Source organism: Vigna unguiculata, chromosome 11, assembly GCF_004118075.2.
Source record: "Vigna unguiculata cultivar IT97K-499-35 chromosome 11, ASM411807v1, whole genome shotgun sequence".
NCBI lineage: Eukaryota > Viridiplantae > Streptophyta > Magnoliopsida > Fabales > Fabaceae > Vigna > Vigna unguiculata.
Window position 1 is genome coordinate 15,666,467 of NC_040289.1, and position 72,089 is coordinate 15,738,555.

Below are 72,089 nucleotides of genomic sequence, written 5' to 3' on the forward strand. Positions count from 1 at the left end.
CTCCTCCATTTCTCTCTACAAATTTCGGCGACTCTCTGCAAGTTCCGGCCACTCCAACAACGCGAGCTCCGTGCTGCCACTGCCACCGCCTCTCGTGCTGCCGCTTCCACTGCCACTGCCACTATTGCGCTGCCGTCGTCTCTTATTCTCTTTGCGACTTCCGGCGAGCCCACCACTCGAGACCACCACGCGAGCCTCCTGCCACCGCCGTCTCATCTCGCGTCCAGCCACCGCCGTCTCGTCTCGTGTCCAACCACCACCACGCGAGCCACTGCCGCCGTCTCGTCTCGCGTCCGTCACCACCATGCGAGACCACCACGCGAGCCCCCTGTCGCCGTCTCGTCTCGCGTCCGGCCACGCTGCTCCGACCAATCGTCCCTCTCTCTGTCTCTCTGGAAGTGTTCCGGCGTCCCTCCACCACCACGTGAACATTTTCGTTCTTTTGCCATAATTATCGCGCCGCGGTTTTCTTTAAGGTAAATTTCCACGCGAACAATTTCGTTCTTTTACAAGCTAATCATCCTTATCGAAGGTTAAAGAAAGCATTCAATGGACATCAAGAGAATGACAAAGCACCAACTCCATTAACTGGCGTTCAAATTCATGAAAAAGTTAATAAAGTACATCATGTATTTGGTAAAATGTCCAAGAAGTCATCTGCATCGAGCCCTTGGAAGAAAAAATCAATATTCTTTGACCTTCCATATTGGTCGAAGTTAGAAGTTAGGCATTGCATAGATGTCATGCATGTAGAGAAGAATGTGTGTGATAGCTTGATTGGTACACTACTCAACATTCAGGGAAAGACAAAAGATGGAGTAAATGCTCGTTTGGATTTGGTTGAAATGAAGATCCGAGAAGATTGGCACCAAGGGAGGTTGGTAGGTGCACTTATTTGCCCCCTGCATGTTACACTATGTCTAGACAAGAGAGGATAAGTTTTTGCTTATGTTTAAAGAGTGTCAAGGTACCTCAAGGATACTCTTCAAATATTCAGAGTTTAGTGTCCATGCAAGACTTGAAGCTTGTTGGCCTAAAGTCTCACAATTGCCACATCTTAATGCAACAATTGTTACCTGTAACTATTCGTGGAATTTTACCAAAAAATGTTAGACAAACTATAACGCGTTTGTATGCATTCTTATCTTCAATTTGTAGCAAAGTCATTGATCCTTTAAAGTTAGATGAACTTCAAGCCGAAATTGTTATCATCTTGTGTCAGCTAGAGATGTTTTTCCCTCCATCATTTTTTGACATCATGGTACATTTACTTGTTCATGTGGTGAGAGAAATCAAGTTTTGTGGACCAGTATACTTAAGATGGATGTATCCCATTGAACGTTACATGAAGATTTTGAAAGGGTATGTGAAAAATCAATATCGTCCAGAAGATTCAATGATCGAAAGATATATTGCTGAAGAAAGTGTCGAGTTTTGTTCAGATTACATGGCAAAAGCAAAACCGATAGGAGTTCCTCACAGATCATGGTTGAACAAGTGTTCTATAAGTAACAGCATACGAGGTGTGAGTGTGGTTACCAAAAATCGCGAAGAGTTGATGCAAGTACACCTATACATATTGAACAGCACAAATGAGGTAATGCCTTACTTATCTACACACAAAGTCATTGTGAAAGAGAACAATCCAAGACAATCAGACAAATGGCATTTGATGGAGCATAATAGAACATTCATGCCTTGGTTTAAATCTGAGGTTTTGAAAGATTCGCAATGCTCTGAGACTTTGATGTGGTTAGCAAATGGGTTGAAATTTGATGTCATCTGTTGTACAGGTTATGAAATCAATAATTGCACATTCTATACAAAGTCTCTTGATGATAAAAGCACAGTACAAAATAGTGGAGTCAGTCTTGAAGCTGAGTCGCTACAATTTTCTACATCTAAAGATCAAAATCCCGTAGTAGGATTAATGACATACTATGGTGTAATACAAGAGATATGGGAGGTTGATTATACCATGTTTACTATTCCAATGTTCAAATGTAAGTGGATTAACAATAAGAGTGATGTCAAAATAGATGAATCAGGAATGACTCTAGTGGATTTTCGAAAGGTAGGTTATCGAGACGAGCCATTTATCATGGCACAACAAGCATCTCAGGTTTTCTATGTTAAAGATCCTGCGTCTGAACATTGGTTTGTCGCTCTTCATGGAAAAAAAACAAATTGATCCTAATGAAGAGAATATGAGTGATCTTAATATTGTTGTCACCCACCCATTTAGAAGAACGATAAATGTTAATGAAATCCATGTAGTTGATGATGTACATGCAATTCGAGAAGATCACGATGAAGGAATATACATATGACCAATCAATAACTTTATGTATGAATTTCATATTCTCGTTAACATTTAGGTGTTTTGTTAAATAATGCTTTATATATTAATTTGCCAGTTGCTTATTAATGTTTTTTATGTTTTCATTTCACAGATACATGGCTGAACATTATACTTCATCAGAGGATGAAGCACCTACTAAGAGACGCACCAGAGGAGCCACTAGGTTGAGAGAGCTCTTAATTAGAAGAGCTAAAGGTCAGAAAACACATGTTGGTATTAACGTCGACACTGGTGAGCCTAGTGGTCGTTATGGGGACGTCTTCAAAAGCTATTTAGGAATGTTGGCACGAGAGAGAATATCAATCCTTTCGCCATCTTTTGATCATGTCACTGAAGTTGATCGGGAAATGATATGGCAAGATTTATTGGTAACTAATATTAATGTTATTAAAGTTATACTTTTGATTTTGTTGATAATATGATAAATATTGTTGATGACATTTTCTATATTGCATCTAACATTTGATATTCCAAATGTTCCGGCGTTAAGACAAAAATGTTTGTCATCAGTGGCTGAGAAATTTCGTGGTTTTAAGACCAAGTTGACGTCAAGGTATGTCTTTGGACATAAAAAGAATGAAAATCCATTGTTGAAATACACTTGGATTAATGAAGACACATGACGTCAGTTTCTTGAGCTTCAGACATCTGAGGAATGGCAGGTATGTTTATTTGAAATCATCAATAGCACAATTGATAATTATGCAAAATTTTAACTAATTCATAAAGTGGGTTTTACATGTTACAGGTAAAGAGGAAAAAGGCTCAAAGCATAAGTGCTTAAAATAAAAACCCGCACATATTATCTCGTGGTGGGTATAGAAAACTTGAAGAGAAGATAATGACAGAAAAGAAAAAATCTAGGCCCCCACCTTCTGAGGGTGAAGATACTGAGCCTCCTTCACCACCATCACGTCATCAGAAGTGGAAGTTAGCCCGTTTACGCTCATTGGGCAACTACACTTCTGACTCTGCACGAGAAATCTCTAAGAAAATTGTAAGATACAATTCTTATCTAAATTGCTCGTTCATGTTTTATATTGTATTTTGATTTATAAATTTTTTTGTTACATTGTAGGATTCGTTGGTTGAGCAGACCTCCCAAGGAGGATTCATTCCAGAAGGTCGTCATGACATACTTGTTGCTGCAATTGGACGACCTAAGCACCCTGGACGTGTGCGTGGTGCTGGATCAGGAGTCGGCATACGCCAATTTTTTGGTTCCTCCTCTCGTCAGTCTTCATGCAGTCATGGTGCTGATTATGAACAAAGACTAAAGGAAATGATCACGGCGCAGGTGAGAGAAGAACTAATGTGCCAATTTGAGCATTATGGCATTCGTTCGCCAGTGGATCATCCGCCAGAACTAGACCCATTTGTGCCTTCCACGGGTAAATTTTTTTCTGAGTTATGAATTGAATAAATTATATTTAATAAAGTAATTGAATAACATTAATAAGTCCATGGATGGTACAAAGAAGACACTAGTGGCTCGTGGAAAAGTATTTGAGGCAGCCACAGTTCTTCATGGCATGGAGTTATCCGAGGATGAGGTTAAGGTCATGGTAGAGGAGGTTCTCATGCCGTATGCTTTAGTTCCTGTGCCAACAGATGAGGTGTATACTGTGGCACAGGCATTCCAGTGTTTCCTCGCCTGCCCTAGAGATTTGGTTGATACTGACCCCCCGGTACAGACTCTTAAACCCACAAATATACTACATTTTTAAGTTTACATGTTTATTATATTCAAACTTAAATTATATTCCATTTTAACTGAAATTGCATCAATATAGGAAAAACCTCAATTAAAGAAGATTCTTCTCTCTTTGGACGATCCTCTTGGTGCATTGCTCCAACTTGCAGAAATCAGAGCTGATAAGCCGATGCAGGTTCCTTGGGATGCTAACATTTTTGGGAGAGATCTTGACATCCCACTTTACTTGCATTCCCAAGATGTCTTGGAGCTTGCACGAGGACAAGAGGAACTCAATATTACCATTATTCAATTATGGATGATGTAAGTCTTTTAGTCATTATATATAGTTATTTGATATATTTATGTATTTACTTATATCAAATCAATTTTTGGTTTCGGTATTTGTCTGGTGTCATTGAAACTATGGGGATGAATGATCTATATGGGTTATAGACCCCCAACTCACCCATGAAGGCAACAAGTTTGATGACATCCAAGCATATGTGACCAAATGCTTTCAACGTGGAAAAGAAATTTATTTTGTCCCTTATGTTGCTGGGTAAGTCATTTTTGTTAACTTATGAATATAATCAGTCATTTTAATGCATAACAATGAATTTATTTTCTTATCAGGCGTCATTGGCAGTTACTTGTGGTTTCCCTAAGGGAGAACCTTGCTGTGTGGTTTTGCTCTTTGCATCGCCCTCCCCCCAACCATCTTAGACAAGTGATAGATTGGTAACAACCTCAATATCAATCTTATGAATATGATATGTTATATAAAAATATCCTAAATTATTCCCTATATCATAGTTCAATTGCTGCACATAACATGTTGTTAGGGAGATCAACGGCTAAGGCAAAAGGTCTTGTATGGTGTTCTCTCTAGGTTTGATATTTCTATCCATATCTTCATGATTGTTTGCTTGATTTTCTTCCTTAATTAATTGTAACGTTGTTAATATAATGTAGTGTAATAGACAAACCGGCTCATATGAGTGCGGTTACTATATAATGCAATAGATGACAACCACTGTGCGTGCTCGTATTACAACAAATTGGGAAACGGTAATATATATTTGAATTAAAATGAATACTTTGCAATATTTCCTTTTTATATATTAACTTAACTTAATCTATTATTTTGTAGACATTCAAGAGTCCTGCAGCAATTCCCGCAAAGTCCATCAAGTTTGGTAGGATAGCATGTGCCAAATATATAATTGAAATGTACAATACTATTGATTAGAACATGTATCTTGATTGTAAATGATTTGTAATTGTCTTTTAAATGAATTTGAATTGTTGATCTGTTTTAAAATATTTTGTTCTAGTCTATTCTGGTCTGTGCTGGGTGCTGAATAAAATTTGCAGGTTTAAATGTGGGAATAACACCAAATCAGAAATTGCATTAAAAAAAACAGCATATTAGGCCTCAGTTCATACCAGAACCGAAGCAAAAACCGTACTTTTGGCCTCGGGTGCAACCAAAACCGAGGCCAAAAGGGTATCGAATTTTTTTTTTTAAAAAAGACACCCATATGGCCTCGGGTGCAACCAAAACCGAGGCCAAAAGGGTATCGAATTTGTTTTTTAAAAAAAAAACAAAACCCATATGGCCTCGGGTGCAACCAAAATCGAGGCCAAAAGGGTATCGAATTTTTTTCAAAAAAAAAAAGGAAGCCCATATGGCCTCAGGTGCATTCAAAACGGAGGCGAAAAGGCCGCGCTCTATGGCCTCGGGTTCTAGTGAACCGAGGCAGAAGGGGCCTCTATGGCTTCGGTTCTTAACCGAGGCCAAAAGCTATGCTCTTTTGGCCTCGCCCCAATATGCTTCGGTTCCCGAACCGGTGCAGAATATTAAAAACAACCGCTGCCAAAGGCCCTTCCTGCACTGGTGACAACCTATGTATTTCATGACTAAGCTTGCATTTCCACAGATAAATTCTTATACAAATCATATTTGACTATGATGGAAGACGCATAAAATACTTCAGTCACAGCAATCCTTGGCCAACATATTGAATTGCAGTACATCAACATATGCAAAGTGAAACACAAAGCACTGATGCAATTGGACGGCAAAATGAGTGCAAAAACTGCAAATAATGACACTTAGAGAAACAAAAACTCAACAGGAAAGAAACAACAACAGTGAAACAAATTCAGGCATGAATGAAAACAGAAACAGCTAGAATTATGAATTGCAAGAAATTATTATTGATCTAGTAGCAATATGTGAACTCCACAACACATACCAGAATGAAACTAATGAGTGAAAAACAAAACATGGACTGAATCAGAGACAAAACAGTGAACAATACTCAAATTAGGCAACACTACTACGAAATTATCGACATATAAAACGAACAAAAAAAACCTAAGAAAAAAACACGAGATTATAAAATTCAAAGCTAGCTAATCAAAACTTGAAATTAAACCTACTTGACATGCATTGAGCGGCAGAATCAGATAGCTAAGACAGTTCATCATAGTATTGATTCAGAAAAATTAGAACAAGCATTTTGAATCAATTTCAACAAGAAAAGGCATCAATAGCACAAAATGAACAGAGAAGGAATCGAACAGAATAAGAAGAAATAACAGAGATAAGACGAAGAATACTTATCTCGTGGTGGTCCAAGAACGAGTGGCTTTGAATACCACTTGATGAGACCGGTTCGTCACAGAATTCGTCGGAAAACCTCTCTGATTGGTGTTCTATCGATTGAAACTTGTAGAACACCATCCATGCGCAGCGGAAGACTCGATAAAGGACGATTATCTCTGGTTTCTCACTGGAAACTCACACACACACGGTGTTTGGAACCCTAGGAGGAGAAATCCTCATCTAAGGTGAAGGGTGAGCCGACGAATGGGGGGAGTAATCTCAACCAATCTAACATTCATCAAAGCTTTGGTTTGCCTTTCAAAGATGAAGGAAACCGGTGAAAACAGAAAAGAAGGGGAACGTCGTTTGTAACATCCCGGTCGGATATTACTAATTTAAGTAATAAAATTGAGAAATATGATGAAAACCTCATACATTATACTTCGCTTCAAAAATGCGGGAAATTTTAAAACATTTATTAATCGGAAGTTATCCAAAAAAACCAATAAATTATGAAACTCCAATACAGTATCCAAATTCACAAATCAGTAAAACACTGTTTACAAAGCTTTTCCCAGCTAAAACTCCAGTAAAAGCTTTTTCCAGCTAACCCTCTCTTCGATGTTATGCCTCACCAGCATCACCTGCAACATCATTTGCTCTCGTGTAACGCATTACACGGTCATCGTCAAACACAAGCAGATAGGGTGAGCTTATAAATAGTTAACATTTAAGTTAATAAAAAAAATCAAGATACACCCATCTATTTTATTCTAGTTAATTCTTGCCCAACACCTTAATCCCCAAGGCTTTTCAACCTTCATAACACACAAACAATTATCCTCAGATTCAGGGTTTATGATGCTCACACAAACCTGCTCGCTCATGGTCCTGCCTCTACGAACCTCCCTACTCGTAGTCCTGCTCTATGAACCTCCCCGCTTGTAGTCCTGGTCTACGGACCTACCAGCCCGTAGCCCAACACACATGATCTACCAACTACGTACCTCCATGCACGCAACATCTCTTAAGTGTGAGCACGGAACATACGAACCTCCCCGCTTGTATCCCTACACGAGAGTATCAGGATATGAACCTCCCCGCTCATATCATCACGTATTCCTCACCAGTCATGAACGTACTCGCTCATGACAACATCAAGCATATCCCAGACCAGGATCAACATAACAAACCATGGAAAACATATCATAATGCACCCTGCCATTACACCATCGCCTAGCGCAGCCTAAACGTTGTTAGGAAAAATGGTAGTACAGACCGCCTGGCGGTTCCGCATCATCATTAGGCGCCACAACTCACAAGACATCCCTGTGTCCTACTATCGCCTGGTGGTCCACTCTACACCGCCAAACACTACATCATTAATGTGACACTACTGGTTTTAGGTACTCTAATTAATTTCTAGAATTCAACCATTTAATTCTCAAACATCCAAAAATCAACATACACATTCATATATTCCAAATTATAACATCACAACACATATGCATCTTTCAAGTATAAGCACACATTCCTCTCTTTTATAATTCATATATACTTACCTCTTAAATCAATTCCAACACACACTTTTTCCCCTTCTCATTTTGCCAACCCTTTGCATGCTTACAATTCACAAACCCCACAAAAGACACAATCAAAGCTATATACTTACTCTGCATGTCCTCGCAATTCCATTACATTTAAAGTATGATTATCATGTTCCCATACTTTCCCAAAACCCGTCATGATCATGCAACACTCGGTCATAGTGATATCATCAATAATGGCCTTTTTCACACACTTATAACATCAAACATTCGAGCTAACATATATAGGTTCATATATTCAACATGTCTCAACAAGCACAACCAAAAACATACTCATCAATCACACATCTATATATTTATATATATACATTCACAAATCAAAGCCATACCAGCACTTGAACACACTTAATCATCCATTAGTAATCATACTATTAGGGAATTCAAAAACCAATCATGAGTGACGTATATCTCCCTCTGCCGGCATCCAATTCAAATCTTCACCGTTCAAAGTGAAGAACAACATGTTTTGAATCACCTTCCAAAATTTCATCTAAATCGGACGGTTAATGAATTGGGAAATGCAGTTTTACGAAAACTGCGCAGACTAGAAAAATCGGTGGCGCCTAGCGGCATGATACTAGCTCCCGACGATACCTGCTTCGCGAAAACACGAAAAACAACGTTTTTTGTGAACAGAACACCACACTCATCGCCTGGCTGTAGCTCTTTACCGCCAGGCGGTGCTTAACAAAAACCAGTGTTTTAACATGAGTCGCCTGCCTGCAGTTCATGCGCTGCTAGGTGGTGCATACAGTTCTAGAAAAATCCCATATTTTTCCCGCACCCATGAAGAACCCTAAATTCCCAAATCTCATTCTGTTCAATTACACACATAAATTTACATTCATTTGGTTTCTTCTTATGCATATTCATCCAGTACAATCATATAATTGTAATTTCATAATGGTTAAAACCCCCAAATTCATATTCATAGTTTTGGCCCCAAATTCTAATATGAACCCTTCATGATTTGCAACCCATTCAGTCTTTCAAGTATCATAAAACATAGTAATGATCAACGATTATACAAGATCGTGCATTCAACATGCATAGGATACTTTCGCAACAACTCAAAAAATATCATAAAGTCCATGAAAAAATCATAGAAATCACACTACTATCCGTGTCGCCTGGTGGAAGCACCCATGTTGCCGACGGTTCATCTGAAACAACCCAGAAATGGGTGTCACGGTTATGCACCACCTGGCGGCTCTAACGGTCCACCAGGCGGTTTCTGGGAATTTTCAGAAACTCAAAACCAGAGGAATTTTAATGCAGAAAAGTCACCCAATCATACAACATACCACATAAAATCATACACTTTAATATGACAAATAGAGCAGCTCCCCTAACCTTGTATTATTTGCTCAAATTGGAAATCCTAAAGTCCTTCTTGCACCACCATTGATCGAGCTCCAAGTCTTTCTTTAACCTTTGCAGAAAAGTCTCTCTACACTCTTCCTTCTTACGTTCTAGTGTCCTCCAGAACTCTCTCCAACATCCACACGAAATTCCACTCTTCCCCCTTCCTAACACTCCTTCCTCTCCCAATTATTAGACTAATAATTGTCCTTTACTCATCAAAAACAAAAATATTAATTTACACCATTAACAAGTGAATTCATTGCACTCTAACTGATTATTCCATACCTCTTTGATTTCTCTAACGGCTACTAGTGTTTCTAGGTTTTCCCTAACCTTTTAGAACCCAAAAAAATAAAATAAAACACAAACAAGTCAAGGCTTAATTATGCTAGCCAAGGTTCGAACCCACAACAACTTAATTATCAAGACAATGTTCAACCATTCAACCCATTCATGTTTCATGATAATTCTTATAAATCTAGGATTTTATTATCACTTATCATGATCAAGCAGTTTATTATTCAAATAATAAACAATTAAAAATAACACACAAATGGCATACATAAGACTCAAACCCAACTCCTCTCACACAATCAAGTACTCTCAACCATTTAAGCTAGTACTTTTCACATCATAAAATTTAATATTAATTGTCATAAGGCTCCCACTACCCGCATTTATTTATTAATTATTTATTTAATTAATTAAATTTCTCGGGTCTTACACCGTTCTAACAAGATGTCCTAACAGCTAAGGGCTGAGGAAGAAACGTGAAACCTTAACGATGCTATCGTGAACATGCCATAAACATGTTTGGCCAAGCGTGAGGTAACCCTAGGAAAGGAAGAGGTGGAACACGTGTAGGGCCAAGAGAGCCGTAATGGGGTCACATCACCGCCAACATCACGATCACCAAGAGTCTCCACATTTGCTTAATCCAAGGATTTGGTGATCATCGCAAAAGAAAACCAAACAGAACACAGACATAGAGAAAAAGGGTAAGCTAATCGCAAAATGAAAAAGAAGTAAACATATATATACATACATATATATATATATATATATATATATATATATATATGTATATATAACACTCAAAAGAAATAAAGAAAAATGCACCAATTACACCATGCTAAGCAATATCAACTAACTCATCACATAAGATGACACTGTAGATGTGATGCCCCGACTACTATATTAAATAATTATTATTTGATATATATGGAATTAATTTTTTTTCATAAGATTATCCTTGAGAGAACATTAATAATAACATAACTTCATATTCATATATATAGTTTACATCTCTGTAATTGTTCATGAAAATTTTACAAAAACATATATTTGTAAAATATTAAGAGTCCTACATCAAAATAGAAGATTGTCTATATTTTTAATATCTCCTAAAGATATTAATAGAAATTATCCAAGAGTCAATCTTCAGAAGATCCACCAATAATATCCCGAACAACTCTCACTGAGCAGGTTCCTCTTCTGCTCATGCAACAAGTACATATGAAAGAAAAATATGAAAAGAGTGAGGTCTTTATAAGCCTTAAATATCAATCTCAATAAACAATACAGACAGTGGGGGCCTAGATTTTGACCTATAACCACAAAACTTGATCTTGTTTTACCAGACATATGGATCCATATTCCACTTATGATGATCTATGAACATCAAAAGTTACTTTGGGAAGTGATTAGGTAGTTGAGTATTTCTCATAAAACATTGGTACAATCATAATTATTTCTTTCTCGAGAATATTAGCCATTTATCTGCATAAAATAGATATATACTCACTACCTAACCTTGGCGATACCGAGCAGGTATCAGATAGTTCGAATTTTTGCCTATGATTATCCTAGTCCAGTGTGCTATTCTGAACTATCCAGATATTCACCTACTTGGTAAAACTTCCTTAGACCCCACCATGGTCCCTGTCTTTCATCCTGGTACATGCAATTTTCTTCTATCCAAGCTCACTAAATAAAATAATATTTAATTTCACTTCACATTTATTTTTTTCAATTGTAAAATAATGATAAAATAAGAATCAAAGCAAGAACTTTAAATAAATAATTAGATGAGGATTAAAACGTTATAAATATAAATTAAACAAGACCAATGCGTAACTGGAGATATATTAATTGAAATAAATAAACAGGATCAGTGCATAACTGGAGATAAATAAAATAAAATAAAATAAATAATAAGACCAATGCGTAACTGAAGATAAATAAAATAAAATAAATAAATAAATAGGACTAGTGCGTAAATGGAGATAAATAAAATAAAATAAGCAATTAAGATCAGTGCATAACTGAAGATTAAATAAAATAAATAAGCAGGACCAGTGCATAACTGGAGATAAATTAAATAAAATAAATAAATACGACCAATGCATAACTGGAGATAAATTAAATAAAATAAAATAAATAAATAAGACTAGTGCGTAACTGGAGATAAATAAAATAAATAAACAAGACCAGTGCATAACTAGAGATAAAATAAATAGGACCAATGCATAACTGAAGATTAAATCAGATAAATAAATAGCGGAGCACCTGGCCAGATGTGAGAGGCAGTATGGTTGGACATGCGGAGGCAAGGAGAAGCTGCAAAAGTGAAACCCAGGAAGGGTTTGGCATTTTTTTTTCTATTCTGGAAAAACAAGAAAACGAAGATGGGCTATTGTGTTCTTTACTTCATGCACCCCTTTGATTAATTTCAACACTTTAATATAAAAGAAAAAAAAGGGAAAATTGGTTTTATATTTGGGAGAGAAGAAGTTTTTTTTTAGTGTGTTTTGAATAAATTGTCTCTCACATTGAAGAACCAGAAATTGAGTGGGAGCAGATTCTACTTGAATTTTGTTCATGTACTCCCTACCCACAAATGAGAGGAGCACGACCAGGTATGTGTTTATTTACCAATCTTAAATATTTAAGAATGTGGGGTTACAGGTAATTTTACTCAATTACTCGGAGCAAAATTTTTTAATTTTTTTTAGTGAAGTTTCTATAATTAAGTTATTTCTAGAATCTAACTTTCAAATATAAATTGGTTATAGGTGAAGCCAATGTGAATTTAGAAGTTATAATCATAAGGAAAGGTGGTAGTATTATTGTCCCAAAAGTATTTTTGAGAAACTTCTTAGGAAGTTTAGAAATTATAATTGAGTGAATATTCCTTATGATACTAATTAAAGAAAAATAGAGGAGAATTATTTTCTAAACCTCAGTATGCCCAGATAATTGGGAGCTTACTACTTGTAATGGTCTTTTCTAGACCAGGTGTTGTTTATGCAGTAAGTAGACTAAGAAGATATACTTAATATTCTAATTAGGAATATTGAGACTTATGAGATGCTTACAAGATTCAATGGAATATGTCATTGAATATAGTGAATTTTCCCATTGTACTAGAAGGGTACAATGATGCAAACTGAATCTCTCATTCAGACGAGACAAAATTCATTAGTGGTAATAGGTTCACACTTGGGGGTAGTGTGATTTCATGGAGATCAGCCAGACAAACAATTATTGTTAGATCAACAAGAAATATGAGTATGTTGTTCTTGAAAGGGCTGATAATGAAGTTGAGTAGTTGACGAACTTCTTAGCTAACATTCCACTAGGAATGAAAATACATTGTGATTGTCAATCAGCAGTAGCTACTGAAGAGTGAAACAATTTCCATTGAGTATGTGAAGTCAGAATGGAATCTAGCAGATCCTCTAACAAAATCCTAGGATGAAATATGATTATATAAACATCGAGGGGAATGAGACTTGAGCCACTTAAAACAAACAAGTGATGGTAACCCAACCTTTGTGATTGGAGATCCCATGAATAAGGTTCATATGGGTAAGAACAAGTCACTTGTTAGTTTTGATAGCACTAGATTAATTGATTGTTTTTAAATTAATTATGTCCATTCCTATGTTCTGTGTGAAAGTGCTAAAGACTGCATTATTTAGAGGTTAAACTTTGTAATTAAAATTCCTTGAGGTGTAAGAATTTTAAACAAAGTTTTAATGTTTTTCATATCCCATATGGGTGGTGTATGATTTGCAGCATACACTTGATGAAATCACCTATATGAGTGTCGAGTGGGGTCGCTTGTATGAGATATTGGCATGATCTCTAAAGCACTCATGAATATCGGGCACGCATATGGCCTAATAGCGCAACATAGCGATAACAACAAGAATTGTGGGGGTGTATTGTGATTGATAAACCGCTAACACACATCAAGTGTCCTTGGTTCATATAGCTTGCTATACTAACTACACTATGTGTTAAGTTTCTCAATCTGAGGCTGGTTCATATAGCTTGCTATACCAGCTCTAATGCATTACATCTTAGTTGAGACTCGGGATTTTCTTTCTTTCTTTTTATCTCTTATCTTTTGCAATATGTGGGGAATTGTTACATATTTATAATAATATTGCAAAAATAATAGCATTGCAGTTGTTGCAACGTGAGCAAGCCTCTCTCCTCTTTAAGATGGTGCATGTTGTTTCAACGAGATCTCCTCCACATGTTAATCCCACATCCACTTTTTATGGGATATTATTTTCCACACTAGGCTTCAGTTACAAAGCATGGATTTTTAAATCCATTCATCACACAACCATTTTCTTATCTCTCGTTTTCTTATTTTCTTCTTTTTCTCTCTTCTCTTATATCATGGGTTATTTACTCTTTAAAGAGTATTTATCTTTGTAGTTTTTGTTATCCTCGGAATATATCCGAGATGTTCTTGTTGTATCCTGGGGGATTTTTGCGCATATACTACGGATAAATCCTTAAGGGTAGTGTGATGAAGGCACATGCTTAAGAAGACTAAGCATGTTTAGAAAGGAAGTTCACTAATCCTTCATCCCTTTCATTTGTGTTTGTTATTTTTGATTCCCTAAGTTGACTTACTTGAATCAACTTTAGTTGACTTGTTGACCTTTGACTAGGTTTGACTTGTTGACTATAGTTGACTTGACTTAAGCCAAGATGCTAATCTATGTTTATTTGCTTTGTAGGTTAATTAGGAGTAAGAAAGCAATGCTAGGTGGCGCATGATGATTGGGGCATAAATGATGTGGATGAGAGAGTAAAGCAAAGGCATAAAGCATAAAGTAAAAGGCATAAAACAAGTGTACCTATGTACCTTTGGTCTCCTTTCTTTTTAGCACACTTTGGCCACTTTTTGGAGACATATGAGACACATTCTTTGTCTCCTTTTGTGCTAGAACGAAATTAGCCTTGCACACACCATAGTTGGCTCTTTTGTCTCTCATTTTGGTAGCCTTATTTGACCTAGTTTCTAGAAGCTAGGGTTAGGTTTTTGTAGAGACATCCTTAGGTATCTTTTATTTTCTTAGAGGCCCCTAAACTCTTCTATATAAGGGGTGCTCCTAGACATGTAAAAGGGTTGAACATTTTGAAGTAAAAACACTCTTGTATCTCAACCATTTGTGAGAGTTTCCTCCCTTGGGAGTGAATACTTTTAAGCCTTATCTTGCATAGCAAGTGGCGGCACACATCCACTCATCTTCAAGGTTGCCATGGCTTCTAGCCTAACCTTGTAGTGGCGTGCTTCTCACATTTTTTACCATTTCTTTCCTATCCATTTTATGTTTTCTTCTTCCTTTAATTGTTCTTGGTTTTTTTTATGGTTTATGTGCCTTCCATTTCCTTTTTGTTTTGAATCAATCCATCATCTTCTTCTCTTGAGCTTTGTGAAAGGAACCTTCACATCTAGATAGCATGCTATCTTAATGTCCAGTGGGGAATTCACTTAGTTTTCTTAATCAACTCACACCATATTCAATAATCTTAAAAAGGAACAAGATAATCCTTCATCTTTTGGTATCTAGAGCCTAGGTTATCTTGAATATGGTGTTTTTCATGTGCTAACCTTGTCTTGTTGTAGCTATCTTTGTATGGTTCAAATCCACTTCCATTACACAAAAAAATGGTGCTGGCAGAAAACGTGACGATTTTAAAACATTAAACTGTACCAGCTCAGCGTTTGGAGTCTAGTTTCCAACAAAAAAAGAATTAACGCATTTGGAGTTCTGTGGAGAAAGTTATGATCAAATTAGTGAGCAAAGGTCAGATCTGCCAAGAATACGTGAATCAGCGTTTTCAGGTTCTTGTGTGGCAGTTTGGCTACGGTTTTTGCACCTCTTTAAGCTCCTAAATGTGGTTGGATAACATGTCTTTGGATGCTTAGTCTTTGAGCCTCAAATCCTTGAGTTTAAATGCATGATAGCTACATGTTTGTGTCTTTGTGTATATCATGTTGAGTCTTTAAATGTGCCTAACTTTTGCTTGAGTCATATGTCATATGTTAACTTGAAGTTTTCTTATTCTTGTTTTTCCAAGTATTTCAATATTGCTTTCACTTTATGTCTTGCTTGATGTAAGCTCCATGAAATTGATTTTGGCCTAAAACTTGAGGAACTAAGTGTCCAAGCCACCTAAAACTCTTTCTCACAATTTTATGAAACTAGTTGTGAAAGAAGAAAATTTTGCACCAATTTTTGCCTAAAAATTGAGAGCAACCTTGCTCCTTGGTGAACTAAAAGTGTGTTTTTCACTAGGTGTTATGCTACTAGTTTTCATACTTGAGAATTGGGTGATATTGGCTAATTAGTTCCATGCTTTAACTTGGTCATGATCTTTCTTGGTGTATGCATGATTTAAGACTTCAAGATGCTTGTCAAGTACTTTCCATAGAGTCTTAAAAATTTGCTTTTCTTGTGTTAGTGTTGTTCAAAGTTTTGTCACCAATATTTTTCTTTCCTTAGAGTTTATCTTTCCTTGTTTTTGTGCTTTTCTTGCTTGTCACTAGGTGTTCTTTGTTTTGTCTTAGTAGTTTTCTTTTCTTGAAACTCTTGGGGTGTTGTGGCCGAATCACTTGTCTTGCATTTGAAGGTTTTGAACAAGTTTTTAAAAGTGTTTGCTTTAATCCTTTGGTGGATTTTGAGTGCTAGCCTTGCCTTGTTACTTTGGGAGTGTGATCTAAAACACTTGGGTTGCATTTTGGGTTGGATTTGGTCTCAATTTTCATGTTGTCTAACCCCTAATCCATTTATTTTGTCTTGAATTTGAGTTTTTTTGTTGTAGGAATCATGGCAAGTTCATCAAATGCACCTACACCAAACAAAAATAATACATTGATGAGATTGCTTCGGGATTTGGAGTTGTCTAGGAAGGAGGCCTTTGAACAATTGAGAAAGGACAAGGAACAAAGTGACCTAAGAATCCAAGAGCACATTCAAAGGCTTGAAGCTAAGGAGCAAGAAAGAGAGGCTAGGAAAAAAGGGCATTCTAGGTGCAAACCATCACAAGAGAAGCAAACTCCAAAGATTCCTAAGTTCAAAGGAGAGAATGATCCAAACCTCTACATAGAGTGGGCGCAAAAAGTGGACCAAATCTTCAATATTCATTTAGTTAGTAATCAAGAACAAGTAGATTTAGTAGTTTTAGAATTTGAGGATTATGCCATGACTTGATGGCATCAATTATGTATGGACAATATTAACCAAGAGTCACTCACGACTTCTTGGAGGGACCTTAAAAATTTGATGCGCGCTAGATTTGTTCCTTCCTACTATAGGAGGGAGACTCTTTTGAAGCTCCAAAGGCTTCAACAAGGGTCCATGTGTGTGGATGAATATTACAAGTTAATGGAGTCCATGCTTCTAAAAGTAAGACTCCAATTTGAAATTGAAAAGGAAAAGGTACCTAGATTTGTGAGTGGGTTAAGGAGGGACATACAAGATTTAGTAGAGTTATATGAGTACTCCTCTCTTGATAAAGTTTTACATTTGGCCATCAAAATTGAAACTCAATTGCAAAAGAAAAAAGAGGCCAAGAGGAGTGGTTCATATAATGACTACTATTCTAGTACTTGGAAAGATAAAGAAAGAAAACATGATAAATTACCACTCAAGAGTTCCCAAGACCCACCTCCTAGGACTAATTCATCTAGGCCTTCTAATGAAACTCCTAATTCTTCTCAAGGTATAAGGATAAGTTCTATAAAATGTTTTAAGTGTTTGGGATATGGGCACATAGCTTCAAATTGTCCTACCAAAAGAACCATGGCCTTAAACCTTAAAAGAGAAGTAAAGAGTGGACATTCTTCTCCCCCTTCCCCCAAAAGTACTTCTTCCCACGCTTCTTCTTCAATTGAAAGGATTAAACCCCTTGAAGGTGGATTGTTAATGATAAGGCACCAACTAAGACAAGTTTCCAAGGAACTTGACCCTTCTCAAAGACAAAACATTTTTCATTCAAGGTGTCATATCAATGACAAACTATGTCCCCTCCTCATAGATAATGGAAGTGGTATAAATGTGGCTAGCACAAGGGTTGTGGACAAGCTTGGCTTGAAAACTATCCCTCATGCCAAGCCCTACAAGCTATCATGGCATAAGGAAGAAGACATTAAAGTAACTCAACAAGTCCTCATTAATTTTTCAATTGGAAATTTTAAAGATGAGGTGTTATGTGATGTTGTGCCTATGGAAGAAACTCATATTTTGTTAGGTAGGCCATGGCAATTTGATAGAAAAGTCTTTTATGATGGCCATGCTAACACCTATGCTTTCTCCTTCCAAGGCAAGAAGTTCACACTCCTACCTCTCTCACCGAATCAAGCAAATGAGGACCAAAATAAAGTGAAAGATAAGAGAAAAGATGAAAAAGAAAAAGAGCAAGTTACTTCCAAAGTATTACTTGCCTCTAAAAAAAGATTTCCAAAGCAAGATGGACATCACCATTCTTTCTTCTCTTGCAAGGCTCAAAAGGAAGACCCAATGCGCAAACATGAGAAGAAGAGTGGTCTAGAAAAAAGGGATGGCCTAACCAAAGCTAGGGGTAGTATCCTTAGAAAAGATGGAACAAGAGCTCATAAAAGGAAAGCGCAAAACCTCCCCCAAATCAAGTCAAGCTCCATCTACAAAGGCTTAAAGAATTTGTGGTCAAATTCTCTCCAAGAAGGGGAGGATGATGAAGGCACATGCTTAAGAAGACTAAGCATGTTTAGAAAGGAAGTTCACTAATCCTTCATCCCTTTCATTTGTGTTTGTTATTTTTGATTCCCTAAGTTGACTTAGTTGAATCAACTTTAGTTGACTTATTGACCTTTGACTAGGTTTGACTTGTTGACTATAGTTGACTTGACTTAAGCCAACATGCTAATCTATGTTTATTTGCTTTGTAGGTTAATTAGGAATAAGAAAGCAATGCTAGGTGGCGCATGATGATTGAGGAGCATAAATGATGTGGATGAGAGAGTAAAGCAAAGGCATAAAGCATAAAGTAAAAGGCATAAAACAAGTGTACCTATGTACCTTTGGTCTCCTTTGTTTTTAGCACACTTTGGCCACTTTTTGGAGACATATGAGACACATTCTTTGTCTCCTTTTGTGCTAGAACGAAATTAGCCTTGCACACACCATAGTTGGCTCTTTTGTCTCTCATTTTGGTAGCCTTATTTGACCTAGTTTCTAGAAGCTAGGGTTAGGTTTTTGTAGAGACATCCTTAGGTATCTTTTATTTTCTTAGAGGCCCCTAAACTCTTCTATATAAGGGGTGCTCCTAGACATGTAAAAGGGTTGAACATTTTGAAGTAAAAACACTCTTGTGTCTCAACCATTTGTGAGAGTTTCCTCCCTTGGGAGTGAATACTTTTAAGCCTTATCTTGCATAGCAAGTGGCGGCACATATCCACTCATCTTCAAGGTTGCCATGGCTTCTAGCCTAACCTTGTAGTGGCGTGCTTCTCACATTTTTTACCATTTCTTTCCTATCCATTTTATGTTTTCTTCTTCCTTTAATTGTTCTTGGTTTTTTTTATGGTTTATGTGCCTTCCATTTCCTTTTTGTTTTGAATGAATCCATCATCTTCTTCTCTTGAGCTTTGTGAAAGGAACCTTCACATCTAGATAGCATGCTATCTTAATGTCCAGTGGGGATTTCACTTAGTTTTCTTAATCAACTCACACCATATTCAATAATCTTAAAAAGGAACAAGATAATCCTTCATCATAGTGTTTTTACACGTCTCAGGAATTCCTTTTATTTTTGTTTTTTATCTATTTTATGCATATTTACTAACATGTTTATGGTTAACTTACTCCTATTTGTTTGTTTGTGTGTTTGTTGTGTGTGCGATGATCGTATAACGTGTGTGTTATACGAGAGCAAATGATATTGTAGATAATTTTGGCATGAAGTAAATTGACGAGAGGCTGAGATGAACTCGGGAGTTTTTATAATTTATTTAGTTATTTTAAATCAGATACTAAAATATATGTAATTTTCTTTTGTTCGCAATTGTTATTTGAATTTTTTAAACAAAATGACGTTTTGAATTATGTAATTTAAATCAAATTAGAAGTTTTTTTATTAGTACATTTTAAATAATAATCTTTTTCTGCTAAACGCGATAATTTTTTAACTTTCCGTAACATCCCAAAATTGGGGTGTTACAAGTTGTAGTTTTGAAAATCATATTGTGAAAGGATGCAATTTAATTCTTTCGTAATATAATTTACAAAATTGAAATTACAATCAACTATTTGGATTTAATGATAATAAAAATATTACATAATTAGATTTATTTAACCAGATGTTTATTTAAATATGTTTGATGGTTAGTTTAAGTATAATTACATAAAATTTAATAATTAATTGAATCCAGACATGTAATAAATTGTAGTTTTAGTTTTGGAAACCATATTTTGAAAGATGAAATCTTAATATAAAGAGTAAAAATCAATCCTCCTTTAATATCATTACAAAATTGAAATTACAAATAATTAGTCACATTTTTGTATGCGATGAATAATAAAATTTAAAGGGCCTACTCCCATATGTTAAGCCTAAGGGCTGGCCAATAAGGTGTCCAAGATCCTAAACTGCCTTAACCATCTCATTCCACTTATTTTTTCAGAAAAGCAACTTCTTCCTCCTCTCTTAGAGTTGCAACCACCTTCTGCTAGGGTTTGGACTTTGGCTCTCTTCACGTTAGCTCAACCATTTGTCTGGCCACCTCTTGAATCTGCCCCTAGAGCTGCTGTACTTCGCTGTTTGGTGTCAAAGTCTTTTGTTAGGTCACTCCAAGTAAGGGAAGCTAAAGTTCCTTTTTCTTTGAAATGCAATGTACTTATTTTCGTTCTGGAATGAGTATGTTTGATTGATGTGGTGCTACTTTTTTTTTGCACTACACACTTTTTGTAAAATGAAGGTTCCTACTTCGTTAACCGTTGGATCGAGCTGAAATGTTAATAGCTAATCCTTAACACATAATTCTTGACTTTGACCAGTCGGATCTTGAATCAGAGCTCTACATTGACAAAAGTTTTTATCGCAAGGTCATTGTAGTTTTGTTGTTGACAACACTACAAACTTTTCATAAAATTAAGGTTTCTACTTCGTTAACCGTTGGATCGAGCTGATATTTTAAAAGTTTATCCTTAACACATATTTCTTGACTTTAAGTGGTCTGATCTTGAATCGGAGCTCTATAGTGAGAGTAGTGTTTATCGCAAGATCACTGTAGTTTGGTTGTTGACAACATTGACCTTTGTTGCTTGTTTGGTTCATAACTTTCTTTATGGTTATTCAATTAATTTGGTTCTTGTTTCATTTGGTTCTTGATTCAATCATATTTAATTTGAATATAAATACAAAATTTTTGGAGCTTTACCCAAGCTGTAGTTTTATTGCTAAAATCCCAAATTGTTTGTATAATTTGTTGTTAAGTTGGATTGGATAAAAAATTATAAGAATTAGTTATTTTCCAAGAGAAAAATATGTTGTATGATTTTAATATGTGTCTTCAAATGCTTATATTAGAATATAGGAGATTCCATGGGGGAGATCCTATTTCATTTAATTAGTAGTGTCTTCATTGGTCAGGACGTAATTCTATGAATTTGTAGGTGAGATCTAATGGTGGTGCTTCATTGGTCAGGATGTAATTCCATGATGGTTGCATGGTGGTGCCTCACTGATCAGGACATAATTCCATGACCCCTGTTAGTGGGAGCTCATGGTGGTGCCACATACCTAGGACGTAATTCCACGAAGTCTATGGTGGTGGCTCATTATATAATTTAGTAAGGATTCATGGTAAGGATTGCATCCTGACACTCTAAAGAGTTAGTTAGTCTCACGTAGAGCGTACTGACTCAAGTGGTGAGAGTAGCAGGAGGCCTGAGACACTTTAAGGCTAACCTTGTGAGTGGTAGGATGAGACACTTTGACAATTAGCTCGGTAGAGTAGTTGAGGCCACCACAAGTGCAAGCATCCGGTGAATCCGACTAATTATATGTATCTAGATAAGTCGTATCTTGAGTCTTAGTGTATTTTTTCCGAGTCATCACATGATTGGTTGATGTATGTATCTTTAACTATGAAAATGTATGAATTGTATGATAAAACGTTTTTCTACGCTAGCTTACACTTTCTTCTTATTTGTATGTTTTGTGTATGGTTTTCTCTTTTTGTGATGATCATCAATTTATCGACGTGAGAAGATGCAAGAACTCCTCATGATCAATAGGGTAATGGAGATTCCACTGTCTAGTTCATCTTGGATTAGATCTTGCTTGTTTGAGTTTTCTTTAGGGCTGTAGCCCATGTATTTGTCTACCTCTTGGGTAATTATTTTAAATATTATTGACCCTTGAACTCTATTTTGTATTGGCATCGTGATGTGCCTCCGTATCTCATATTTTGAGTACCTTGGATATTTGTAAGAAGTGACATTATACTCCTTGACTCAGCTTCATATATTATTTTGTGTAATGTTTTCATTTAATTATTTTATTACTTAAATGCGATGTACACATATAATTAAATTTAATTAACCATGATATTTATTTGATATATGTGAATATATATATATATATATATATATATATATATATATATATATATTAATGTTATAATTTAAATTTTTACACTATTTTTATTTGAACATTATTTATGATTAATGTTGTATCTAAAATCTGATGGAAGGATGCTAGGAAATGTGGTGAGTTTGCAGGTGATTTTTATGTAAAAGGGTTGAATTATTTTAAGTATTTACTTATTTAATATTTATTAGAAATTATGTGATTTATATGTTCACTAAGAAAACTCAAATATCTACAAAGCATTTTCTATCAATTGGTTTATGAGTTGTAACACTAGTGCAGAAAAAGCCTATTACATCAGTTATTTTGGGCTTATTACATCGGTCTTCTCACCGATGTGGTAGTTCCCGATGTAGTAAGTGTTTGATATACTACATCGGTCCCGGACCCGATGTAATATATGTAACATATTACCTCGGTGCAACTGTAACCGTTGTAAGCACTTTAAAAATAAGAAAACAGAGCCTGAACATATTACATCGGTTAATGTATAAACCGTTGTAATATATGGGTACTATTACATCGGTTATGGTCACAACCAATGTAATAGGGACATATTTTTTTTTCAAAAGTTTATCTATTTTGGGAACTATCCAATAACCTGCAAAAGTCACAAAAAACCCAGATTCTAGAAAATTCAAATTTTCGTTTCCTAAGATACCATTTACTAAAGCCTATCAAAACTACTAGGCTAAATGTTAAGGCCACAAAATACCTAAAATATCCAAAATAAAACATTTATAATGGCTATCAAAACTAATGTTTTAGCCTCAAAAAATATCTTGTCCATTCCTTGCGAATTTCTTCAACTTTATCTATACCCAATGGCTCGACTCCATCAAAAACCTGAAATATGGAATATATTAATTATGGTGTATCATAGGAAGCAAAGTTAAACATCAATAATTGAATTAACTCTTACATCGACCCATGAATCAACAATGGTAGCACGAACTATAGTCCACATCCAATGCATAACGTAGTATCCGCACTCAAAGCTTCCACGTTGCCTATTGCACTAATATATGAAATTTATGTAATTAATATATGAAGAACTAAGACATTTTAGTTCATAATATGTAGATTGAATGCAAAGTACATACCTTAGGATAAATCCAATCAAGATGAGATGAAGATGTAGTGGATTTACCATCCAAGACACCACTTACATTAATAACACTAAAATAAAAGTCATTAGTAATTTACAATATAATCATGATAAAACACATTACTTTTGTAATGAACACATACCTTTGTATTAAAGTTTTCATTTCTTTGCTTGGCTTCTTGTGCAATGAACAAAACCATACGACAATACGGTCTATGGGGAAAATAATAATCAATTGCCAATGACACCTGGTAAATAAGAATTTTAGTTAGTGATATGAAATTAGTTAGATAATAACTAAAGTAAGAGTCCAACTTACCCTTCAATATAAGGGGCGATGTAAATTCTTTTCTTGGATTCATGAATCCATCGTTGAATATATCTTTGAGTGTGCATTGATCTATTCCTAAACTTTTGTATAATTTGAGGCTCAAGGAAACCATAAATATCATTGTGCCCCGCATTGACAATTAATTCATTTAGATACCTACATTCATACAATTTCATAAGGCTAAGGTTGATTTCACAAAAAACATAAGATAAATGCAAAATCTAAATTTAGAGTGCACTCACATAATCCAAATGACTGCAATGTTCAACATCTGATTACCCTGTATTATTTCCCACAAATCTAACATGTTCACATACAAAGGTATATTGCCATTGTCAACGCCAAATATTATTGCATCCCAAGGAATGGGAAAAGGTTCTTGATACAAATCAGAAGAAGCTACAATCAACCCTTGAATTGGATTACCATTCTGGCTCGAGCTCGGGCTCATCCTCGGGCTCATAATCGGGCTCAGGTTTTTCATGAGATACAATTTGGGACTTTTGTCTAATCCTAGAGTCCTATAAAACATATTAACAAACTTAAATATGAGGTGTGTTAAAAGTTATGTACAAATGTAATTAAGAAAAACATACCTTTTTTGTTGAAATTGACTTGATTAATTCTTTTGGCCATGAGATAAATGTTCCAATTGCTTTTCCTACTACTTGCATCTCCCCTGTAGGCACTGGTACTGGAGCAGTGGCATCTCTAATGTCTTCAACCACCACTCTAACCAAATCATCTAGCATTGGCACAGTGTGCATGGTGGACCCACCTGGATAGACTCTCCCAATGGCAACAAAATGAGGAACACCTCCAACAAAGAACTTACAACGATAGGAGATATCAGTCTCTATGTCCTTATCTTCATTTGGATTCAGCACATTATGGTTGGTGGACATGGACTCCATCATTTCTCCCACTCACGCCTTAAATCTTCAGTAACTTGTCTCCTTATTTGCTGAGAAAATTGCTCCATCATCTCTTGAGTCATAGGTGCCGCAGAAGTGTTGGGTCAAGGACATGATCCAAAATATTGTTTCACACCCACACCAAAACCAACAATACGCACACGACCAGTGTGTTCTTTAGTACCAATAGTAGTGCTCAATATGTCACAACGACCCTAAGAGACAAAATTACCTCGTGAACTTTGTTTTACAAGTTCATCCTATAAAAAAGAATACATTGTCACTTATAATACAAATTACAATAAATAATTGCTACACCATCTCCATTGTAACTTATAATTCTTTTAGCAATCATCATTGATTTCTCAAATGTCATTAGTCCTCCTGCTTTTGTACGAGCCATCTTCCATTTCTCATGTCGGCTAGGAGGAGATGGAGGAGAAGGAACTTCTTCAGCAGCAGCTATGTCCGTTTGTTTCTTTAACTTCTCTTCCATCATTCTCTTTTCCAATAAGTCATATCCTCCTCGAGAAAGTCTGTAAGGAGTAGCATTTTTTTGTTGGATAGCTTGAGCTTTCTTTCTCTTTTCCTGTTAAAGAGACAATATTTTGCATAGTACTTTTATCATCTTCCGCCTTTGTATAAAAAGACAACATATTAATGTCATATCCGATCCATGTTATAACATCAAAGTTCGGTCCTCTAGCTAACCATTTTAAATCCTCAACATCACAATCTTCTTGACTAATTTTTTCTTTAAACCATTTCATAAAAGTCTTGTTACGTTCAATCAACAACCATTTTTCATTTGCCCGAGGATTCATTGACTTCAACAAGCTTTTATGTGAGTCAATGTAAGGGATAACATCATCAGTATTATTCAATATATAGAAATGTGCCTGGAGGACTTCATGTTGATCTTTTCGAACAACCTTTACACCCCGTGTGCCTTTACCTTCATTTCTTCCTTCATGTCCTAACTTTGGAATGCCAATGACTTCGACATCTAAATAATATTTTGTAAAAAACTCAATTGCTTCCTCAGCAATATATCTCTCAATAATAGATGCTTCTGGTCGATAAGGATTCTTCACATATCCCTTCAATATCTTCATATATCGCTCAACTGGGTACATCCATCTTAAAAACACAGGGCCACATATTTTAATCTCTCTTACTAGATGGACTATTAAGTGGACCATGATGTCAAAAAATGAAGGAGGAAAATACATTTCTAGTTGACATAAGATCATGACAGCTTCATTTTCCAAATCATTTAATGTGTTTGGCTCAATTACTTTCTGACAAATACTATTAAAAAATATGCAAAGACGAGTGATGGCTTGTCTTACATTCTTAGGTAAGACACCACGAATAGCCACTAGGAGAAGTTGTTGCATGAGAACATGGCAGTCATGAGATTTCAAGCTAACAAGTTTCAAATCTTCCATTGAAACGAGACTCTTAATATTTGAAGAGTATCCTTGTGGTAGTTTCATTTCGCGGAGGCATGCACAAAATGTTTTCTTCTCGACTTTTGTCAAAGTGTGACATGCTGGAGGCAAATAAGTCCTTTTAACATAAGCTTGTGGTTGCAACTCCAAGCGAAGACCCATCTCAATTAGATCTTTACAAGAATTTACATCATCCTTTGTTATCCCTTTAATGTTAAGCAATGGCCCAATTATACTATCACAAACATTCTTTTCCACATGCATTACATCAATTAAATGCTTGACATCTAATTTGGCCCAATATGGAAGTTGAAAGAATATTGAGTTTTTCTTCCATATGTTTTTCATGATAGGTTTCTTTAGTATTTTTCCAAATGTGACATTGACTTGACACACTCGCTCATAAACTTCTTCTCCAGTTAAAGGTGGAGGTGCAATTTTATCCTCTTGGCATCCATTGAAAGCCTTTTTCAACCTATGATATGGGTGATTACGTCTTTTAGAAATTTTCGATGACCAATGTAACATGTCCTCCTGGCATGTTTTAGTTGATGATAACTTGTTTTTTCTTCACATATCGAACAAGCATAATGTCCCTTCACACTATAACCGCTCAAGTTTCCATATGCCGAAAAGTCATTAATTGTGCAAAATAACAAAGCTCGCAGATTGAAATTGTCATTTCCATGTGCATCAAACACCTCCACTCCTTCTTCCCACAACAATCTCAAATCTTCTATCAATGGAGTTAGGTAAACATCAATATCATTTCCTGGTTGCTTTGGTCCTGATATCATCATTGATAACATCATGTATTTTCTCTTCATAGACAACCAATAAGGCAAGTTGTAAATGATTGACAAAACAGGCCACGAACTATGCTTGCTACTTAAATTACCGTAAGGATTCATCCCATCTGTTGCAAGACCAAGCCACAAATTTCTTGGATCACTCCCAAACTGTGGATAGAGAGTATCAATTTTCTTCCATTGAGGTAAGTCAGCTGCACGTCGTAACAATCCATCACTCTTTCTTCCATTTGCATGCCAAACAAGGTTTTTTTGCATCATTAACATTGGCAAATAAATGTTGAAATCATGGTATGATTGGAAGATACCATTACACTTTTGCAGGAGGACCCTTCTTCATGTTATCTTCATCCAAGTCATCATCCTTCACTTTGAATCGTGATACCCCGCATGTTGGACACTTAGTCAATGTTTCAAACTCTTTTCTATATAATATACAATCATTTGGACAAGCATGTATTTTCTGGTACTCCATACCCATCGGACATAGTATCTTCTTTCCCTCATAGTGCCAGGTCGACAACATATTCCCCTCTAGGAGCATTTCATGCAATAATTCAAGCAATTTAGTGAAACTTCTATTGGTCCACCCATTTTTTGCCTTGATGTTACATAATTTTAATATTGCTGACAAACGCGTGAATCCTGTATAACCGGGATATAAAGATTTTTCTGAATCATCTTTCAATGAATCATACACTTGTGCGCTTTAAAAATTGTCTTCTCCAATATCATCAATCATATCCTCCATGTGATCTTCATGATATACATTTGACTCTTGAGATTGAGGTATGCTTGAGAGCTTTACAACTTCACCATGCCAGGTCCAAGTTCTATAACTCTTTAAGAAACCTTCATGAAGGAGATGTTCTCGTATCAACTCAATTGATTGTCGTCTCACATTCAAACAATTAACAGAAGGGTGGTAATATTTTCCATTCATGAGTGTAGCATTTCACTAAGCAAATTGAAGAAACTCTTCAACGCCATTCTCATACACATCAGTGATTCGACTAGCATGCACCCAACTCCGATCCATTACTACACAACATAAAAAAGCTCGTTTATACTTGCATTCAATATTCTCCAACTGTCCAAATGAACAATTGAAGTTTATAAGAATGATTTTCTTGATGATTGAAAAACATGTTTAAATCATTGATTCTTTAAATCATTGATTGAAACCACTCAAACTAATTTCTAAAAACATTGCCGAGGGTCGGACACCTTCGGACTCAACCAACACGTTCAACAGCAGTGTGGCAGGTCGAACTGAGCGGAGAGCAGCTCCGTCAATGGTGCCGACGTTTGCAGCGCGAAAGAGGATTTTTGAACAGAGAACGGCTGCGCAGAGGAGCGGCTATGGTGGCCGTGCGAAAGAGTGGAGTGGACGATGGTGGTGGTGTGGAGTGCAGCGTGAAGATGAAACACAGAGAAGAGAGAAAGAAGAACGCAAAAGAAGCATGAAGACAAAATAGAGATATGAGGGGAAACCCTAGCTGGGAAAAAAGGGTTGTATTACATCGGTTTGATGGGGACACCGATGTAGTATATGTGTTCTATGCAGAATATCTAGGTTTTTTCTTTTTTTTTTGAAAAATGGATATTACATTGGTTATATTGAAAAACCAATGTAATGAAGTTCGCAGAAATTTCAAAAATGCCACCACGCACTGCGCTACATTCATTTTCTTGTAACTGGTGTAATATCTTGTTCTGCACTAGTGTAAACACTGTTTGGATGTATACATTTATTGGATACATTTTTCTATCATCTCTGTTGTTTTACCGAGTAGAATACATTTATTGGATACATACATGACTTTTGTTTGCAACATAATACGTATCGTTTATGTAATTTTATGAATAGCAAGAAAGTTGTAAATTAAATAATTAATGTAAATACTTGATGTTATATATTAATTGAATGTATTATAGGGAATCCAAATAGATTGTTACATTTTAACCTCTGAACACCATTTTCTGTGTTCTTCTAATCTGACAAAACAAAATTGGCTGCCAAAGTACAAATGCATGCCTGTCTGAGATCATTTTCTGCCTTTTTCAGGAAATAATTAAAAAAAAATGTCCTTTTCTGGTTTCAAAGAATTCTTGTTCTGCAAATGATTCCAGTTACAACTGTGATGCAGCAAAGAAAATCCTCAAGGAGAAAAAAATTAAAAAAGAAGAATATGATGATTCAACCATTTACATTTTATCACTTTATATTCTTTGTCTGTTATATAAAAATTTTACAATAACAACTAAAATAAATAAATTTTCCTTAGAAATAACATTTATTTTGTGATTATTATTCACAGGTTCTTCTTCGGCCCCACCTCTTCAATCACTTACTGAAACTGTTCTCAAGAAGTTGACTTTCAAAGATATTAATGGAGCATTGATAATCTCAACAAAATTTCTTCATCCCATAGTAATGAGACAAATATATAGTTGTTTCTTCATATCTTATACACAGGTTAATTTTACTGCGTATTATCTTTAATAGATGTCATATTTAGTTTTATTACATAAGCAATTTAATGCTTGAACAGATAAAGAAGAATGACAGACATGCAAGAAGGTTCAAACAAATGCAGAAATGACAGAAACTGATTCACGCTGATTGAATACACATGGAAATATAATATTTGAGTTTGATCTGAATGCGTGTACAAATGGCAGCCATGCAAAAGGGTCAGATTCAATTTCATCAGATCATCATTCCAAGGTTCTGCAATGCTGCTGAGATGCATCAGATAGACGAGGATCATTCACAGATATCAGTAGCCATTATCAAATATGTTAATGCAGAAATAGAGAAAGTTCAGGTGTTAAGCTTCTAATCTTGAGTTTAGTTAATTTTGAATGTTTAGGAGGGTTACAAAACAAAGTTTGTTCTAATTTGATGTGAAAAATGAGTACTACAACCATACAATCACATTATAACATTTTTGAGGTTACAGTTTTTATTTTTACTATTACCAATAACTTGTAATATCATTTTACAGCTGTAAAAATATCGAATTTCAAGGGTTTTGGTTTTTCATCCAAAACTTTTTTGTGTATTACTTTTTAACTGGTTTAATGGAATTATTTCTCGGTCGATGGAATCCCAAATGCCAAGAAGGCAGAAAATTTACTCTGACAGCCTCCAAAACGCAGACCTTGGAATGCAAAATTGCCATTGAATTTTCTGAGACAGGTTGGTTCCTCGTTCACTATAAATTCTTGTTTACGTAAGAGAATCAAAACACTTAGAATTTATTCATAGTTTCTCTCTAAAAAAACACATCTTGCAGATACATATCTTGTTCAAGTTCAATCCTAGAGGTTTGCTCTTCCTTCCTAGTTGTGTGAATTATACTTCTCACTCACTTTAGTTTATGCTTCTCTTGCTTTTGTAAATGTTTCTTCCTTTTGTTTTCAAAAATACTTGCTGTGGTTCTGTTAATGCAAACCCTTGTTGGGATTCCCTTCTCTACATCGATACTTTTGTGTATATCATATTAAACTTCAATTATTGAACTTACAAAATTTTATTACTTGGGTCGAACTAAATCATATCCATAACATTATATTACTATTAAATAAATGGTATATATGTTACAAACAAAAGGCATGCGTGCAACAAATACTTTCTGTTTCATGCAATTAATCTTTGTATCTGTTTCATTGTTATTGTTAGAGAATGTGTTTTCAATCCATAATAGCTCTGGTGCACTACAACGGTCGGATCATCAATGACGAGCTTTTGTCATCACGATTTGTGAGCCAAGTTTCACGATATCTTGAAGTCAATAACTCCATGTCAGTAACCGCTCTCAAACAAACGATTCTTGATTTGTTTATTGCTTCCAATGGAAAATCATACACCGTTGATTTGTGTTATCGTTGTCCACTTAAAACAAATGAATTAAAGATTTCTTATCGTACTGTGATGATTGAGAATGACGACGATGTCAAATTCGTGATTGGTTATGCCAAAAAATACGAACCTCACGTACAGTTTGAGGTCATGGCATTCATCCGAGAATACATCGAAACATCAAGTGATGTCATTTGGGAGCACATGGAAAAACAGCTAAATGATTCGTTAAACATCGAGTAGTCTATGATTTTTTATGTATTCTTTTGTTAAATTTCTAATGTATGTTTCTTGTTCAATTTCAAATAAAATTAATCATTTATTTTATTCTCAAAGTTAATTGGGACACCGTAACACCACTGAATTGTTGATTCTATGGTCGTGTTCCACTTCTCTCCGTATTACTTTTTAATCACTTCTTCAACCGCTCTATCATCTCCGAAATCTCAATGTTATGTATATCACGTTTATTTTATCAAAGTTAAGTATGCTAAATAATCACTAGTGCAAAATAAGTATATTAGATCGGTTCTGGAGCGCATATTAAATCGGTTCCGCAACCGATCTAATATACACTGATGTAATATGTCAAAGACATATTAGATCGGTTCTGAAACAACCGATCTAATATCTTTTACTGAAAAGAAAAAAAAACATTTTCGAAAGTGACCATACGAAGGGGCAAAGGAGAAACGAACCATCAAAGACCACAAACAAACCACCACAGACCAACACCAACGAACCACCAAGTGAACCACCAACGAACCACCATGGAGAACACCGCACCCCAACCACAAACTTGACTAAGAGACTTCACAAAACACCATGGGAACCAGCGGCGCGTCACAAATTTGCTTCATTTGCAAAGGAGATGGGAAAGCACCAAGCACCAAGAAAGACAACTACAAAGAGAGCTTTCTCTACAAACAACAACCCTAGGCATGAGAAAATGAAGGAAAAAAACACTAACTTGTTGCATTGGTTGTTGAAGAGTGGCATGGAAGAGAAGAAGAACCTTGTTGAAGCACGGTGCGACGGTGGTAGGGCACGGCGACGGTGGTCAATGGCGCTTGGAAGAGAAGAAGAAGCAGTGGAGGCGCAAGAGAGAAGACCAAAGGAGGCATGAGAGAGAAGACGAAGTTTGAAAAATGAAAAGGGTTTTCACAATTTGTAGTGCAGAAAACATATTAGATCGGTTGTTTTTTTAACCGATCTAATATGTACATATTAGATCGGTTCTTTATATAACCGATCTAATATGTATATATTAGATCGGTTCTCCCTATAACCGATTTAAAATACTTTCCAGTATTTACAAAATTGCCACCGTGTTTTAAATTAAATCGGTTCCGTTTCAACCGATCTTATATCTTGTTCTACACTAGTGCAGAATTCCCATTTTACCTCATCTTATATGCCTCGGTTGGCCAAAAATCGAAGCATATAATGACGTAGTGGCATTTTTGCAATTAGAGTCAAGTTTTAGGCCTCGGTTCTCCAAATACCCGAAGCCAAAGAGCGGTATAGGCCCCGGTTCGCTCAAAACTGGTGCCAAAGAGGGGTATAGGCCTCGGTCCAGTAGGCCCGAAGCCAAAAAGTGGCTGGAAGTCAGGGGTATAGGCCTCGGTCCAAGGAGACCCGGTGGCAAAAGGGGCTCAATGGCTTCAGTTCCTCTAACAACTAAAGCCATATGGTTTATTTAGGGTTCAAAATTCGCGAACCATTCTTCCTCCCCGTGCCAGCGCCTATGCAATTCCACTCTCTCTCTCTCTCTCTCTGCGAAGCCCTTCCTTCACTCTCCCTTTCTTCCTCCTTCACCGTCCGCAACCCGTGGCGAGCTTCCGACGAAACCTGCAACGGCGACGATAGCACCGACTCTGGTCGTTCACCATTACCGTGCGCCACTATGACCACTGTGCAATTTTGCACCGCCAAACTCTCTTTGCACCAAGCTCAAAGATGAGAGTCTCTACACGTTTCGCATCCTTTCTCTCGTTCACGGCGTACCAAAGATGGTTGACTGCACTTGAGCCCTAAAACGCCATTGGCCGCTGGTGCCTTCGAGGCTCAACCCCGTTTCTCCTCTCTCTGTTTTATCCATTCTTGGACCCATTGCTTGAATGTTGTTTGGGTTTTAATTAATATTATCATGGGTTCCTTTAACGGAGTTACCAATAGGGTTTTGAGGCTGGCGCCGCCATCGACGGTGGGCAGAGCGGGGCTTGCGGTGAGGTACGCGGAGGTGGTTTTGCTTGCGGAGCAATGCCTGCACGCGCTGGCGACGATGAGACAGGGCACGCAGGCGGCGTTTTACGGGATGTTGCCGGAGAGGGTGAGTATGCATATCAAGCTGTGGTGAAAATTGGTGGCCTGCAAAAATTTGAGATGATGTATCTGTGTGCGTGGCATTATCTGTTTATCTATGCATGCATATATTGCTCACAGTTGTTACTTAAGTGCGGGGAAAGAGAACATGTATGAACACCACCTTCATACTTTACACACTTCATTCTCTTTCTTCACCTGTGTAAGCGTAACACCCAAACCAGTTTCATCTACTACCCCATCATCCTCTCTGTCTCACCATCATTCATCACCACATAACCAAACAGATTCTCACCATTTTTACTCGTTCATCCTAACACAGTTTGGATCACTAATACACCAGAAAACTTATCACCACCTTCTTCCCGTCGCACTCAACACAAACACAAGATTCCTCCATCATCATTTTCACATTCCTGCATAAAAAACCAAAATAAAAAATAGATTCACTATCCTCCATTGTTAGCCACCACTCCAACGTTTTCACAACACGCCAAACTCTCGCGCCTTTCACACCCAAGGCAGAAAACAAAGAAACCACGTGAGGAATCGCCGACGGGTCGGAGCTGGAGCATAGAAACGCCTTGCCCACGGGTTCCAATGTTTTTTTTCTTTTTTTTTCTTGCAACAAAGGAAGAAGGGTCTTGCGCGAGAAGAAGAATGAGAGATTTGGAGTGTCGCGGAGGCCGGCGTCGCTTCTAGTCGCTAGTGACGCCGTCGCCAGCGACTTTGGCAGACTGGGAAGTATGCAAAGTCGTGACCTTGGGGCTTGAAGGGGTGGCTCGCGTTCGTGGGGAAGATGAGAACGAAGGAGCACTCACGAAAAGGAAAAAACGAGGTCGAAATAGTGACATTTTTATTGTGTCTGTCCAGCTGCTCATGTCGTGTGACACTTTCTTCCAAATAATTCAAAAATACTAACAAAATAATTTTCTTTCTCTTTTAGTGTCTGTCTGACCGCTCGCGTCGTGTGACACATATTTTCAAGTAATCAAAAATACAAATAAATGTTAATTTTCAAAATATAAAAACATCAACATTTTTAAACAAAAGTGTTTAGTTTAGAACTACGTGATCCTTGATTCTCCATCGTGAGATACGTAGGAGCAAGGCTAGTCCTTGTTAGGTTCACCTCTAAAAAACCAAAATCAAATCATTTTCCAAATATCTTATAAAGAACTACGTAACCCTGATTTCTCATTTTGAATGAGAATACGTAGGACCAAGGTCAATCCTTGTCGGGCCCAAAAAATAAAAAAAAAAAATTATTTCTTTTTAGTATTTTTGTCTTATTATTTTTGGGGAAAAATAACATTTTAAAAATCATATCGACTTTGCATTTTTAATTAAAGGTACTACCCTCGGGCGGGCGTTGTAGGGTGGTAACACCTTCCCTACGCGTAACCGACTCACGGATCCAAAAATTAGTTTTTCGCAGACTTGTCTTATCTTTATGGTTTTCCATAGTTTTCCAAAATAACTATGGTGGCGACTCCAAATCTCTTTTCAAACTTGTTTTCTTTTTGGTTCGTCATCCCATCGCGATTCTGGTTGCGACAGATGGAGTTCCATATTCATGGTTTGAGAATAACGGGTAGGTATGGATTTCACTGCGAATATGAAAGAGGTGGATTATGAGGAACTGGCATGTAATATATATATATATATATATATATATATATATATATATATATATATATATATATATATGTGTGTGTGTGTGTGTGTGTGTGTGTGTGTGTGTGTGTAAAAGTGCATCAGAAATTCAACCAGAAACATGACTAAAGTGCCACAATTTTGCACCAAACAATACCCCAAAATAGCACCAAAAATCACCTCAGGATAGCATCCATGGTGGTAGACCAAAGCAGCAGTAAAAGATGAAAAACACTGCATTAAATAACTGCTGTTTCAAGCTTCAAATTAGCATCAAAAATAGCCAGGACAAACTCTGCACTGCTCCAAACAATAGACGCAACTAAGCCACATGTACCAATTCAAGAAAAACATATTGCACCGCTTTAAGCTAGGAGTGTGGCTGTCACGTTTTGACTTCGGGTTAGCTTTGGTTGCTGCCACACAACTACTTCAAAAAGAAAACAAACTCCTCAAGGGTGCCACGTAAATGAGTTTGCATGTAAATGAGTTTTCTGCTCTACAACTTTTCAAATTTTGCTGCTGCAGTAGTAAAAGGCCCGCTTAAGCCTTGGCAACTCTGCACCGGGTGGAGCAAGGAGCCAACCACAATGACAACAAACTCCACCACCTTTTAAAGAAATCTGCTGCACCATTTAAACCATAATTATTTGACCAAAAACTGCACCAAAAATGAATTTATGCACCGAGAGGACCGTAATGAAACTACTGCACGAAATTAGATAAACCAATTTTCTTCCAAGATTGCCACCACCTGAACCCGCAGACAATTACTCCAATCAAATTCTATCCATTACACTAAGGAATCTAGAAAGTGTTGGCAGCGCTTGGAATAAAATTGGTTACTGTCATTTGCCAGAATTTCCAAAAACTTGTTGCTAAAAATTATTTCGCTTAAGCGAGGGGGTTGATGTCCAACACCAAAGAAAGTAGCATCCATTTCCAAGATTAATGAGGTATAATTGGACGCATGGCTGCCGAAAAGGAATTGTGTTTCTTGCTGCCACTAGACGTGCCAAATTCAAATGAAGACTTCCTTTTGCACCAATCTCACTTTGGATAAAGGTGAGGTCCTTCTTCTACCTCCAAGATTGGATCCATATTCATGTTCCTACACCAAAAACTCACCAAAAATCGAGACAAGGAAGAGGTTAGCTAACAAACAATTCCAGACCCGAGACCAAGTGTGGTCTTCTCAAGCACCCAAGTGTTTTTTATCACACTCCCAAAGCACACAAGCAAGGCTAGCACTCAAAAACCTTCCAAACAAGTGAAAACACCTTTAAAGAGATGAAAACCTTTTCAAAGCTCAAACAAGTGTGATAAAGGATTGATCACTACAAAGGATGATGGCCCATGGCACATGCTTAGAAGAAAGGGAGTTCCTTGATCCCTTCCTTTGCTTTTATTTTCTTTAGTTTAAAATTCCTTTAAGTTGGCTTGGTTGACTATTTTTGAGTTGACTTGTTGACCTTGACTTTGGGTTGACTTGTTGACTCAAAAGATTAGCTTAACCTTAAACCAACATGCTAATAAATTCCTTAAATTGCTTTTGTAGGAATAAGAAAGGAGGAGGACCACATAGGAGACACTTGGCGTCCTAAGGAAGAGAGAGAAGGAATAAGACTTTCTAGAAGCATCTAGAAAGAGGAGGCCCACATGCCTTGGACACCAAGTCTTCTAGAATGTTCTAGAACCTTCCTTTGGGAGCCTTGGCCATGAAGACTTGCCACCTAGATGGCTTGGACGAAAATTCACCCATGTGCACCCTAGGATGACCTACTTTCTAGAACATGCTAGGTTTCTTTTGTAATCCTTTAACTTAGTTGTTTTGCTAAGGGGCCCCTAGACTTGTCTATTTAAGGGGACCTCTAACACTTGTACAAGGGTTGAACATTTTGGAGAAATTATACACTTTGTGTTTCAACCTTTTGTGAGAGCATTCCTCCTTAGGGAGTGGAGTTCTTTCAAGCCTTATCTTGCCTTGGCAAGTGGCGGCATACACCACTCATCTTCAAGGTTGCCATGGCTTCTTCTAGCCTAGCCTTGTAGTGGCGTGAATCCTCCATTCCTCCCATTTCCCTTGCTTTTCATTTTATGTTTCTTTACTCTTCTTGGTTTATATTGTTTCTATTATATGTTTTTCCTTTTGATTTCTTACTCCCCATCAATCCATTCTCCTCCTCTCTAGAACCTTGGAAAGGAACCTTCACATCTAGATAGCTTGCTATCTTAATGTCCAGTGGAGATTTCCTTGGTTTTCTTAAACAACTTCACCATATTCATAACTCTAAAAGGGAACAAGATAATCCTTCATCATTTGGTATCTAGAGCTTTGGTTGTCATTGAATATGGTGTTTTCATGTTCTAACCTTGTCTTGTGTAGCTATCTTTGAATGGTCCACATAAAAAGAATGCTGGCAGAAACTGTTCATGATTTTAAAAGATTAAACTGCACCTGCTCAGTGGTCCAAAATTTACGTTCTTGATTTCCAAAGAAAGCTCTGTTAGTCTAGTTTTTAACAAAAAAAGAACCAATGAATTTGGAGTTCTGTGGAGAGAGTTATGATTGAAAGAGTGAGCAAAGGTCAGAGCTGCCGAGATCACCGCGAATCAACGTTTTTCAGGTTATGTTGGGCAGTTTTGGCTACTGTTTTTATTACTCTTCTTACTCCTAAATGTTGTTGGATAACATGTCTTTGTGTGCTTAATCATTGACCTTCATTTCCAAAAGTTTAAATGCATGATAGCTACATGTTTGAGTCTTTAAATGTGCCTAACTTTTGCTTGAGTCATATGTCATATGTTAGCTTGAAGTTTTCTTATTCTTGTTATTCTAAGTATTTGAATATTGCATTCACCTTATGTCTTGTTTGATGTATGCTCCTTGGACTTGATTTTGGCCTAAAATTTGGGAACTAAGTGTGCAAGCCACCCAAAACACCTTTCTCATCATGTTGTGAAACTAGTTTTTGAAAGAAGAAAAATTTTGGTACACTTTTACAATCTTACTAAGAGCAAGATGGCTCTTTGATAAACCAAAATTGTGTTTCCACTAAGTGTTATGGTACTAGTTTTCATATTTGGGTGTTGGGTGATATTGGCTAATTAGTTTCATGCTTAAAACTTGGTTATGATCTTTCTTGGTGTATGCACGATTTGAGACTTGGTGATGCATAGTTCAAGTATTTTTCCAATAGAGTCTTTTCATGTGCTTTTCTTGCTTGTTTTGATTTAAAGTTTTGTCACCTTGATATCCTTTCCTTAGAGTTTAGCTTTCTTGGCTTTAAGTACTTTTATTGCTTGTCTTTAGGTTCTTTGTTTTGTCTTAGTAGTTTTCTTCCTTTGCTTTCTTTTGAGTGTAGTGGCCAAGCCACTTGAACTTGTCTTGAAAAGGTTTCCAAAAACTTTGAAAGCATTTCACTCCTTGGAGGAGCTTTGAGTGTAGCCTTGCCTTGTTACTTTGGGAGAGTGATGTAAACACTTGGGTCACATTTTGGGTTGGAATTGGTCTCGGTTTTCATGTTGTCTAACCCCTAATTCATTTATTTTGTCTCGGATTTGAGTGTTTTTGTTGTAGGAATCATGGCAAGTTCATCAAATGCACCTACACCAAACAAAAACAATACATTGATGAGATTGCTTCGGGATTTGGAGTTGTCTAGGAAGGAGGCCTTTGAACAATTGAGAAAAGACAAGGAGCAAAGTGACCTAAGAATCCAAGAGCACATTCAAAGGCTTGAAGCTAAAGAGCAAGAAAGAGGGGCTAGGAAAAGAGGGCATTTTAGGCGCAACCCATCACAAGAGAAGCAAACTCCAAAGATTCCTAAGTTCTATGGAGGAAGTGATCCCAAAATCTTCCTTGATTGGGAAGCTAAAGTTGATCAAATTTTCAATGAAAATCATGTAAAGGATCAAACACAAGTTGATCTAGTAGTGTTAGGATTTTTTGAGTATGCCAAAACTTGGTGGCATAAAGTTTGTAAAAATTATGACCAAGGGCCACCCGCGGCTTCTTGGATGGACATTAAAACTCTTATGCGCGCTAGATTTGTTCCTCCCTCCTATAGGAAGGAACTTCTTTTGAAGCTCCAAAGGCTTCACCAAGGTCCTATGTGTGTGAGTGAGTACTTTAAAGAATTAGAGTCTCAAATGTTTAGGGTTGGAATAAGAGAAACTAACAAAGAAAAAATGAAAAGGTTTGTGAATGGTCTTAGGAGAGACATACAAGACCAAGTAGAGTTGTATGAGTACTCCACTCTTCAAAATGTTTTCACACTTGCTCTTAGGATTGAAACTCATTTGAAAAGAAAGAATAGGGCAAGGAAGAGTTACTCACCCAACCACTACTATAGTCACTCATGGAAGGGAAAAGCTAAAGAGAAACATGATAAATTTCCTTCTAAGTCTCACCAAGCACCATCAAGTAAAAATAAGTTACCAAGTGGTCACACTCACCATTCCACTTCTCAAAGATCAAGTTCCATTAAATGTTTTAAATGTTTGGGGTATAAACACATTGCTTTGAATTGCCCAATCAAGAAGACAATGATCTTAAAGAAGAGTGATGATGAGAGTGAACATTTTTCTTCCCCTTTTCCCCAAAATACTTCTTCCCACACTTCTTCAATTGAAAGGACTAAACCCTTTGAAAGTGGATTGTTAATGGTAAGGCGCCAACTAGGGCAAGTTCCCAAAGAACTTGATCCTTCTCAAAGACAAAACCTTTTTCATGGAGGGTGCCTTATCAATGACAAGATATGTCACTTCATCATAGATAGTGGAAGTTGTGTAAATATGGCTAGCCCAAGGGTGGTGGACAAGTTTGGCTTGAAAACAATTCCTCATGTCAAACCCTACAACCTATCATGGCTTAAGGAAGAAGAAATAAAAGTAACTAAACAAGTCCTCATTAACTTTTCAATTGGCAATTTTAAGGATGAGGAATTATGTGACATTGTGCCTATGGAAGCCAACCATATTTTGCTAGGTAGGCCATGGCAATTTGATAGAAAAGTTGTTTATGATGGCCATGCAAACACTTATGTTTTCTCCTCCCTAGGAAAGAAGTTCACAATCCTACCTCTCCCACCTCCACAAGAAAATGAGGACAAAAATAAAATAAAAGATGAAAAAGAAAAAGAAAAGGGGCAAGCTTTCACCAAGGAGTTACTTGCCTACAAAAAGAGTTTTTCAAAGCAAGAGGTGCAACACCACTCTTCATTCTCTTCCCAAACAAAGAGAGATGAACAATAACACAAGCAAGAAAAGGAGAGTGGCATTAAAAAGAAAGAGGGCATCTCCAAGACTAGGGATCAAATCATTAAAGATGAAGAAAGTTCTCATCAACTCAAGTCAAGCTCCATCAACAAAGACTTCAAGAATTTGAGGTCAAATTCTCTCCAACAAGGGGAGAATGATAAAGGATTGATCACTACCAAGGATGATGGCCCATGGCACATGCTTAGAAGAAAGAGAGTTCCTTGATCCCTTCCTTTGCTTTTATTTTCTTTAGTTTAAAATTCCTTTAAGTTGGCTTGGTTGACTATTTTTGAGTTGACTTGTTGACCTTGACTTTGGGTTGACTTGTTGACTCAAAAGATTAGCTTAACCTTAAACCAACATGCTAATAAATTCCTGAAATTGCTTTTGTAGGAATAAGAAAGGAGGAGGACCACATAGGAGACACTTGGCGTCCTAAGGAAGGGAGAGAAGGAATAAGACTTTCTAGAAGCATCTAGAAAGAGGAGGCCCACATGCCTTGGACACCAAGTCTTCTAGAATGTTCTAGAACCTTCCTTTGGGAGCCTTGGCCATGAAGACTTGCCACCTAGATGGCTTGGACGAAAATTCACCCATGTGCACCCTAGGATGACCTACTTTCTAGAACATGCTAGGTTTCTTTTGTAATCCTTTAACTTAGTTGTTTTGCTAAGGGGCCCCTAGACTTGTCTATTTAAGGGGACCTCTAACACTTGTACAAGGGTTGAACATTTTGGAGAAATTATACACTTTGTGTTTCAACCTTTTGTGAGAGCATTCCTCCTTAGGGAGTGGAGTTCTTTCAAGCCTTATCTTGCCTTGGCAAGTGGCGGCATACACCACTAATCTTCAAGGTTGCCATGGCTTCTTCTAGCCTAGCCTTGTAGTGGCGTGAATCCTCCATTCCTCCCATTTCCCTTGCTTTTCATTTTATGTTTCTTTACTCTTCTTGGTTTATATTGTTTCTATTATATGTTTTTCCTTTTGATTTCTTACTCCCCATCAATCCATTCTCCTCCTCTCTAGAACCTTGGAAAGGAACCTTCACATCTAGATAGCTTGCTATCTTAATGTCCAGTGGGGATTTCCTTGGTTTTCTTAATCAACTCACACCATATTCAATAATCTTAAAAAGGAACAATAAACCCAAGTGTTTTTTATCACACTCCCAAAGCACACAAGCAAGGCTAGCACTCAAAAACCTTCCAAACAAGTGAAAACACCTTTAAAGAGATGAAAACCTTTTCAAAGCTCAAACAAGTGGCTCGGCCACAACACTCTAGGAAGACAAGGAAAAGAAAACTACTAAGACAAAACAAAGATTACCTAAAGACAAGCAAGCAAAGCTCAAAAAAAACAAGAAAGTTTAACTTCTAAGGAAACTTGTTTTTAAAGACAAAACTTGAACAAGACTAAAACAATGAAAAACACTTTTAAGGACTCTATGGAAATCATTTGAACAAGCCAAGATTATACCTCAAATTATGCATACACCATGAAAGATCATAACCAAGTCAAAGCATGAAACTAATTTGCCAATATCACCCAAAATCCAAGTATAAATTTTGGTAGCATAACACCTAGTAAAAATGGCCAAATGGATTCACCAAGCATTGTAAAAGCTCTCGGCCAAACTGTTTTTGGTCTTGAAAACACTTTTTCTTTTCAAAACTAGGTACTTAAAATGATGAGAAGGATGTTTTAGGGTGTCTTGAGCACTTAGTTCCTTAAAATTAGGTCAAAGTCAATTTCAAGGAGCATACAACAACACAAGGCATAGATCTCAAGCAATAGTTCAAAAACTTAGAAACAAAAACAGGAAAACTCAAAGAAGCATATGACAAGAGACTCAACATGACATACACAAAGACACAAACATGTAGCTATCATGCATTTAAACTCATGGATTTGAGGCTCAAAGAGTAAGCATCAAAAGACATGTTATCCAACCACATTTAGGAGCAAAAGAGTCACAAACTCGAAGCCAAAATTGCCACAACATAACCTGAAAGCGTTGTTTTTCGTATTCTCGGCAGCTCTGACCTTTGCTCACTCATTTGATCATAACTCTCTCCACAGAACTCCAAATGCGTTAATTCTTTTTTTGTTGGAAACTAGACTCACAGAGCTTTCTTTTGATATAAACAACGTTACTTTTGGACCACTGAGCTAGCTGCAGTATTTTTTTCAAAAACGCACACGTTGATGCCAGTACTGTTTTTATGTGGACCATTCAAAGATAGCTACACAAGACAAGGTTAGAACATGAAAACACCATATTAAAGGACAACCAAAGCTCTAGATACCAAATGATGAAGGATTATCTTGTTTTCTTTTAGAGTTATGAATATGGTGAAGTTGTTTAAGAAAGCTTTTTGAAAATTCCCACTGGACATTAAGATAGCAAGCTATCTAGATGTGAAGGTTCATTTCTCAAGCGCATGAAAGGAAGAAGAGAGTTGGATTCAAGCTTAAACTCACACGGCATTAACAACACTTAAAGAACCAAAATGAAAGAAGACACATTAAAAATGGAAAGCATAGAAGATGAAGCATGGAAGAAGCACACCACTCATAGGGGGGATCTAAGCCAACCAAGCCCTAGAGATGAGTGATGGTGCCGCCACTTGCAAGCAAGATAAGGCAAAGGTGAGTTCACTTCTAGGAAGGAGAGCTCACGAAAATTTAATGGTTGAAACACAATAGTTTAGAAACAAAATGATCAACCCTTTTACAAGACAAGGAGCACCCTTTAAATAGGAGTTCATAGGGGTCCTTTAGCAAATACAAAAACATGAAAAAGGATTAACTAGCAAACCCTAAACCTAATGTGAGAGTGAGTCTTGGCCAAGTGAAGGGAGATGATTGGTGGAGGCCTTCCCATGAGGATTCTAGGCCAAAAGAGGAAGGAGACCAAGTGACCTTCTAAGGCATAAACCACAAAGGCAAAAGGAGACAAGGTACATGTCTACTTTTGCTTTTGCTTTATGCTTTTTGCTTTCCTCTCTCTTCCACTTCATCCAAGTGCTCCAATCACCAAGTGCCACCTAGCCATGCTCTACTTTCTCTTAATTACCTACAAAACAAGACAAACAAGGATTAACATGTTGGTTTAAGTTAATCTAATATTGGTTAAAGGTCAACTTTGGATCAAAGTCAACAAGTCAACCAAAATAAGTCAACTAGAAACCAACTTAGGGAATTCAAACTAAAGTAATGCAAAACAAAGATAAAGGTGATGGAATAGAAGACTCCCCTCTAGACATGCTTCTAGTGATCCTTTATGAGGGAGCTTCTAAGGAGGTGGTCATGCCTTTATCAATGGATAAACAAGCACTTCCAATAACCACTATAAAAAACCACACGAAGAGCTACGAATATGACCCACAAGTGAACGAAAACAAAACGAAGAACAACGACACCGAAGAACGAACAAGAACTGCGAACAAACGAGTGCACCATGAAAAACTTTGTACCTTTGGTCTAGAACAATTACTAAAAAATCTGAAATCACTTTCAAAGGAAACAATTAACCGAGCTCTGATTACCAGATGATGAAGGACCATCTCGGATTTCGCAGTGAGATTCGTCTAGAACGAAAATGGGTATGAACCCTAGAATGAATAGGGGAAAATGGAGGACGTCGATTTGGGGGTTTTGGGAACGGGAGGAATTCACGCCACTTGGAGGAGATTCCAAGATAAGTGAGGAAGATCCGCCACTTTGAATCAGAGATTCAAAGATAAGGATCGGTGGTTCTGAGGAGAACCTCGAGACTTGAGAGAAAACTCACTGTTTTATAAAACAAAAATCTCGATTTGTATGTCACAAGGGCTTATATACTATGGGCCAAAACACAAAAAGGCCCAACACAACTAAAGGTCCGATAAAGCCCAAACAAAAAAAACTTTACAAAAATTATAAAAGAGTTCATATTCTACGATCTGAATCTAATCTGAGATCTCTTTAAAGGTCTTGGGCATGATTCCATCAATTGCTTTAAAATCCTGGTGACGATATCGAACCACGCCTCCATCAGAAGGGGAGGATGATGAAGGATTGACCCCAACCAAGGATGAAGGCACATGCTTAAGAAGACTAAGCATGTTTAGAAAAGAAGTTCACTAATCTTTCATCCCTTTCATTTGTGTTTGTTATTTTTGATTCCCTAAGTTGACATAGTTGAATTAGCTTTAGTTGACTTGTTGACCTTTGACTAGGTTTGAGTTGTTTACTATAGTTGACTTGAGTTAAGCCAACATGCTAATCTATGTTTATTTGCTTTGTAGGTTAATTAGGAGTAAGAAAGCAATGCTAGGTGGCGCATGGTGATTGGGGAGCATAAATTATGTGGATGAGAGAGTAAAGCAAAGGCATAAAGCATAAAGTAAAAGGCATAAAACAAGTGTACCTATGTACCTTTGGTCTCTTTTGTTTTTAGCACACTTTGGCCACTTTTTGGAGACATATGAGACACATTCTTTGTCTCTTTTTGTGCTAGAACGAAATTAGCCTTGCACACACCATAGTTGGTTCTTTTGTCTCTCATTTTTGTAACCTTATTTGACCTAGTTTCCAGAAGCTAGGGTTAGGTTTTTGTAGAGACATCTTTAGGTATCTTTTATTTGCTTAGAGGCCCCTAGACTCTTCTATATAAGGGGTGCTCCTAGACATGTAAAAGGGTTGAACATTTTGAAGTAAAAACATTCTTGTGTCTCAACCATTTGTGAGAGTTTCCTCCCTTGGGAGTGAATACTTTTAAGCCTTATCTTGCATAGCAAGTGGCGGTTGCCATGGCTTCTAGCCTAGCCTTGTAGTGTCGTGCTTCTCACATTTTTACCATTTCTTTCCTTTTCATTTTATGTTTTCGTCTTCCTTTAATTGTTCTTGGTATTCTATGGTTTATGTGCAGTGGGGATTTCCTTTTTTGTTTTGTTTCAATCCATCATCTTCTTCTCTTGACCTTTGTGAAAGGAACCTTCACATCTAGATAGCTTGCTATCTTAATGTCCAGTGGGGATTTCACTTAGCTTTCTTAATCAACTCACACCATATTCAATAATCTTAAAAAGGAACAACATAATCCTTCATCACCAAGTGTATTTCAACAATGAATTTTATTCTTTTTAGATCCAAAGACATACCTAGACATCAACTTGGTCTTAAAACCACAAAATTTCTCAGCCACCGATGACAAACATTTTTGTTTAAGCGTCACCACATTTGGAATATCAAATGTTAGTTGTAATATAGAAAATGTACAATATTTATCATATTATCAACAAAATCAAAGTATAACGTTAATAACATTAATATTAGTTACCGATAAATCTTGCCATATCATTTCCCGATCAACTTCAGTGACATGATCAAAAGATGGCGTAAGGATTGATATTCTCTCTCATGCCAACATTCCTAAATAGCTTTTGAAGACGTCTCTATAACGACCACTAGGCAATCCAATGTCGACATTAATATCAACATGTGTTTTCTGACCTTTAGCTCTTCTAATTAAGAGCTCTCTCAACCTAGTGGCTCCTCTAGTGGGTCTCTTAGTAGGTGCTTCATCCTCTGATGAAGTATAATGTTCAGCCATGTATCTATGAAATGAAAACATAAAAAAACATTAATAAGCAACATATAAAATAATATATAAAACATTATTTAACAAAACACCTAAATTTTAACAAGAACATGAAATTCATACATAAAGTTATTGATTGGTCATATGTATATTCCTTCATCGTGATCTTCTCAAATTGCATGTACATCATCAACTAGATGGATTTCATCAACATTTATCGTTCTTCTAAATGGGTGGGTGACAGTAATATTAAGATCACTCATATTCTCTTCATTAGGATCAATCTGTTTTTTTCCATGAAAAGCGACAAACCAATGTTCAGACGCAAGATCTTTAACATAGAAAATCTGAGATGCTTGTTGTGCCATGATAAATGGCTCGTCTCGATAACCCACCTTTCGAAAATCCACTAGAGTCATTCCTAATTCATCTATTTTGACACCACTCTTATTGTCAATCCACTTACATTTGAACAGTGAAATAGTAAACATGGTATAATCAACCTCTCATATCTCTTGTATTACACCATAGTATGTCATTGATCCTACTACATGATTTTGATCTTTAGATGTAGAAAATTGTAGTGACTCAGCTTCAAGACTGACTCCACTATTTTGTATTGTGCTTTTATCATCTAGAGACTTTGTATAGAATGTGCAATTATTGATTTCATAACCTATACAACAGATGACATCAAATTTCAACCCATTCGCTAACCACATCAAAGTCTCAAAGCATTGCGAATCTTTCAAAACCTCAAATTTAAACCAAGGCATGAATGTTCTATTATGCTCCATCAAATGCGATTTCTCTGATTATTTTGGATTGTTCTCTTTCACAATGACTTTGTGTGCAAATAAGTAAGGCATTACCTCATTTGTGTTGTTCAATATGTATAGGTATACTTGCATCAACTCTTCGCGATCTTTGGTAACCACACTCACACCTCGGATGTTGTTACTTATAGAACACCTGTTCAACCATGATCTGTGAGGAACTCCTATCGGTTTTGCTTTTGCCATGTAATCTGAACAAAACTTGACACTTTCTTCAGTAATATATCTTTCGATCATTGAAGCTTCTAGACGATATTGATTTTTCACATACCCTTTCAAAATCTTCATATAACGTTCAATGGGATACATCCATCTTAAGTATACTGGTCCACAAAACTTGATTTGTCTCACCAGATGAACAAGTAAATGTACCATGATGTCAAAAAATGATGGAGGGAAAAACATCTCTAGCTGACACAAGATGATAACAATTTTGGCTTGAAGTTCATCTAACTTTAAAGGATCAATGACTTCGCTACAAATTGAATAGAAGAATGCACACAAACGCATTATAGTTTGTCTAACATTTTTCGGTAAAATTCCATGAATAGTTATGGGTAACAATTGTTGCATTAAGATGTGGCAATCGTGATGCTTTAGGCCAACAAGCTTCAAGTCTTGCATGGACACTAAACTCTGAATATTTGAAGAGTATCCTTGAGGTACCTTGACACTCTTTAAACATAAGCAAAAACTTATCTTCTCTTGTCTGGACATAGTGTAAGATGTAGGGGGCAAATAAGTACGCCTACCAACCTCCCTTGGTGCCAAGTCTTCTCGGATCTTCATTTCAACCAAATCCAAACGAGCATTTACTCCATCTTTTGTCTTGCCCTGAATGTTAAGTAGTGTACCAATCCAGCTATCACACACATTCTTCTCTACATGCATGACATCTATGCAATGCCCAACTTCTAACTTCGACCAATATGCAAGGTCAAAGAATATTGATTTTTTCTTCCAAGGGCTCGATGTAGATGACTTCTTGGACATTTTACCAAATACATGATGTACTTTATTAACTTTTTCATGAATTTGAATGCCAGTTAATGGAGTTGGTGCTTTGTCATTCTCTTGATATCCATTGAATGCTTTCTTTAACCTTCGATAAGGATGATTAGCTTGTAAAAACCTTTGATGGCGCAGATACACGGTCTTCCTTCTGTTTTTCAACTGATGAGATGTTGTGTTTTCTTCACATATAGGACATGCTTTATGACCCTTGACACTGTACCCTAACAAATTACCATAAGTTGGAAAGTCATTAATGGTGCAAAATAACATTGCATGCATCATGAAAGTTTCAGAAGCAACAACATCAAATACTTCAACACCATCAACCCATAACAACTTCAAGTCTTCAACTAGAGGATTGAGATATACATCTATGTCATTTCCAGGCTGCTTTGGACCAAATATCATCATAGACAACATCATGTATTTTCTCTTCTTGCAGAGTCCAGGAGATAAGTTGTAAATGAATAATATAACGGGCCAACAACTGTGGTTTGTACTTAAATTACCAAATGGATTCATTCCATCGGTAGCTAAGCCAAAACGAATATTTCTACATTCTTCACCGAACTTGGGAAATTCCTGATCAATATTTTTCCATTGCATTGAATCAACTGGATGACGAAGGAGTCCGTCACATCTTCTCTCAGTTGCATGCCATCTAAGGTTTTTAGAGTCTTTAGGATTTGCAAACAAACACTTAAGTCTGGGCACGATTGGAAGGTACCAGACTACTTTCAAAGCAGATCCTTCCTTCTCTATTTGACCATTATCTTCATTGTTTCTTTTCTGCTTGTACCGTGATGACCCACACTTTGGACATTTTTTTCAAATCTTCAAATTCTTTTTTGTATAATATGCAATCATTAGGACATGTGTGTATCCTTTTATACTCCATACCCATCGGACAAAGAATTTTCTTGGCGTCATAGTTTCGAGTGGGTAGAGTATTTCCTTCGAAAAGCATTTCATTCAAGAGCACGAGCAATTATGTGGAGCTTTTATCGGTCCAACCATTGGCCGCTTTCAAATTCATAAGTCTTAAAACCGCTGATAATCGCGTGAACTTAGTTGAACCGACATACAACGGAGTTTCCGCATCAGCATACATCGTCTCATACACATGCGCTTGTGCATAAGCTTCTGAGCCACCATCCCGTATTTTGTCCTCCATATTGTCTTCTTCTATTCGTTCTTCACATCGCTCTTCCCGTCGCTCGTTCATGGAGGAATCGACAAGATATTCAGTTGGAGAAACAGTTGGAATGTGTATTAATTCGCCGTGCCATGTCCAAATTGTATAACTTCTAAGGAAACCATCACAAATAAGATGTTCCCTAACTTGAGTTGTATTCAATTTTCTTCCATTCAAACAGTTGACACAAGAACATCTGAACTTCACCTCATCATCACATCTCCCCTCATAACGTTGCGCAAATTTTATAAATTCTTCTACTCCATTCTCATACTCAGCGTTGATACGTGGTAAATTAATCCAATCTCGATCCATACTGAAATTGTTTTAACAATTTCAATAATCTTTACATCAATGCTCACGTCATAATTATGGTGTGACCCTATCCCATTTAAGAAGATTCACTTTGTTTATTTTATTGGTACATATTACTTTTAAAATACATATCTTAAATTTCACGAAATTTTGCCAGCATTTTGCATTGGCCTTCAGGATACTCGAAATGAAAGTAATTATAAACCACAATCAAATATGCACCCGAATATCAATACAAATCACAATTGAAAAATATTCATGAATTTAAGATACGTATTTTAAAATATATATATATATATATATATATATATATATATATATATATGCACTAATAAATTACTAGAAAGTGATTAATCTTCTTAAACTGTCCAATCGGACAATTCAAGATTCAATACATTTAAACTATTAGTATTGTATCCCCTTATATCTAATTTTTAAAAAAAATGTAGTTCTTTTAAAATGAAAACTCGAGGATAATACATAATTTTCGTATTGAATCTCAAACGGGAAACTAAGGCTAACTCATAGTATGTACAAATAATCCAAACAATTTCAATTCCAATGAAAACCAATACTTGCAATAATCAAAATTGAAAATTAATATATAAAAAACGGAAAATGAAACAAAAACGAGTTAGAAACTTACCTTGGAGGATCCATGGTACGACACTTGCTGGAAAAACCGAGAAAGAGAGCCATGCACGAAATGGAGGTGCAGCACCAGCGGAGGCGATGCCGCGACGGTGGTCGGAGGATCCTGGTGGCAGCGACGGAGGAGGGTGGTGGCAGCGACTGTGACAGGGAGAGAGACGAAAGAGTGACACGATAGTGACAGGAGGTGCAGCATAGAGAGGGTTCGCATTCGCCTTCACCTTCGCCTTCGCGTGGTTGTAGTGGTCAGAGGTGGTCGGAGGTGGTCGAAGACTCTGGTGGCAGGTGTTAGGTGAATCGAGGCCTAAAACTTGGCTGGAATTGCAAAAAAGCTACTGCACCATTATATGCTTCGGTTCCTGGGTAACCGAGGCATATAAGGCGAGGTAAAAAGGAATTTCTTCACTAGTGATACAAACTTGAGCATACATTTAATTACTAACAACAGAAGCAATTGTGGAACTTTTCCATTTCAACTCTATCATTATCTATCAATTTTGAGGACATTGACATTTAGAGAGCTTGTCACCTTTTTGAACACGTGCAAACAAGAATGAATGTTAAACCTAGACGACTTTATCAATGTATCCTCTTTGAGACAATCCAAGAATGCCATGTGACCTGTCACAAAAACTGAATTCTTGGAACAACAAAAGCATCGCCAAGGTCCACCATATCAAAGTGGCTATTTGACACAAATTTTGTCCAAGTCAAAAGTTCAACCTGGTACTAGAAATGAGGATATCGTCAACATATAAGAAGAGAATGATGAATTGACTCCCACTAGCCTTCAAGTACATGCATTGATTTGAGACATTTTCCATGAAGCCAAAAGAAGTGACCATCCAGCCAAATATCAAATGTCATTGTCTAGAAGCTTGTCTAGGTCATAAATAGACTTCTTCAACCTGCAAACTAAATGCTCTTTGCCTTATTTAGCAAAAGCTATCAGGTTGATGTCCTCATGGTGTGTTTCAACACCATCAAAGACACTTTGTTTAAGTGCTCCAATTTCTTACAAGGAGCTCTCTAGACCGTTGTGGAATCACGAGTAATCAGGAGTAAAAGCGGGAGGCTCTTCTTCTCTCAAAGAAGAGTCCATATTGGTAATTGCCATATATAAGTTCAAAAAGATTCTTTCCTATCCTTAAAATTTGTCCTATTCAAAGTTTTTACCGAAGTCAATTGCATGGGAAAGAGCCAATAACAACAAATAAACATCAAATATGCATAATCATTGTGCAATAAAATTTAATGTTTCTGAACACACCGTCAACATGCATGTCTATAATACCAAATTTCTCATTCACCATGGCCTAAGGGTCCCGAATCATAATAAATAAGAAATATAATTAAGAAATAAAATACAATGCATAACTCATGTCATAAAGAAATCTAATACCGATATGGTACAAGGCAAATAATTGACATAAGTAAATATTCAAAGTACATTGTATGAAGAAATAAAATAAAATACGAGCATGATTGACATTGATGTAATATAAAATTAATTAATGAGATAACACACAAAAATTTCATACAATTGTATCCACGATAGGTGAATTCAGAATCATATAAAATTATATTAATCATGCTTAACAAAATATAAGAAAATTATATTATGCATGGACAACCCTTAAATTAAAAAAAATACTATTGTCTTATATAATTAAGTTTTATTCATGAAATTAAGTTTTATTCATGAAATAATTAAAATTAAATTATTTCATTCACAGAAAATCTTATATAATTGTGCCCACGATAGATGAGATCACAATCATATAAAATTATATTACTCATGTTTATCCAAACATAATAAAATTATATAATGCATGAAATAATTATATTTAAAAGAAATATCTCGACAATTTATGTAACATTCCGACCGGATATTACGGATTTTTAATAAAATAAAGAAAATAAATAAACACGTCGCAGTGAATAATACCTCATTTCCCATAAAGCGCGGGAAATTTAAATTTTTATTACTTCCAAATAAAATCCAAAAATCCAAAGTTTATAAAAAGAAAATAAATCAAAGTTATCTCATTAGAGTTTACATATTATTTCAAAACCATAAAATAATAAAATCTCCCGAGATATCCCCTCTCTATGGCTAAGCTCCACAGAACCACCTGCATCAACATCATCTGCTCACGTGTACCGCGTACACGATCATCGCTAAACACAAACAGATAGGGTGAGCTTAACAGAATAAACATATGAATATTTATATATACATATAAAAATACATTTATTTTCATATAGATCATACAATCTCCCAAAAGGATTTCCTCATTCGATTCCATATCACATGGCCACAACCATGTTATTCGTATTCTACATCTTCTAGTGATTACCTCAAGGTGACTTGCTGCCATACCTATCGGTCACAATCGATAAAGCACGTGTGGGAAACCATTGCTACAGATCACACATCGTAACGCCAGGTGGAGTTCCCAAATACGAACAAAGTTCGCATCGTCGCAAGACTACCAAAATCGTCAGTCAATTATTGAGGAGGGCAATCTATCTGAACCCATCCGTATTAGCCACAACCAGCACACTCACACCAACAACACTCGCCTGGCGAAACCATCTTCACTGCCAGGCGGAACGCACACAGGACCCCCTTGTTTCATTGCTATCTCCTGGCGGTCTAGACTCTACCGTTGGGCGCCACACCAATAACATCGCTCCTACTGGTTTTTGCACATTTTTGCCATGTTTCACCTCTTATGTCTTGGCTATCATACATCCAATTGTTGAATCCTAATATATATGTGTACATCTTATATAATACTATTGTTCTTACTCTCTTAAGGTTCATTATTTCTAGAATACCCATGGTCTAAGTACTTAGATCAAACCTATACATCAACCATACCGATTCCAGCATCTCATACTATCTTAGGATTAGTGTTGACAGTCTCCTCATAGTAACCTTTACATAATCTACTCATATTCGCACCTCAACCTCATATTATGCATTACACGCCAATATGCTAATTGTTCCTATGAACCGATTGTCAATTACCCCAAGTCGCCCATCCAATCTACAAGTTGAGCTTTTGAGAACCTACACCGCTCTCTGTCATAATTTGTATTTCAACTCCAATTCCATTAAAATCATATGACACTAACCCACTCATTTGCTTCCATCCCCTTTTATTCATAGGTTTCTCACCAACTCTAAAGATATTGCCAAAGGTTCATTTTCACTAATTATTCAATACTGTTTCATATCAAGATCATTGTCACATCCAACGCGGACCCAGTATGCTAAAAATAGTCCCAAAACGCTCCTAGTAGTGCGTTGTCGCCTGGCGGCACACTATAGCCCACTAGGCGGTGCACCAGCCATGGATAATTTCGGATTTCTATCACACCTGCTACCCACTTCCTTCATTACCCTTTCTCACTTCTTTGTCCAATCTTCTTTGTTTCAACCAAGAATACAGTAATGAGGTTACAACAATCAACTAAAACTATTTCCAGCACAATTTTACTACCAATTTACCATAAAGACTCACGAAAACCAAAAACCCTCTATCTTTCCCACCTTACCATTGTTTCATTCGAATTAATCCCCCGTTTCATGAAATTCCAAGACAATTCAACATCAAATCACCTTCTAACCATTAACTCTGGTTCCCCTATGATCAAAATCACTCCAGAACCTCAAAACCATAAAAATTGAACCAAACGGGTTCGTGTTGCCTAGCGAGTATTCATCATCGCCAAGCATTTCATCAAAAACCCAAAGATTTGGGTTAGAAGCTTGTGTCGCCTGGCGGTACAGGGTTTCACCGCCAGGTGGTTCCTCGAGGGAACCCAAAAAGCACTAAAATGGCATACGCCGCTTGGCGGCTATGAACAGCCTGCCAGGCGATTTTTGGAATTTTTCTAGAAAACACAAAATTCAACATACAACAAGATGAAAGCATGCATATTCACGTCACACATCATACAATTAATAAAAGTTATAACGCTAACGTGATAAAACTCCCCTAATCTGGAATTCCTTTGCTTATCAATAGAGAATATGTTTGTTCCCTGATCACCAATGGCCTCCCTTTGATTCTACTTAATTCTGCCCTAAAGCTTCACTCAATCCTGACCACTCTCAAATTTTTGTGCTCTCTTCTGCAACCACAATGACAGCCCAATCAAACCTTCTCTCTTACCTCAAATGACCTTTTAAATGGGTCTTAAATTGTGTTTAATGTAGAAAAACGAAAATGGCATTAATCATAGGTTAATTACCATTCAATGTCCTAATTCATTCTGTTTTTCAGCCACCCTTGGCTGCCATTTCTACTAGGGTTTTCCTTTAACCCTTCAAATTCAAGCCAAAGCCAAAAATAACAAAAATGAAGTTTAATTTGGGTTCTCCAAGGCTTGAACCCACAACCATGCCAAAGCCAAGTCAATGCTAAACTATTCAACCCATTCATATTTCATGATAACTAATACAATTCAATAATTACATTATTCTCAATCATGATCAATATAATTTAAAATAGGTTTAATTATGCCTTTGGTCCTTATTTTGGAGTCAAAATCTCAAAATGGTACCCAAATTTTTAAAAGTCTCAAAATGGTCCCCTTTTTTGTTGAAACGTCTCACGTTTGCCCTTCCCGTTAAGTCAAGGATGATGCCGTCAGAGGGAGTGCCACGTGTCAGTTCCTCGATTTTTTGTATTTTTGTATTTTTTTATTTATTTTTTATTTATTTTTAATTTTTTTTTTTTTGAATTTTTTTAAAAAAATCAAAAAAATTGCCACGTGTCAAGCTGTCATCGTGCCACGTGGCAGTGACAGTGACACGTGTCAGTATTACGCCACGTGTCATTTTGTTAGTCTCAATTTGGTCCCTTTATTTTAATTTGTCTCAATTTAGTCCCAATTTTTGTAAAAATTAGCAATTTTGTCCCCCTTCAAATTTAAACAAAATTTAATTTTATATAAATGTTATACAAATATTTTTATTAAATTTGATATTTGTATTCAAATTGATATTTTTATTATATATTTTTCAAAATTATTTTTCACATTCAACTTTACTAAAAATTATTTTAAAATTTTAAATTTATGTGTTTTATTGTAACATGAACTAGGTAATTATGAATTTTTTTTCTATTAACATTATTTTCTATTAACAACTTTTAAACCATTTTAAATAAAGTTCAATGTAAAATATTAATTAAATGAACTTAATTTGGTTAAAAATATTTACTTGAAATATCAATTTTGATGGAAATATTTGTGTACATTTATACAGAAATTAAATTTGATTTCAATTTGGAGAGGGACAAAATTGCTAATTTTAAAAAAAATTGGGACTAAATTGAGACAAATTAAAATAAAGGGACCAAATTGAGACTAAGAAAATGACACGTGGCGTAATACTAACACATGTCACTGTCACTGCCACGTGGCACGACGACAGCTTGACACGTGGCAATTTTTTTAATTTTTTTAAAAAAATTCAAAAAAAAAATTAAAAATAAAAAAATTTTCAAAAAAAATTAATAAAAAAATTCAAAAAATTGAGGAACTGACACGTGGCACTCCCTCTAACGGCGTCAACGTTGACTTAACGGCAAGGGCAAACGTGAGACGTTTCAACAAAAAAGGAGACCATTTTGAGACTTTTAAAAATTTGGGTACCAATTTGAGATTTTGACTCCAAAATGGGGACCAAAGGCATAATTAAACCTTTAAAATAATAACAATTAAATAAAACACAATTGGCATACATGGGACTTGAACCCAAGTCCTCTCACATAATAAAGTATTCTCAACCCTTTGAGCTAGTACTTTTCCTAGTCATACAAGTTAGAGTTTAAATTCTACGGGTCTTACAATTTACACAATAAAATGACACGATTTTCCGACTACATGATCACCATCATTCGACGGTGAAATCCAAAACAATTGAAATTAAAATACATGGATATACATAAACATAAATGTTTAACATTTTTCCCGAACCATCTACTTAAAAGATGTCACTCTAAATATAAGGTCATAAATGCTAAACATTTAATTTGCTCATAAAATATTAAATTATCATAAAAGTGAATATTTATTTATATATCAAAACAAAATATATTAAATATATATATATATATATATATATATATAATATGTATAATGAAATCCAAAATACTATTCACACATGATTCATAATTGGTATATACATATACTATTTATTTTAAATTCATGCCTGTTATATCTTGTGCACCCAATTATACACACGTAACATGTATTTCATTTCTAATGTGCTAGCGTAGCGTATATGTATATGTTACAAGGATTTCAAACCACATTAATAATTACATCATGAGCGAAAAGGTTTACCGACCATGTTATTCAAATCAATTTTTGAGACTTAATTTTACAAATAACCAAAACCAATAAATTTTCTCTTGAATACACCTACACCAAATATTAACGTAGCCAATTTTACAAATAAAATACAAATGCTACATAGGATTTATGAATGGTACACAAGTGATATACTTAGACACAATGGCATTCTGCAACATATTTTAGGTGCCAATAAAGATCTGATGGTGCATCAACTGTCAATAAAAAATGGCAAAAGGCTGAAACTCTACTACTGACATATGATGGTCTTAGCAGAAGTTGCACCACAATGGAGTTGGGATAGCAGATAATAATAAAACCGAACTCACAGTAACAATGGCAAGACACATGAATTTCAAATGAATCCATACATGTACACAATCCAATCAATAAAAAACATGTGCAATTAGAATAAGCATTCAATTACACATTGCACAACAAACCCCTTTCTCTCTCTCCTCTCTCGTGAGTCACCAAAATAAAAAAACCACCACCGTGATGCACTTGAGCTGCAGCCATAGAGAACCAGTGACTCCAACGCGAGGTACGAACCTGATCTGCTTCCGAAAACGCAATTACCATCGCCACCCTGACAGAACCACGAAGAGTCATCGCATACTCTGAACACCGTCACAGACGCTAGCAGCTCAAGCAGACCCACCATCGCACCAGATCACCGTCGCAGCCTTTGCCGTGAGCACCTCGCCATGGTCAAAGCAGAAGTCGCGAGTCGCCGCTACGAAGCCACCACGGGCTCGAACAAGAGTGCCGGTCCATTGCGCGAGCTTTGAACGAAGCTGCCGGTGACCACCGTGACGCTGACGAACAGAACGTTGTTGCGCGAAACGCAGCCATCACGAGCTCCATGGAAGATGAGGAACAACACCTCCTCGTGACACCAAGGAAGAAGTCCAGAGGATGGCAAAAAACGATTCGTAGCGTAGAAACCCATGAGAACATAAAAGATTGGTGACCCACGGAAATACCAGAGAAGAAACTAGATTAGGATTTAATCAAAACAAAATTAGGGTTCTTCACAACATTTGGGAAAATGGTTCTAAACCCTCGAGAAAGATTAAACGCAGAGCAGCAAGACCATATTTGAGATTTCGCATAATTAGGGTTTTGCAAATTGGAAACATAATTTTAATCACAAATCTAATATACTCTCATACAAATTGTTAGATTATAAATATTAAACCCATCATGAGAAGCATGAAATCATTGATATAATCAATTATTCCCAAATATTAATAGCAGATCCTAATATAATTGTAGAATGCAGAAGCATACCTGAACAATAATTAGGAACACAATATAGATGAAAAATGATACTTGATTTGCCAAATAGAATCAATGAAAGATTAAGAGGTTGTTTACGTGTGAGACGATACTGCTCTCTTTACTGGTAGGAAGTTATCCAGTAATGTATCTTACAAATGTGTTATTACGTCGTTATCACAAAACTCCTAAACCAGCCCTAACCCCTCTCACTCTACACCTTCCAGAAAAGAACAGTTTCTCAAACACTCTTGTTTTCTCTCAATAGAGCTCTGCTAGAGTTGGTCCCGTTCTTCATCGAGCTAGTTTAACTCCACTTCAATTCCACGTAAGTTGGTCTTCAATCCATAACTGCTCTTCTCTCTAGCTTTACTTTTGTGTTTCCAACTAGGTTCATCGTAGTGACCTCATTTTGCTTATGGTATCGGTATTTTCAGCTCATCAAGTTGTTCTTGGAGTTGTGGTACTCCTTCGTAGTGTGCTCGTGTTATTAGCTCTCCTTTGTCCAAGTAAGGCAAGATAGGGTTCCTTGTATTTTCTGAATGTTTGCCTATTTTTAACTTGCTTCGATTTCGTATGGCTTGTGTGCTACTATGGTTATATAGGATGCTCGGTTGTGTTGTTTAGGTTTGTATACGTATGGCTGATGCAGGTACGAACAATGGCCAGAACTGATATTCTCGCCCAGGCGAGCTTGTCTCGCCTAGGCGAGAATAGCAGAAACTGGCCCAAGTTGCTGCTCGAGCTCTCGCTCAGGCGGAGAGCTTTCGTTTTGAGCGAGGAAGAATCTCGCTCAAACGAGAGGGTCTCGCCTAAGCGAGAACTCGTGGTGTCCTGTTGTAGTTCGCTTGGTTGTAGCTCAGGCAAAAGACCTCACCTTTGGACGAAGAGTAGTCTCGCTCAAGCGAGGAGGTCTCGCCCAAGCGAGAACTCGTGAACCCTGTTATGCGTTCTGTTGGTAGTCTCACCTAAGCGAGGACATATAGCTTGAGCGAAAGACTTCTTTCGCCTGAGCGAGGGTTCATGGCTTGAGCGAGACTGGTGCTGGAATTTGTGTTCTTTTCCATATTTTGGTTGCTTGTTGTATGGTTGGCTGGAGTACTCTATTTAAAGTATGAAGTATGTGAATATCCATGTAATATCTCATGTATGGTGCCATATATATTGGATGAGATTAAATGGGGATGAGATGTTACTATGATGAACATGAAATGGAAAATATGAATTTTGTTGGATGGTTGGTTATAAATATTGGCATGGAACTAATATGCATGATAACTTTATGCTCGGTTGGTGAGACATAATTTTGTTATGGTTTAGGACGTAATTCCATGAATCTCTAGGTGAGATGTCATGGTCGTGCCTCATGGTCAGGACATAATTCCCCGATGGTTTTGTGGTGGTGCCTCATGGTCAGGACGTAATTCCATGGCCCCTGTTAGTGGGAGCTCATGGTGGTGCCTCATGGTTAGGACGTAATTCCACGAAAGTTTCGTGGTGGTGCCTCATTATATAATTTAGTAAGGATTCAAGTAAGGATTGCATCATGAAACTCTAAAGAGCCAGTTAATCTCACGTAGAGTGTACTGACTCAAGTGGTGAGAGTAGCAGGAGACCCTAGTCTTTGGTAGGATAATGGCCTTAGATGTTTGAAGGCTAACCTTGTGCATGGTAGGTGAAACCCATTGGCAATTGGCTCTGCAAAGCAGTAGAGGCCACCACAAGTGCAAACATCCATTGAATCTGACTGATTATATGTATCTGGATAATTGAGTCTTAGAGTCGTGCTTGTTGGTCATCATATGCTTTGTTGTTTTATGTATCTTTGCCCTTTTAAATTGTATTCAATTGTATGATAAAACATTTTCCACTCTAGCTTACCCTTTTTGTTTGTTTGTATGTTTTATGTGTGCTGTTCTCCTTTTGCGATGATCATCAATTTATTGATGTGAGTAGATGTGGGAACTTCTCGTTGTCGTCAAGGTGATGGAAATTCCACTACGTAGTTATTCTTGGATTGGATTCCCTACTTTGAGTCTCCTTTTTGGGTTGTGGCCTATGTATTAACTGTCCCATGAGCAAGTTTTATGGGATACTGTTAAACCTTTGTTGAGTTTTGTTGATGGCATCATGGTGTGCCTTAGTCTTTCTCTCTTATTACTTTGGATAACTGTAAGGAGTGACGTTTCTACTCCATGACAATACCCTTTAAATTATTCTATTTGATGTTTCATTTAATTATGTTTATTTATTAAATGGGATGTTACACATTTCATTGAGCGAGCTATCTTAAAAAGTTTCATTTCATTGAATTAAATTGACTGATTAAATTGGGCAAGAAAAATTTAGAGTTTTGCTTATTAAATGATACATCAAGTATTTATTACCGAAAGATGCAATTATTCTTTTATCATATGCTTGAGTTAAAACCTAGGCATATATATAGTTAAATACTTGTACTACCAAATATCAAATACACTATACACAATTCACATAGAAGAAACTAAGACACAATTCACTTTTGGGTGTCTCATTTTTCAAAAACAGACCAGCTTCATCCTCCCTCTTAGAACTGCCTACGTGAGCTCTACTAGGGTTTAGCTCCCATTATTCGTTGCGCTAGAAGAACTCCATTTTATTCCACGTAAGTTGGTTCTCAATCTGTACCTTTCTCTTTTCTAGCTTTGTTTTCATGATTCCAACTAGGGTTCACCTTGGTAACCTCGTTTTAAATTTGTTCCACTATTTCTAGCTCACGAATCTCATCTTTGAGCTGTAGTGCTCATTTGCTTAGGTGTCAATGTCTTTTTGATGAGTTCAAATTTTTGCCCTCATTTAATATTTAAATTTGGGGATTTAATTGAATTTTCGGTGCTTAAAGATTGATTTAATTAGGATTTGTGATTATTGGATTTATTGAGTAAGTTTGGTAAAAGTGGCGTAAAAATTGATTTTAGTTGCATAAAATATTATTGGATATTCTAACGTTTGTTAATGCAGCTGGAATTTATTTTTGGTCAATTAATAGTGTGATTTTAAAATATTCAAAGTTACAAAATAAGTCCAAAATCAAGAAATTCTGAAAAAGAATAAATCAGGAGCTAAATGCACCCCTAGTTTTTACTTGCACACTCCTTTTAAAGTGGACCACAAAAACCTGTTCTGCACCCCCAGTTTTCACTAAGTTGCACCCCTCCTACCACTTAAACTCCACTAAACCAGATCATGCCATGTGGCAATCCCCACCTTTTAAGATTAGCCAACCATAAGCCGCCACGTGTCATAATCCCCACCTCACCAAATTAACCAATCAGATTCTGCCACGTCATCATCTTCATCTCCCAAAACCCTAACCCTAATTTTCTCCTCTCCTTCCACCCTCCACGGCAGCCGCCGCCGCCAACCTCGCCGGCTACCACCAATCTGCAGCAGCGGTGGCGCCACAATCTTCTTCTCGCGTCCAACAGCAGCCTTCACGCACCATCTTCTCCATGGCAGCAGCGAACGCGAGCATCCATCTTCAACCTCCTCACCTCGCCGGCGACGTACCATCAACACCGTGACAGCGCCACCATCTTCCTCCATTCGCGCAACCTCCACCTTCAGATTCACGCCACCACGAATCGCACACAGCCACGACAACCGCAACTCACCTCGCCGGCCACCATTACAGCAGCCATCGCGACCATCTTCTCGCGCAGAAGCTCCACCACCATGGCCTCTGCACCAGATCTACGGCCTCCGCACCAGACTTGCAACCACCGCTAGCGCGACCTGCGCGAGTTCCCCCAACAGCAGCTACGCCGCAACCACCATGCCTCTCCATCTTCTCCGCAGAGCCACCATTTTCGCACCAGCAGCGAACATCATTTACTCGCGCCACCACAGATCGCGCAAGCTCCGTCACCACCACGCACCACCAGAGGAGAAGAGAAGCTGCAGCAGTGCCGCCACGCTCGCCGGAGAAGAAGCCGGAGCAGCCGCCGTCAGCCGCGCAGCCAAGGAGAAGAGTGTGAGAGTGAAACCCTAATTCTGGAGAGAGAATCTGCACTGCCACGTGTCAGCATCTGATAGGACAGTCAAACTGGTCAACTGGTCAACTCTGGTCAACTGGTCAAAGTCAGCAGTCAACTCTGGTCAAAACTGCAAATATAGCTAAATGAGAGGGGCAGAATTGGAAATTGGACAGGAATTAAGTTGCTAATTAATTAAATAAAAATAAAAGATTTTAGCAACTGACAGATAAAGCCCAAAGTCCAGTGGAAGCCTATATAAAGAGACTTAAGGGAGCAGAAGGGGGACTGACAATTGACAACTCACAGCTTAGACACTTAGAACTCTCTGGTTTTGGCAGATACCGTCTCTACCACATCTCTCATTCTTTCTTTTATTTTCTTTTCTTTCATATCATCATGTATTCCATCAAAGCCATGGAGGGCTAAGCTTTAAGGGTTGATTCCACTGTAATTTCTTAAATGGATTCTGAGGTTAGATGAATTTATATGTTTTGTTATTTTGATTATTGTTGTGGTTTTTGTTTATCTATGTCCTTTGCTTCTTAATCGAATAGAAAATAATGATTTTAAATCTACATGCATGCTAATCATATGAGTTAAAAGGTTTTTAAATTAAATTGAGACTTTACTTTGATTTTGTTTAGAAACTTTCATTTGATTAAATAAGTTTTTGCCAATAATTGAGACTTTAATTTGATTAGAGGTAATTACTTTAACTAAAATTAGTTAAGACTTTACTTTGATTAATTAAGTTTTCTATTTGGTAAAGAAACAAAGGAATAGACATGATTAGGCATAGTAAAATTAATTGAGACTGTACTTTGATTGAATTTACTATGGATAATCTAACAATTCTCACTTTTGATTGAGACTGTACTTTGATTAAAAGTGAGGATGCCAACAAATGAATTGAGTCTTTACATTGATTTATTTGTAAATCAACAACAATAATTAATTTAACAATAATCTCTAGATAACCAATGAAGAATCTGATTTAGAAAAAGCAGTGGAATTGACCTATTTACTATTACTGTGTTTACAATCTTCCGTGTCATTTTCTTTTGCATATCAAAACCCCTTTTTTTATAGTTGCTAGTTTTAATTGCATTTTTGAATCAAATATTTGAGATCAATTCCGTATTCGTTGTGAGACGACTCAGGGTTATCTTAACCCCAACTATTTTCTTCACTACAAACTGGCAATACTGAAGTTGCTAAAGTAGTGGTAATTTGATCGCCTAACGACAACGATATCAAATTTGGCGCCGTTGCCGGGGAATACGGTTAGTATTTCTTTTATTTTGATTCTGTTTTTATTTATTTATTTTATTTTATTTTATTTTTATTTTTATTTCATTTTTTTTTTATTTTTTTTATTTATTTTACGCATATACGTTTGATATAGTTTGTTATTTTGTAGTATCTAGTTTTCTGTTAATATATTCCAAGCAAATTTCTATTTTTGTTTTGATTAAGAATTTCTTTTAAGAAATTTTTTGAGACTAGTTTGGAAAACTCTGTCTAGGAAAGACTTGGTATTTAAGTTGTCCACTGTGACGCACCTCTCTTTCCTGGGAGTAGACCCAACGACATCTTAACTCATTTCTTTCTTGAAATCTTTCTCCAAAACAAGAATAGGAAGAAAAAAAGAAAAAAAAAACACACAGGGAAACACTTTCAGGTGGACCAATCCGGGTCAATCCGGGTCAATTCGGGTCAATTTTATTAACTTGATTCAGAACTTGAAAGGAACTTGCGTAAATCACGTAGGAGACTTGACCTCAGGTGTTCTACTAAAGGAGCACCATCATCATCTGAACCTACCACTGAAAGTGTACCACTAGAATCACCTCCGGTGATTAACATATCTTCTGATCCATCACCTGAACCAGAAATTCAAGAAGATAGAATGGAAGAAAGAACAATAAGAGAGTTGGCTTCACCGGATGCAGCAATTACACAAAACATGTGCATCCAATATCCAGATGGAGAATGTGAGCTTAAGTCTGGGTTAATCCATCTTTTACCCAAATTCCATGGATTAGCAGGAGAAGACCCGTACCATCATTTGAAGGAATTTCATGTTGTTTGTTCATCCATGAGACCTACAACAGTGACAGAGGAACATATCAAGCTTAAGGCTTTTCCATTCTCATTGCAAGATGCCGCTAAGAATTGGTTATACTGCCTTCCGCCAGGATCCATCAATACCTAGGAGACTCTGAAAAGATTATTTCTGGAAAAGTTTTTTCCAGCATCTAGAGTTGCTGCTATTCGCAAAGATATTTATGGGATAAGGCAACAAGAAAGAGAAAGTCTTCACGAGTATTGGGAAAGATTCAAAAAGTTATGTGCTTCCTGTCCCCATCACCAAATAAACGAGCATCTCCTCATTCAATACTTTTATGAGGGATTGAGTATCATGGATAGACAAATGATAGATGCTGCAAGTGGAGGGTCATTGGTGGACAAAACGCCAACAAATGCAAGACAATTGATTGAAACTATGGCGTCGAACCATCAACAATTTTCCACAAGGAGTAATTCTATAACTCTATTAAAGGGAACCCATGGAGTAGAAGCTTCATATGTTGCAGATCACAAGAAATTAGAAGGAAAGTTGGATGACTTAGCAGCCATGGTAAGGACCTTGACAGACTTACAGAAAAAGCCTATCCCTTCTACTTTATGTGGAATTTGTGCTTCTACTAATCATCCTACAGAGGCTTGTTCTATGTTAAAAGAGACAGGGACGTTAGACAATGAACAACCTCAGGCATATGCTGCAAACATCTATGGCAATAATAGACCACCTCGGCAGCAATACAACCATGATTTGTCCTCCAACAAGTACAACCCAGATTGGAAGGAATATCCTAGCCAGAAATGGGGAAATCAACAGCCTCAACACCAACAAGTCTATGTTCCACCTCAACAGAGGCAACAACCACAACCAGCGACAACCTCTGGTGATTCAAACATGGAGGCAATGATGAAAATGATGGCTGACATGATGAAGGGACAAATCAATGAGTTGAAACAGACGATGGAAGCAACCAATCAAAATTTGCAAAATCAGATTGGACAAATGGCAAACGAGTTAAATCAGATGAAGTCTCAACAAGGCTCAAGCAATTTGCTTGCACAAACTGTAATCAACCCGAGAAATGTAAGTGCTATTACTTTAAGATCGGGTAAGCAAATACAAGGTCTTGGGGATGCCCAAGAAGATGAAGATAAGGACAATGAAGTTGTACCTAATGATGAAAGAGGAAGATCAGATGAAGCAACACAAGCAACATCTGAGATGCCTGCACCCAGTGATAACTCCAGGTTGGTATCCCCTAATACTTCCTCTGAAAATCCTTCTCCTTATTCTCCTCCTCCTCCCTATCCAAACCGTTTGAAACCAAAAACTAAAAAGATGGAGGAGTCAGACAAATAAATCCTGAATACTTTCAAGAAAGTGGAGATAAACATTCCTTTGTTGGATGTTGTGAGACAAATTCCTAAATACGCCAAGTTTCTCAAAGAATTATGTACACATAAAAGGCGTATTATGGACAAAGAGGTAGTGAACATGGGAAGAAACGTCTCTAGCTTAATTAAGAAGCCTGCAGTCAGAATGCCGCAAAAGTGTAAGGATCCAGGTATGTTTTTTGTTCCCTGCATTATAGGTAGTACTAAGTTTGACAATGCTATGTTAGATTTAGGAGCTTCCATTAATGTAATGCCTTTATCTGTTTTTACTTCACTTCATCTTGGACCTCTTAAGTCTACTGGTGTGGTCATTAAGTTGGCCAACCGTAGCACAGTTAACCCTGCAGGTGTGCTAGAAGATGTTCTTGTCCGTGTGGACAAGTTAATTTTTCCTGCAGATTTCTACATCTTGGATATGAAGGATGATGAAGGAATGGGTTCAACCACAATTATCTTGGGAAGACCATTCATGATGACAGCACGTACCAAGATAGACGTGCATACAGGATCCTTGACTATGGAGATAGGAGATGAGAAGGTGCAGTTCAACGTGCTAGAAGACATGAAGCACCCAATTGAAGACCATTCTTTGTTTTGTATTGATTTATTGAGTAATGTAGTGAACAATTATGCTTTTGGACTTTTAGACGTTTTATCTGGTTTTTCTTCTTCTTTGGATTTTTCTTTTTCGAATATTTCGGGCTCAATTTTAGACGAAAGAGAAAATTGTAAAACAGGTGATGTTGAGGACGCGGTGTCACTATTTGATACCTCTGTGGCGTCCAAGTGTGATGCTGAGGTGGCTGAAATTACCTTAGGCAGTAAAATGTTGCCATATGTGGAACAGCCACCCATTTTGGAGTTGAAACCTTTACCATCTCATTTGAAATATGTTTATCTTGAGAGGGATGGGAAACTCCCTGTTATTATATCTGCCTTGCTTACTGACGAGCAGGAACAAAAGCTATTGCAGGTTATCAAAGATCACAAGCGAGCAATAGGCTGGACTTTGGCAGATATTCTTGGTATTAGTCCTTCTTTCTGCATGCACAGAATACTCTTGGAGGAGGATGCTAAGCCAGTGAGGCAACCTCAGAGGAGACTGAATCCTCAGCTGATGGAGGTTGTGAAGAAAGAAGTCACCAAGTTGCTACAAACAGGTATTATATATCCCATTTCTGACAGCACTTGGGTGAGTCCTGTACATGTGGTCCCCAAGAAATCTGGGATCACCGTGGTCAAGAATGAGAAGAACGAGTTGATTCCTACTCGTATTCAGAATAGTTGGAGGGTCTGTATTGATTATAGAAGACTAAACCAGGCCACCAGGAAGGACCACTTTCCTTTACCATTCATGGACCAGATGTTAGATCGATTGGCAGGTAAGTCTCATTACTGTTTTCTTGATGGATTCTCTGGGTATTTTCAGATTTGTATTGCCCCAGAGGATCAACATAAGACTACTTTTACTTGTCCATTCGGTACATATGCTTATAGGAAAATGCCATTTGGCCTTTGCAATGCTCCTGGAACATTTCAACGATGTATGATGAGTATTTTTACAGATTTGTTGGAGCATTGTATTGAGGTTTTTATGGATGATTTTAGTGTATATGGTTCATCTTTTGATCATTGCTTGTCTAATCTTGCTAGAGTCTTGGAGAGATGTGAAGAAACTAACCTTGTTCTAAATTTTGAAAAATGTCATTTTATGGTGGAACAAGGTATAGTTTTAGGTCACGTTGTTTCCAAGAATGGTATATCTGTAGATCCTACTAAAATTGATATTATTTCACAATTGCCTTACCCCTCTTCTGTGAAAGAGGTTCGATCTTTTCTTGGACATGCAGGATTTTACAGGAGATTTATCAAGGACTTCAGCAAGATAGCCAACCCTCTCTCCAACCTGTTGCAAAAGGATATAGTATTTGACTTTGGAGAGAGGTGCAAAGATGCGTTTGATACATTGAAAAAGGCGCTTACCACCACTCCTATCATCCAGCCACCTGACTGGACATTATCGTTCGAGTTGATGTGTGATGCATCAAACTTTGCAGTAGGAGCGGTGCTTGCACAAAAAGATGGGAAGCTATCACATGTGATATATTATGCTTCCAGAACGTTGGACACAGCGCAGGCTAACTACACCACGACTGAGAAGGAATTATTGGCTGTTGTGTTTGCCTTGGACAAATTCAGACGGTATATACTTGGTTCCAAGGTAATTGTTTATACTGATCATGCAACATTAAAATTCCTTCTGAAGAAAGCAGATTCGAAACCAAGGTTGATCAGATGGATGCTACTGCTCCAAGAGTTTGACATTGAGATTCTAGACAGAAGTGGAGCACATAACTTAGTAGCCGATCATCTTAGCAGGATTGAAAATGGAGAAGATAACATTCCTATTAAGGATGACTTTCCTGATGAAGTCCTCCTAGCATTGACTGCTGTGAAAGATATGTTTCCTGAACCTTGGTTTGCTGATATTGTTAACTATTTGGTTGTTTCTGCTATTCCTCCTTCCTTCTCCAAATATGAAAGAATCAAGCTAAAAAGTGAGGCAAAGTACTACATCTGGGAAGACCCAATCTTATGGCGCATTAGTAGTGACCAAGTCATACGGAGGTGTGTTCCAGATATCGAAATACCTCATGTGCTTGAGTTCTGTCATTCGTCTCCTTTTGGTGGACATTATGGCACACAACGAACAGGTAGGAAGGTGTTGGATTGTGGATTATATTGGCCTACTATTTTTAAAGATGCATAGAGGGTATATGAAAATTGTGAGCAGTGCCAAAGGGCAGCCAGATCCATTACAAGAAGGGATGAAATGCCTCAACAACCCATGCTGTATTGTGAGGTATTTGATATTTGGGGTATTGATTTTATGGGTCCTTTTCCTCCTTCTTTTGGGTTTTCTTATATTTTGCTTGCTGTAGACTATGTCTCCAAATGGGTGGAAGCCATAGCTACAAGGACTAATGATTCTCGAGTTGTTATGAGTTTTGTCAGGTCTAACATCTTCTGCAGATTTGGGATACCACGAGCCATCATCAGTGACCAGGGGACTCATTTCTGTAATAGGCTACTTGAGAACATGTTGAAGAAGTATGGGGTGACACATCGCATTGCTACACCATATCACCCCCAAACCAATGGACAAGCAGAGATCTCTAACAGAGAGATTAAAAAGATACTAGAGAAAGTAGTGAAGCCTAGTCGAAAGGATTGGGCCACAAGATTGGATGAAGCACTTTGGGCGCACAGGACAGCCTACAAAACACCTATAGGTATGTCACCTTTCAGGGTGGTTTTTGGAAAGGCTTGTCATCTACCTGTGGAGATTGAACATCGGGCCTATTGGGCCGTGAAAGCATGCAACTTGGATTTGGAAGAAGCAGGAAATGAGCGAAAGCTTCAGTTGCAAGAACTAGAGGAGATTAGGCTTGCAGCCTATGAAAATTCAAAGTTCTACAAAGAGAAAACCAAGAAGTTCCATGACCAAAAGCTTGTGGCTAGAAAGGATTTCAAGGTAGGCCAGAAGGTGTTACTATACAAATCCAAGCTTGGTCACATGAGTGGTAAGTTGCGTTCTACTTGGGAAGGACCATACATTGTTACAGAAGACTTCCCTTATGGAGCAGTGGAGATCAAGGAAGAATCTTCAGCAAGAACTTTTAAAGTTAATGGGCATCGTCTTCGGATATTCAATGAAAATCAAGATATGCTGAATAAGACGATGGATGGGATGAACTTGACTTCTCCCTCATACCTTCCACCTTGAGGAGGTAAGTACACTTCATACTTTTTCTTTGCATTTTATACATATTGAATACATTGAGGACAATGCATGGATAAAGTGTGGGGTTGTGGGGAGATTCCCCCCTTTCTGTTTTTGTTTTCTATTTGTTTTGTTTTTTTTCCTTTTCTAATTTTGTTTTCTGTTTGTTTTTATTTAAAAAAAAAAGGTTTTTGCTTTCAATAAAACATATTGACAGTGGATTTTTGGATTTGATTTACTAATTGGAACGGTCATAATTCTGGGAAAATAAGAGTCATGTGCTATGAATGGATTGTTTCTGTGATTTACTGATTGAGTTGATTTGAGAGTTTCTAGAATAAATCTTTTGTGAAAGAGTTTTTGACCTTGTGAGTTTTGAGCTTTATTGTAAGGATGAACTACCGTGTGTCATTTCTGTTTTTCTTGTGTGATTTGCTCATGTCTTGTTGATACTCAAATGTTTAGCTTGATTCTGTTGTTTTGCATCTTAGGTGAACATGCATGATTTGATATGACTGAGGCATTTCTTGTTTTAGCTACTTGGCCAAATAAGCTAACCATGACATTGATCCATTGGTAGCCCCTTGAGCTTAAACCTCTTTTTCTTGTTTTGAGCATATTGCTAAACCTTAAAAAGAAAAAGACCATGTTTTTCCTTACCTTAGGGAGAAAGAAGGAGCTAGTGGATTATGTTGAGATTGGTTGAGGAATAAAGTGTGGGGGTGAGTATTTCCCCCACAAAGTTGTAAAAATGGCAAAAAGGAAAATAATTGTTGATGACAGAGTGTTGAAATGAAAAATGATTGCTGTCTGAAAAAGAGCAACAAAGGATAAAAGAGAAAAAAAAGAAGAAGAAGTAAAGATTGTTTTTGAAACTGTGCTCCATAACTCTTTCTTCCTTACTATTTCAAAAACACACAAATCCTAAAGTTTTTCCTACCTTTGCCTTGGCCTCATTATAACCTGTGAAAAGTCCTCATGATTTTTGAATGCATGTTTTCTGAAAGCTGTGAATATTAGAGTCTTGCTAAGCATTGAGAGTGTTTACTTGCATGGGTATTTTGAGTGAAAACACAAGCCAAAACACTTGAGCGAATCTTGGTGAGAAAATATATATTTAACTTGAGTGTTTCTCTTTCATATTTGATTATCTTGTAAACTCAAAAGATTAACTCATGTGTGAAAAACAGAATTTTATCCATTTGTTTGTGCGTGACAACATGATTTCTAGAAGATTGATCTGTTTCCATTGGTATTCATTTCTTTAATCCACTAAAAATATGGAATAAAAGACCTCAGAAAAAAGTTTTGAAATTATTCAATTTTGCCCAGGAGTGCAAAAGGATAAGTGTGGGTGTGTGATGAGTTCAAATTTTTGCCCTCATTTAATATTTAAATTTGGGGATTTAATTGAATTTTCGGTGCTTAAAGATTGATTTAATTAGGATTTGTGATTATTGGATTTATTGAGTAAGTTTGGTAAAAGTGGTGTAAAAATTGATTTTAGTTGCATAAAATATTATTGGATATTCTAACGTTTGTTAATGCAGCTGGAATTTATTTTTGGTCAATTAATAGTGTGATTTTAAAATATTCAAAGTTACAAAATAAGTCCAAAATCAAGAAATTCTGAAAAAGAATAAATCAGGAGCTAAATGCACCCCTAGTTTTTACTTGCACACTCCTTTTAAAGTGGACCACAAAAACCTGTTCTGCACCCCCAGTTTTCACTAAGTTGCACCCCTCCTACCACTTAAACTCCACTAAACCAGATCATGCCATGTGGCAATCCCCACCTTTTAAGATTAGCCAACCATAAGCCGCCACGTGTCATAATCCCCACCTCACCAAATTAACCAATCAGATTCTGCCACGTCATCATCTTCATCTCCCAAAACCCTAACCCTAATTTTCTCCTCTCCTTTCCACCCTCCACGGCAGCCGCCGCCGCCAACCTCGCCGGCCACCACCAATCTGCAGCAGCGGCGGCGCCACCATCTTCTTCTCGCGTCCAACAGCAGCCTTCACGCACCATCTTCTCCATGGCAGCAGCGAACGCGAGCATCCATCTTCAACCTCCTCACCTCGCCGGCGACGTACCATCAACACCGTGACAGCGCCACCATCTTCCTCCATTCGCGCAGCCTCCACCTTCAGATTCACGCCACCACGAATCGCGCACAGTCACGACAACCGCAACTCACCTCGCCGGCCACCATTACAGCAGCCATCGCGACCATCTTCTCGCGCAGAAGCTCCACCACCATGGCCTCCGCACCAGATCTACGGCCTCCGCACCAGACCTGCAACCACCGCTAGCGCGACCTGCGCGAGTTCCCGCAACAGCAGCTACGCCGCAACCACCATGCCTCTCCATCTTCTCCGTAGAGCCACCATTTTCGCACCAGCAGCGAACATCATTCACTCGCGCCACCACAGATCGTGCAAGCTCCGTCACCACCACGCACCACCAGAGGAGAAGAGAAGCTGCAGCAGTGCCGCCACGCTCGCCGGAGAAGAAGCCGGAGCAGCCGCCGTCAACCGCGCAGCCAAGGAGAAGAGTGTTAGAGTGAAACCCTAATTCTGGAGAGAGAATCTGCACTGCCACGTGTCAGCATCTGATAGGACAGTCAAACTGGTCAACTGGTCAACTCTGGTCAACTGGTCAAAGTCAGCAGTCAACTCTGGTCAAAACTGCAAATATAGCTAAATGAGAGGGGCAGAATTGGAAATTGGACAGGAATTAAGTTGCTAATTAATTAAATAAAAATAAAAGATTTTAGCAACTGACAGATAAAGCCCAAAGTCCAGTGGAAGCCTATATAAAGAGACTTAAGGGAGCAGAAGGGGGACTGACAATTGACAACTCACAGCTTAGACACTTAGAACTCTCTGGTTTTGGCAGATACCGTCTCTACCACATCTCTCATTCTTTCTTTTATTTTCTTTTCTTTCATATCATCATGTATTCCATCAAAGCCATGGAGGGCTAAGCTTTAAGGGTTGATTCCACTGTAATTTCTTAAATGGATTCTGAGGTTAGATGAATTTATATGTTTTGTTATTTTGATTATTGTTGTGGTTTTTGTTTATCTATGTCCTTTGCTTCTTAATCGAATAGAAAATAATGATTTTAAATCTACATGCATGCTAATCATATGAGTTAAAAGGTTTTTAAATTAAATTGAGACTTTACTTTGATTTTGTTTAGAAACTTTCATTTGATTAAATAAGTTTTTGCCAATAAT

At 37.1% G+C, this 72,089-nt stretch overlaps 1 protein-coding gene and 1 long non-coding RNA gene across 2 annotated transcripts; one reads left to right on the forward strand and one right to left on the reverse strand.

Annotated features, from left to right (window-relative positions):
* Window positions 1-25,216: 25,216 nt before the first annotated feature.
* LOC114170208 lies at window positions 25,217-27,457 on the reverse strand. The gene is made up of 3 exons (XM_028055695.1): window positions 27,048-27,457; window positions 25,749-26,865; window positions 25,217-25,525 (listed from the first exon to the last, which is right to left on the reverse strand). The coding sequence occupies exons 1-3, from the start codon at window positions 27,455-27,457 to the stop codon at window positions 25,217-25,219; spliced, it is 1,836 nt and encodes a 611-aa protein (XP_027911496.1).
* A 2,988-nt stretch (window positions 27,458-30,445) lies between these two features.
* Window positions 30,446-31,136, forward strand: LOC114170734. The gene is made up of 2 exons (XR_003601129.1): window positions 30,446-30,532; window positions 30,888-31,136. It is a non-coding gene; the product is annotated as an uncharacterized LOC114170734 (long non-coding RNA).
* Window positions 31,137-72,089: the final 40,953 nt, after the last annotated feature.

What these genes read in the sequence shown, in the direction of transcription:
- LOC114170208 (XM_028055695.1), bottom strand. Translation starts at nt 27,457, where the DNA reads ATGCAAAAAAACCTTGTTTGGCATGCAAATGGAAGAAAGAGTGATGGA. An exon ending in AATTTCAATCTGCGAGCTTT is followed by an intron (nt 26,866 to 27,047) that starts GTTATTTTGCAC and finishes CCCATATCATAG; the next exon opens with GTTGAAAAAGGCTTTCAATG. An exon ending in TGAAGTCAATGAATCCTCGG is followed by an intron (nt 25,526 to 25,748) that starts GCAAATGAAAAA and finishes TCTCTTTAACAG; the next exon opens with GAAAAGAGAAAGAAAGCTCA.